This window comes from Psammomys obesus, unplaced genomic scaffold (genome assembly GCF_907164565.1).
Source record: "Psammomys obesus unplaced genomic scaffold, mPsaObe1.curated_primary_1811, whole genome shotgun sequence".
In the NCBI taxonomy this organism is placed as follows: Eukaryota; Metazoa; Chordata; class Mammalia; order Rodentia; family Muridae; genus Psammomys; species Psammomys obesus.
This window is the reverse complement of record NW_026591643.1, coordinates 2,547,432-2,618,490: the sequence shown is the minus strand read 5'-3', so window position 1 is coordinate 2,618,490 and position 71,059 is coordinate 2,547,432. Positions and strand designations below refer to the sequence as shown.

The 71,059-nt window shown below is 46.8% G+C and overlaps 3 protein-coding genes across 3 annotated transcripts in view; 2 read left to right on the top strand and 1 right to left on the bottom strand.

Moving 5' to 3' along the window:
* LOC129680148 (transmembrane emp24 domain-containing protein 11) overlaps window positions 1-8,962 on the top strand; it is a 22,436-nt gene extending 13,474 nt beyond the window's left edge. The window contains exons 2-5 of the mRNA XM_055611718.1: window positions 1,550-1,650; window positions 6,955-7,080; window positions 7,799-7,945; window positions 8,752-8,962. Coding sequence (XP_055467693.1) covers window positions 1,550-1,650; window positions 6,955-7,080; window positions 7,799-7,945; window positions 8,752-8,901 — 524 coding nt within the window. The 3' untranslated portion in view covers window positions 8,902-8,962. The remainder of the gene's footprint in view (window positions 1-1,549; window positions 1,651-6,954; window positions 7,081-7,798; window positions 7,946-8,751) is intronic.
* Window positions 8,963-10,932: 1,970 nt separating this feature from the next.
* Window positions 10,933-38,608, top strand: Rnf212 (ring finger protein 212). Its single transcript, XM_055611755.1, has 12 exons — window positions 10,933-11,111; window positions 13,383-13,444; window positions 16,789-16,863; window positions 19,827-19,883; window positions 20,993-21,051; window positions 24,874-24,926; window positions 25,035-25,086; window positions 26,450-26,492; window positions 28,127-28,190; window positions 34,708-34,780; window positions 36,843-37,006; window positions 37,578-38,608. Exons 1-12 carry the CDS (start codon window positions 11,003-11,005, stop codon window positions 37,688-37,690), a joined length of 924 nt encoding a protein of 307 aa, XP_055467730.1. The 5' UTR covers window positions 10,933-11,002; the 3' UTR covers window positions 37,691-38,608.
* A 23,088-nt stretch (window positions 38,609-61,696) lies between these two features.
* Fgfrl1 (fibroblast growth factor receptor like 1) overlaps window positions 61,697-71,059 on the bottom strand; it is an 11,191-nt gene continuing 1,828 nt past the window's right edge. The window contains 6 exon segments of the mRNA XM_055611659.1: window positions 61,697-61,857; window positions 61,859-62,214; window positions 62,448-62,801; window positions 62,881-63,165; window positions 63,262-63,342; window positions 64,433-64,705. Coding sequence (XP_055467634.1) covers window positions 61,783-61,857; window positions 61,859-62,214; window positions 62,448-62,801; window positions 62,881-63,165; window positions 63,262-63,342; window positions 64,433-64,705 — 1,424 coding nt within the window. The 3' untranslated portion in view covers window positions 61,697-61,782.

Genomic DNA, 71,059 nt, shown 5'->3' with positions numbered 1-71,059 from the left:
TAGTGTTTGGTCTCTTGCCTTCCTTCAGGACCTTTGCATGTCCTCCTGAATAAATTGACCTTTCCCAGATAGAGATAGTAAAATGTGTGGTTGAGAAAGAAGATCAATTCTTTCATTTAGTGTTTGGTCTCTTGGAGCTGGAGTTACAGATACTCATGAGCTGCTGAGAACTGAGAACTTAGGTCCTCTGAAAGAGAAGTATGCACTCTTAAGCTCGGAGCCATCTCTCAGCCCTGTGTGTGTGTGTGTGTGTGTGTGTGTGTGTGTATACATATACGCATATACATATATATATTCACATACATATTTCACATATATATTACACAGTTCCCGAGTTGGACATGGTGGCATGCACATGTAGTCCCAGCGACTCAGGGACCTGAGGCAGGTATGAGCCCAGAAACTCAGGGTAAGCCTGGGAAACACAGGAAGACTCTAACTCTTTAAAAACCAAGTTGGTACATACATTTACCAACTATAGTATGTATAGAAGTATTTATATTTCTATTTCTTAATTATATTAAATTAAAATTTTACATACATTAAATCTTTTAAAGATGACATTTAGTTCTTCTTATCCAACCAAATCTGAGGGAGCCCTTTATGCATCAACCCTATGCATGTAGGGACAATTTGTATTACTTTATATATGATGAAAATATCTGTGTGTGTGTGTGTGTGTGTGTGTGTGTGTGTGTGTACGTAGACAGAGGGGAGAAGATTCATTTTATGAGTTCTGTAGAACCTATAGAAAACCCTAATACATTGGCTGGATAACATGGATCTTATATTCCACATAGAAATGTTTCATAAACTGTGTGTGTATGTCTGTGTGTATGGGTGTGTGTGTGTGTGCGTGCTTTTTCATGTGTGTAGAGGTGAGAGATCCACCTTGAATGCTGTTGCTTACGAGTTGTCCACCTGTTTTGTTTTGCTGGGTTTTTGTTGTTGTTGTTATTTTGAGACACTGTCCAGTCAGTGAGCGTCAAGAATCCTCCTGTCTCTGCTACCCAAGCACTGGATTCTAAGTATATGCTACCACACCTAGCTTTTTTACCTAACTACTAGTGAGCAAACCCAAGTCCTCATGATTGTACAGCAACAATGAATGAGCTACTTCCCCAGCCTGGGGTGTGTGTGTGTGTGTTTGTGTTTTGATAGAGGGTCTCACTTTGTAGCTCAAGCTGGCCTGAGACTTACTATGTAGCTCAAATGGCTTCAAACTCATGGCAAGCCTCCTGCCTCAGTTTCCTGAGTGAAGTGATGACAGGCATGAGCCACTACATCTGGCTCATTAGCCTCAACAATCTTCATAACTCTAAAATGCATATGGGTATGTAATATCCTCATTTTTTAATAGGAAACTGAGGCTGAGTGGTGAAACAGCCAAGAGATCTGGACTCAGGCTGCAAGTCTTATCCCACAGCTGAATTCTGTTTAAACTAACAGTATTTGATAATATAAACAAGTTAAGAAATAAATTAATTTAACTGAGTGGTAAATACATATTTCCTGTATAGTCTAATAAGTGTTTTGTATTTTGTTACAGGGACTTTCAAGATCCAGCAGTGGGACATAGGTAGACACGACTTCCTTGAATCTGCTCCCGGTTTGGGAATGTTTGTGACTATTACAACTTATAATGATGAGGTAAAATACACTTTTACCTTGTCCCTCCTTCTGGTTGTAAAAGCTACACATGGGCATCAATCAGCATTTATAGTCTGTTATGTAGAACTGAACAAAATGAAGAAAGTGGGCCTGTGAGTATGGGTCTCCCTTGTTCCTGGGTTCGTTGGCCACTGGTCCTCAAAAACAAGGGAGCAGAAGCAACAAACTGGGTATTTGGAAGGGCAGCAAGTATGACAGAAATGACCTCCAGGAACCACTTCAGCGAGATAGCGCAACTTTATTCTGGATGAACAAAAGGGGCCTCACAGGATAAATGTACATAATTGGTTAAGGCTGGGGATTGCAGAGATGCTTTGATTTGCATTTGGCAGCATGCTCCTACCATACGAATGGGAACACAGTACCTAGTTATCCTGTGAGTGCAGAGAGAGGAGAGCTATGAGGGAACTGTGTCAAAGGCCATATATCAGATATGGTTAGAGACATCTATGCCTAAAGAAACGCTCTAGATGAGATCAGGCAGAGAGTAGGAGGCCCTGCTGGGGAGAGAAAGTCCTCCATCTAGTGCCAAGCTCAGAAAGGCTATCTGGACTGGGGGAAGAGCAACCTTAAAAAGCAGAGCATCCTCCAACAGTGAGATGGCTCAATTAGTAAAGGGCATTTGATGCCAAACCAAACTAAGTTCGGTTCCTGTGACCCACATGATGGAAGGAGAGAATCAATTCCTGCTAATTGTCCCCTGACCTTCACATACATGCCACATAAATAAATAAATAGATGTAATAAAGAGAATGATAGATTGATTGAGAAGATATATAGAGATAGATAGATAGATAGATAGAGACAGATAGATGATAGAAGATATAGATGATAAAAGATATCAACAAATGATAGACAGACAGACGTATGCAACAAAATGCAGAAAGGACCTAGCTTCAAAGAGTCTCCAGTCTAAGTGACTTGAGAAATCAAATGGTAAGTTCGCTCAGGTAACCATGATGCTTAATTTCATGTGTACTAGGCCCCATCTGCTCTGCAAGTGTTACAGCCTCACTGAAGCAGGCTAATCACATAAAACACCTCCTGGCTCCTGGCTCTCATTCTGTGGTAGAACCCTTCTCGAGCAAGGCAGCAGCCTCTAGATCTGTCTGGTCACATATCTCTTCTTCTGTGGGGGCTGGTAGAGAAACATGAAAGTCATCATAGTTGACGGAATGTAGATTTTGAGTTAGAGCCAAGTTTATATGTTGACTGTCACCTATAGTTACAGTCATGGAAAAGTTGTTTGACTATTTTCCCTCAGATATCTTGTTCATATGTTTGTAACAGAGACTGTCACTTTACAGCTGTGTCAGACCAAGTGACTGGCTTGCTCAGTACATTACCTAAAGCACAGTTATGCCGCATTGTGTTAATGGGTAGCCAGATATAGCTGAACCAATGCTTCATGAAACAGGGAAGGTGTCTGTCTGCCAAGAAGATGTTTCTTGATGTAGGCATGGCAAGGTCTCAGTCTCATGAACATTGATTAGACCAAACTCAAGCTACACATTTTGATCACCTAATTATCTGTTACATAAAATTATGGCAACTGAAGACCATTCTCAAGTCCATACTGGGGACTCTTCTACCAAAACTAGTTACCCCAATAGTCCCCAGTAGTTTTTGATAAACTGTCAGAAAACATCTCCAACACTTATTTAACCAAATTAACATTTCCCTTGGGCTTTAAAAAAGTCAAACTAAAAACCTTTTGTTTTCAAAAGACAGAAGAGAATAATTCTTTAAAATACATGTTCCCGAGTTGGACATGGTGGCATGCACACATAGTCCCAGAGACTCAGGGACCTGAGGTAGGTATGAGCCCAGAAACTCAGGGTAAGCCTGGGAAACACAGGAAGACTCTAACTCTTTAAAAACCACAGTTGATTGAAACATCTCCTCGAAGAGGTTTTTTTTTTCCAGTATGTATGATTTTAACATAGGCTTGATTTTTCAAGAAAGTTCTCTCCATTTAGAGATAAAAGGACAATGAACAGCCATAATTCATAATTTAATTTTCTTACTGTCTCAAAATGCCTTTTAAGAGTCCTATCAGGTCAGACATAGTGAGGGCAGAGGCAGGTGGATCCCTCTGAGTTCAAGACTAGTCTACTGTACATAGCCAATTCTAGGCCAGCCAAGCCCTGTCTTAAAGAAAAAGGTTCCTACCGTTACTCCACAAGTTTCTGTTTCTGCTCGGGACTGCAGTCCATTACCTCACGAGCCTCGAGCGTTCGCTTAATCTCCCGGTGTGCCATTGACAACCTGGCTAAGCAGGAGGGGCAGCGCCAGCGACAACATAGATATGTACCATACAAACCTCCACATTCTTCTTTCCATTTTCTACTTTCAATAGTCCTGTCTCACTGTGAAGAAGAGACTGTGGTGCTGAGGTTACACGAGTTACATGATGTCATTCTGTCAAGAGTGGTAACACTGGGGCTCAAGAGATGGCTCAGTGGTTAAGAGCACTGGTTGCTCTTCCAGAGGTCCTGTGTTCAATTTCTAACAACCACATAGTGGCTCACAATCATCTGTAATGAGATCTGGGTGCCCTCTTCTGGCCTGTAGGTATACACGCAGACAGGATACTGTATACATACTAAAATAAATCTTTAAAAAATATATTTTAAAAAAAAGAGTGGTACTACTGAGGTTTTAAACTCAAGTATGCTTTTTCTTAATATACCAAGCCAGTAAGCATTAAAAAATGTTTGCTGACTTAAGTATTCACCAAAACAGGACTGTTTATAGCCTAAAATATGAAATAAAATCTCAGAAATTCAATTTAACAGGTAATGAGTAATCACTGGATTTACAAAAGATTTTAGATTTATCTATAGGAATGGTTTGCCTGTGTACATGTATGTACAAAACACACATGCCTGGTGCTCGCAGAAGTCAGAATAGGACTTTGTGCCTAATTGGGAGCCACCACCTGAGGGTTGGGAGTCAAAGCAAAGTCTTCTGTAAGAGCAACAAGTGATCTTAAGCCATATCTCCAGCTCTAAAGATTTATTTTATATATTCAGTTGTGTGTAGATGTGTATGAAGGGGTGTCAAAGAGTTCAGATGCCTACAGAGGCCAGGGGAGTGTGTTTGGTCTCTTGGAGCTGGAGTTACAGATACTCATGAGCTGCTGAGAACTGAGCTTAGGTCCTCTGAAAGAGAAGTATGCACTCTTAAGCTCGGAGCCATCTCTCAGCCCTGTGTGTGTGTGTATACATATACACATATACATATATATATATTCACATACATATTTCACATATATATTACACAGTTCCCGAGTTGGATATGGTGGCATGTACACGCAGTCCCAGCGACTTAGGGACCTGAAGCAGGTATGAGCCCAGAAACTCAGGGTAAGCCTGGGAAACACAGGAAGACTCTAACTCTTTAAAAACCACAGTTGATTTTTATTCATACAAAATAGAAATAAATTATAAAATATCATTTTTATGCAAATTTTATTTGCTAAACATTCTCTTTTAATGATATATTAAGAGAAATCCAACACATGCTAAGATTCTTTAATTTTTCAAGTAAATAAAAATTTAAAGATATTAAAAAAATTTTTGAGTATGTATGTGTATGGTGATGGACAGGAGCTCTCTTACATCAACTAGCAAGCAAGACAATCCCTCATGAACATACCCACCACAGACAAACCTGAAGAAGACAATTGCTCAACCAAGACTCCTTTTTAAGGTGATTCTAGGCTGTGTCAAATTGACAGTGCTAACTAGAACATAAGATCAACTCTAACTTGTCTTTTATGAGTTTTAATGCTTCACATTTTACATTTAGGTCTAGGATCCATTGAGTTAATTCTTGTAAAATGTGTAAAATCTTTCTCCCTCCTTCCTTTTCCTTGGCATGTGGATGTCCAATTCTTCCTAAACAATTTGTGGGAAAGGCTACATTTTATATAGATTTCATCTTTCATCAGTTTATTTCTGGACTTTGCCACCTTGATCCATTTACTTATTCTTTCAGCCATACCACACTGCAGGGATTACCATAATTTCACAGTAAATTTTAAAGTAGTATCAGTCCTTTTGATCTTTTTTCTTCAGTATGTTGTATATTGTGGGTCTTTTTGCCTCTGAATAGAAAAATTAGAATCTGTGTGTTAATGCACAAAACAATTTGCTAGATTTTATTGGAATTGTGTTGAACTTATAGATCAAACTAGAAAAACCAATACCCTGAAAATACTTTGTACCCATGAAAATGGGCAACTCTCTAGCTACTTAGTCCTTTGATTGCATTCAGGATAGTTTTTGTGGGTTTTGTTGTTGTTGTTTTTTGTTTGTTTTGTTTTTAGATTTTCTCACATTGATCTTGTGTATATTTTGTTAGTTATTAGAGTTTTATTATTAGAATACTAATGTAAATGAAATTGTATTTTCTAGTTCGTATTCCATGTGTTCATTATCCACATAGAAGTGATTCACTCACATTTTAATGCTGAATCTTACAACCTTGTTACAATTGCTTATTTGTCCTGCAAGTTTGATACTTTTTAGATTTCATATGTCATCTATGAGTGAAGACTTGTTTTTCTTTCAAACATGTTTGCCTTTTACTTCCTCTATTGTTGCATTAGACAGAATTTTAGCACAATGTAAAAAACAGTGGCGAGAGGCAGTCTCTCGATTTCTTCCCAATCTATGAAGGCTTCTCAGTTCTCACCATTAAGTGTGTTAGCTATAAATTTTGTAGCTATACATCATTATATTGACTAAGTTCCCTTCAATTCCTAGTTTGAAGAATGTTTTATTTGTTTTCATCATGAATATTATATTTTAATCCTGTTCTGCATCAATTGAAGTATTACTTTTCTTCCTTAACTGTTGGGGTTGGTCTGATTCTTGCATTTTGATGCTAATACTGCCCCTCAAGATCTGATTACTGCCCTATCCTTGTTGTGTAAACTGGCCTAGTCATGAGTGTCCTGACTGGTTAATAAAGAAAGTGTACCTGGGCAGGGTGGAAGGACGCCGGTGTAGCTAAGGCTCCGAGGCTTTGGAGGAAAGGAGAATCATAGGAAGCAGAGAGACAGATGGGAAGAGGGGAGGAAGGAGGGCACTACCATTTGTTAACTTGGAGAAGGAATGGTGGCTGAGAGGAAGGTTTTTGTTAATTGTTAGGCTAAGTACTTTTCATGCTTGTTAACTATTTTATTTTTTCCCTTAGGACTATTAAAAATATTAGGACTATTAAAAATAAAGATGAAAACAGAGAATAATAAACTGTTGAAATTCTTAACCCTAGGTATTATTATCGAAGTTATACGGTACACAAGGGACATTCTATTTTACTTCACATTCATCTGGTGAACACATCATTTGCCTAGAATCTAATTCTACACAGTTTGTATCGTTTGGAGGGAGTAAGCTGGTGAGTATATGCTGTGTATCCTGTTTGTTGAACACAACATCACTATTCAAGCATGACATTGGTTTTCAAAATCAGTCAGACTCCCTGACTGTAAACGTATTAAAGTTATGTGTCCAGAGCTCAGTGGAGCAACAAAAAAGAAAGCTGGCGAGCTTAGAAGGGTACGAAGGAGAGCCGTGAAGCCCATTAAAGGGTGAAAAATAAGAGCTCTAGGGGATGATTAAAAGAACTGTGATTACTCCAGCTTGAAAGCAAGTGAGGGCTGAAGGGTGCATTAATAATGGAATTCTAATAACAAAAACTCTTACATGGTACATGGGTGATTCACTATTTTCTAATTGCTACGAACAGCTGAAAGCATCTGTACTTCATGATACATCATTCAGCTATATGTAAAAAGAAACTTCCCTGGGGCATTAATAAATTTTTCTCAACACCAGAGGCATTTACATGTCAGTAAATATGATGTTCATGAAGGTATAAGTATACAGTAAGGTCAATGGGTTACCACAAAATTGTTAATATAAGAAAGACTGTATATGAAGAAGAGAGTGATAGTGTGGGCAAAAAGGATAAATCAAGATGGTGTGGCACCTCACTCATGAAAGGGAGTGCGGGAGACTGAGGAGGCAACAGCACAAAGAAAAGCAGGGGAAAAGACTGCAGGTGTTTTCTTTCAAACATGCCAAGGTGTGTTTTCCCCCTTTCTACTGTACAGCGCATCCACTTAGATATTCGAGTTGGAGAACATGACTTTGATGCAGCTATTGCTCAAGCAAAGGACAAAGTAAATGAAGTAACCTTCAAGCTTCAGCATCTAATTGAAGAAATTGAGCAAATACTCAAAGAACAAGACTATCAAAGGGTCAGTCTGTTTATTCAGCTTATTTTATCTCTTCCGGTCAAAAATTCATTTCTCAACATAAAACTCTGAACCAAGAAAATAAACTACTTGTTCCTAAGTCTAAGCTAGAACTGTGTGTGTGTGAAGAGAGTAGGGAGAGAGTAATCTTTCTTCACTCTACTGGCCCACCCATGAATTCCTTTAGAAAAGGACTGGGCTGATTTGCCTCTTCATCCCCAAAGTTTCTATCAAAGTATTCACCTCGTAACAGAGGATGTGAGCTTACAAAATAAAGGGATGCTTCCAAACATGTGCCATACACTGTAGACACCCAAGCATGAGCACATTTAGGATCACAGTTTTATTCTTATGACACCAAGTGTTTTCTGAGCCACTCTGCTCAGTGGATGCTGGATTCAAATCTGCTCACTTACTTTGTGTCACCACCAAGTCTCAGTTTCTTTAGCTGAAAAATAAGGATGAGGCATGGTAATTAGATAAGGTAGGCAAGTGTGTGGCATGGAGCCCAACATAAAGATTTAATGATGAAAATCCATCACTATTAAGTAATGTTCATTTTGCTTGATGGTAAAAAATATGTAAAGTTTGTAAAAGATCAAGTATAGATAAAAGTAAAAGAACATATTTTGCTAATTTGCTGTCTGATAGTTTGCTAAAGAATAAGTTACAGCTTAGAAAATGGTATTCTACTTTTTATATTAACTGGATAATATTAAATATTAAATATTAATGCACACAGCAAGCTACACCTCAAAAGCCACACACAATGTACTTTAACAAACTAAAACTATTTATTTTCTGAATAGGACCGTGAGGAAAATTTCCGTATGACCAGTGAAGATACAAATAGAAATGTTTTATGGTGGGCTTTCGCACAAATAACAATCTTTATCTCGGTTGGAATTTTTCAAATGAAGCACCTTAAAGATTTCTTTATAGCTAAGAAGCTTGTTTAAAATAATGTAGGTGAAAGCAAATGATTTGTACAATGTTTGAATTAATAAACCAAAATATATGCATAAATGTGTTGTTTTATAATTTAAAAGATATTAGATGTTGAAGTTAATATTACAGAATGACATTCCTGGACAAAAATGTTACTTTAATAATGCGGCTTCTGAATGTGGCAAAAATAAACACATTTTAATTTAAACTTGATATAAATCAATGAGCTATGGATGCAATTTTAAGTTATCTGGTCACACATTAAAAAAGGATTTTACAAAAGGGTACAATTTTAACCCTTGTTGTACCAGGTGGTGATGCTGGCACACACCTTTAATCCCAGCACTTGGGAGGTGGAGGCAGGTGGATCTCTGAGTTCAAAGCCAGCTAGTTCTACAGAGTGAGTTTCAGGACAGCCAGGACTACCCAGAGAAACTCTGTCTCAAAAAGAGGGGAAGGGGAAACCTTGTAGTATATATTTAACCTAACATATCAAAATAAAATCAGGCTGAACATGTGGCATGGGCCTCTACTGCCAGTTTCTAAGGAGGTTGAAGCAGAGTATGCCTAGAGCCCGAAGTAGAGACCAGCCTGACAGCAAAATGAGACTGTCTTAGCCATTGTTCTAGTGCTATAAAGAGACACATAACCAAGGACAAGGCAACTCTTATGAAAGAAAGCATTTAATTTGGAGTTTGTGTACAGTTGCAGAGGTTTAATCTAGTATCATCATGGTGGGGAGCATAGTGGAATGTTGGCAGGCACTGGACTAGTAGCTGAGAGTTCATCCAGATCCATAGGCAGAGAGATACAGAGAGACAGAGACAGAGAGCAACAAAGTGAGGGACTGGGTCTGACATGGGAGTTTTGATCAAAGCCCATCCCCAGTGACACACTTCCACCAACAAGGTCACAACTCCCAATCCTTATAATCCTTTCTAATGGTGCCACTCCCTGGTGACTAAGCATTCAAATCTCTGAGCCTCTGGGGGCTGTTCTATTCAAACCACCACAGAGTTCTCACAAACAGTACAACACAAAGAAACAAAATTAATTTTAATGTACACTCAATACAAAGTAAATAAGATATTTTATATCTTTTTATTCATACTAAGTTTGTAAACCTGGATTCTATGTTATGTTCACAACATAATTTGGACCAGCACTAATTTACTGGCCTGATGAAACTCACAACTCTAGTGCTGCACAGATAAAATACATCCTTTCCCAAAATCATTGCACTAAGAAACAGTTGCCTAAATTTTTACTTTTTCCTAATTCCTTCAATGATGGACAGTAAACTTTTCTCCATACAAGTAAATAGCCTAAGAATTTTCTAATATAGCCTCTACCAATTCTTATACACTTATGAAGTGGGAAGTAGAGATAGCCAGAATTATATTATAAACAGCTATTAAAATTTTAACTTTTAATTATGAAATAATTTTAATATCAGAAGTTAGCCCCTTCTACCATCTATTTTTTTCCCTCTATTGTATTAAAGGAGAAACGAACTTCCCTATATTAAGGGAACATGTTGGTGGCAAGCAGGAATCTCTGCCCTGCCTTGATATAATTCTGATGCCCCAATGCCATCTCTCCCAACCACCGTTCACTGGGTACTTCTGGTCCCCCTAGCCGGGTCCATAACTCCATCCTCCTGGTAGTCTCCAGCCCTGCCAGGAACCTATAGTTCTTTTTTCCAGCGGTTCCTCATTTCCCCTCCTTTCCATTACGGTGTGCACAGACGTCCCTGGGCCTATCTCTACCCTGAGGCTTGATCCAGTCTCCCTCAGTGTCCACTACAGCCCAGTTTCACCCAGCCTTTTTAGCAACAAATGGCCACACGGTGGGCAAGAAGCCACTGGCCCTTCCCCACACCACCAAGAAGGCACCCTTTCCTTGCCTCAGTGCCGCTGACACTGGTTTCCTCAGGAAGCATGGCTCAGCTTCCAGGGTTGGCTCGGCGTCGGTTTGAGCGGGAAGCCACGTCCTCCTACGCATGCGCTGGAATAGGCGCAGGCGCAGAGCCGCCTTTCCAGGCTGCGCGGGGTCGCGGAGAAGTACGTCCCTACCTCAGCGGCCTCGCTGCTCTTGCGCGGGTGTCGCGTCATGGCCAGCTGGGTGTTCTGTAATCGCTGTTTCCAGCCGCCGCACAGGAAGTCGTCCTTCAGCCTGACCAGCTGCGGGCACGTGTTCTGTGACTCCTGCCTCCGCAAAGGTCCGCGCGGCCGGGCGAAGCTGGCCGGGGCTCGCGGCGTGGCTTCTCTCCCGTGGGCTGGGCGGGTCCGGGACCACCGAGCCCCCCCCGGGACTGGAGCAGGAGCTCCAGGAAGCCTGCTGGGCGCCTAGGCGTCTGGTGGGAAGCTGTCTTGCAGCGGCCAGTTCAGATGTGCTTGCTTTCTGTGGGGGGCGGACGGGGGAGAAGCATGGACACAGAAGCAGTGGGAAATGACCGGCCTGTTTAACTTACCTGGTAAAGAGACAGGTTCCACCCTCGGGAAATTCCTGGAGGCTTCGGATTCGTTTTGCTCCCCAGCCTTATCTTAATTCTCTAAAGTTTTACACATATATGTAGGGTGAGCATTCTTCACGTAGGTGCTGCGGTCATAGGAACTCTGCTACGTGCTCACACTCCTCTAACGTGAGTCGTTTCCAGATGTGTGACAAATGATGCTGCTGTGAAAACTCTGGCTACATGGTTGTGTGCAACCAGGGATAGCATTCCTGGGTTTCTGGTGTATACTCGAAGCTTGGTGAAAAGTAGTATGGAGTAAGAGAAATTCAGGAGAAGCTGTGTAGTGCTTGTGAGAAACAACCGGAACAAGATACCGTCCTGGGATCAGGAGAAGTGATGGGTTTGGGAAAAACTAGCTAGGTTTAACAGACTTGATTCAAGGAAGCAAGGAACTGAACCATACCATAAGTTATTTCATCCCCTACTCTAGAACATTTATGTTTTATGGCATTTGACTATTAAAACAATTTTCCACTTATGGGTACAACTACTAAAATACGGGTATGCACATTAAAGTAGGCCATATTGCTCTCCAAAGGGTATTGCCCATTTGGATCCCCCCTTTGATGTGCCCTCTTCACTTGTGTATCTTTCTTTAGTGGCCAGAGTTTTCTCGGCTCTTTTCTTTTTGCTGTTTGCTCATTCAGGTCCTCTCTTTTAGTGTAATATTTATTTTTAGTAAACAGCATATACTAAATATCAGCCATTTTGGCAGTGAGCTACAAGGGATTTCCTCTCCGTCCTCTGAATCTTTCCCAGTACAATGCTTGTCGTTTGTTTTTTGTTTTGTTTTGTCGTATTTGTTTTGTTTTGTTTTGTTTTTCAAGACAAACAAGCAGTAGCCCTGGCTGCCCTGGAACTTGCTTTGTAGACCAGGCTGGCCTCAAACTCATACAGCTCGCCTTTCCTCTGCCTTTGGAGCACTGGGATTAAAGCCGTGCTTTTCTGGTGCTGAAATTTTTGAACCATGAAGTTCAAAAATTCAAAGCAAGGCAAGATGGTGGTCAGTTACATGGGGAAGAGGATAATGAAATACAGACAGAATCTCTCTAAATCTTTAGCAAAGAACTAGAGCATGAACAGATGAATTACTTATGTGCTAGCAGGTAGACAGGCTTATAAGCCTTTCCTGCTTCAGCTGAGACCGGCTCTTAGGTAACAGGAACACAGTGGTGATGCAAAGGAAACCTTGAGTGGTATTCCAGAGGCTTGAAGCCTGGACAGCTAGCAAGATCCTGTCTCAAAAGGATTTATTTCTGAGACAAGATATCTATGCCATTAGCCGGGCACGGTGGAGCACGCCTTTAATCCCAACACTTTGGAGACAGAGGCAGATGGGTCTCTGAGTTTAGGGCCAGCCTGGTTTACAAAGCAAGTTCCAGGACAAATAGGGCTACACGCAGAGAAACCCTGTCTCAAAAAACCAAAAAAAAAAAAAAAAAAAAAAAAAAAAAAAAAAAAAAAAAAAAAAAAGATATCTATGCAGTCTTGGCTGTTCTGGAGCTCATTGTGTAGACCAGAAACTCACAGAGGCTCCTTCTGCCTCTCTGCACCTCTCCACACCTCCACCTCGGCCTCCCAAGTGCTAGGATTAAAGGTATGTCCTACCATGCCCAGCCTCAAAAAAAAAATTTTTTTAAGGGCTCGTGCTAACATTTAATAGTAGAACACAGTGTGTGTGAGGCCCTGCATGAAAAACACACACACAAGCATGCTTGAGTGCACTGGGTGAGGAGAGAGAAAGAAAGGGTGCCGCTGCAAAAATCTAAATTAATATGTTGAAAATGATGGAGCACTGTTTGGGGGCCACACTTACAAAGCAGGAAAAACAATTTGTACAGTTTCACTGAATACACAGCTTTATCACATAAGAATGAAAACTAATACTGTATTCTAATTCAAGGGTTTATGTTCATATATATTTCACAGCACTGGTCAGTATAATGTAGTTAAACATTTTCCTTTCTCTGATAGGTAAAAAGGATGAATGCCTAATCTGTCAAGTTCCTTGTCATACAGTTTTACTTTCGAAACATGTAAGTTGAGATCTCTAGAATTTGAATAGTCATCATAATATTATTTCCTCTTATTTTGAGTTTAATTTCTTAATAACTGATATCTAAATTTTTTATTCATTTTGCTAGATTAACTAAGACTTGTGAATAATAAAGCATAGTAGAATTTGGTTTGCTGTTAGCTCTGTGTTTTGGTTTTATTGTTGATTGGTTTTGGTAAATTGATGTTTGTTTATATTTTTTTTATATTTGTTTAGTTTTGCTAAGCAAAATGCACTTGTCACGTGTCACTAAGTACAAGATCCTTCTGCCTTAGCCTACTGACTGCTGACATTATAGACATGAGCTTCCATACCAGTCAGGATTTTGTTTTAAAACCTCTTTATACTTTCCTTCTTAGCCATAGATTGTCCTTATTCACAGTTTATTGGATTGTGCTATGTTCTTAGAAATGAAAATGAGTTAGATTTACTTAGTACAACACTGACTTCCTGTTTGGGCAAGTTTGAGTTTTCATAAAAGTCATAATGAATAATTAAGAGGGTCATTCATAATGTAAGTTAAAGTCAGTTATTTGTTCCATTGGCTTAAACCAGTGCCTTTAGTTCTATGTATAAAATATGTCAGTGCATTTTCTTAATTAGTAACTGATATGGGAGAGCACAACTCCTGGGCTAGTGGTCCTGGGTTGTATAAGAAAGCAGGTGGACCACAAGAGAAGAGAAAGAAGAGGAAGAGAAAGGAAGTGGCCGTGAGGACTGTCCTGATGGAGCAGAAGCAGCCCAGGCAGGACCAGTATGGCAAGTAATTTGAGGTGTATGGGTGGGAAGTAGCCAGATTAGCATAGAGGGTTAGAATAGATCAGTATCTGCCCAGTTACAGAGCCTAACGCTTATTAACAAATCTAATAGCCCCCTGCCTCATTACTTGGGAGCTAGAAGGGGTGAATAGAAAAAGCCCCCAAAATTTATCTTATCATTACAGGGCATGGTATCAACACGCAGGAGGCTGAGGCAGGAAGATTGCTGTGGGTTCAACATCAGTTTGTAAAAATGTATTATGTCACTGACTTGCAAAAGGATCTATTCTTCAAGAATATTTGCATGTGCAGTGGTGTCCTAGTTTGGGTTTTATTGTTGTGAAAAGACACAAGACCAAGGCCAACATTTAATTGGGGCTGGCTTACAGTTTCAAAGGTTTAGTCCATTATCATCATGGCAGGAAGCATGGCAACATGCAGGCAGACATGGTTCTGGTAGCCAAGAGTTCTACATTTTGCTCCAAAGGCAGCCAGGAGACTGGATTCCACACTGGGCAAAGCTTGAGCATAGGAGGCCTCAAAATTCACCCCCACAGTAACACACTTCCTCCCATATGGCCTCACTTGATAGTGCCCCTCCCCCAAGCATTCAAACACCACAATCTGTGGGGGCCAAACCTATTCAAACCATCACAAGTAGTGTCTGCAGTCATTGGCAGGAGCTCCTGTGTGGTGCTGTGTACAAATGCTGACTACAGCAACTACCCTTGTCTCTCTTAACTTCATGGCCAAGGCTTTAGTATTTAGTATACTAAATACTTTTAATATTACTTTTAGTATTTATTATACTATTTAGTATATAGTGTGTATATACTAGTTTGCTAAAGGTGTTTTTAAACTCACAAATGGTATATAATCAATATGACTATATTGATTACTTTTCTGTAACTTGATTATTTTCTGTTTTATCATATTTTGTTTGTGTGGTGGAGAATACATTTGCTTTTTTAAAAAAGATGTGTCTGAATGAGGTATGTGCACATGAGTGCTGTGCCTACAGAGGCCAGTAATAATTGGATTCCTTGGAACTGGAGTTACAGGTAGTTGTGAACTGCCGGATATGGGATCTAGAAACCACTGAGCCATCTCCTTGACCCCTTCATTTACTTTTAAAACTAAAAACTCATATAAGATTCCAGGAATAATGACATGCTACAGATAGGTGCAACTTGCTGTTATTTCATTTGGGATTTTTTGTACCCGTGTTCATATACAAGCTGAAGTTGAAAGTTTCCTTTCCTGTATTACATATTTGAGTTTGAAAAACCATAGTTAAGAGCTTCATAGGAGGTCTTAGAATAGGGAGTAGTAGAACATGCCTTTAATTCCAGCACTTGAGAGGCAGAGACTAGGCCAACCTGGTCTCCATAGCAATTCCAGACCAGCCTGTGTGTGTGTTTGTGTAAGTTTATTGTAATGAACTCACAAATATAAACACCACACAGCTAAATTAACATAGTCACTCAAATTCTTGCTCAGTCCCAAACTCTATACAACTCAATGAATTTTCTGCACAGTTAAAATTCTGCAACCACGGAGCTTCACTTAGAGTTTTACACTTTCGGCATCAGTTACATCTTTATGTATGTACCTGTTTGTGGTGACAAAACAGGTCTATAAAGCCTATAATGGTGTTCTTTTTTAGTTTAGTCTAGTTTACTCATTTTTTTTGAGTTTTTGAGACAATGTCTCTATGTAGTCTGAACTGCCCTGGAACTTGATACTCAGGAGGCTTCAAAGCCTCTGTCTCCCAGTGCCGAGATTCAGGTCATGTGCCACCCCCACTGATCTTTACCCTAATTCTAAGAGCGGCTATTATGAGGTTTTTGTTTTGTTTTGTCTTGTTGTTTTTATTGACTTTCCTTGCCAGATGTTCATTGAGTAATATGAACTGGCATTTCCAGAAAGCTAATTTTTGGCTCTGTTGATCTCACATGAACATAGCTACACACAGATACATGCATAATTAAAATAAAAACAAAATCCTTTTTTTTAAGATTCATCTAATTTGAGATATTCCTGACAATGTAAGGACTTGAGGTAGTTTTAGTCCATTAACCTTTCACCATCCTTTTCCTCCTCAGATAGAATATTGTCTCCTACTTTGTGCTAAATTGACAACACAACACTACCACACATGGCTAATGCTTGGTTGGATTTTTCCACACTTCCTCTTCTCTTGCTCTTTTCTGCCTTCCAAACTCTGTGGTCTGTCAATGATCATTTCCTACCCATAGGGAATTCCTTTATTTTTGCTTTTAATATTGATCTGTTGGTGACAAATCCTCTTGGTTTTTGTTTGTCTGAAAAAAAAAAAGTCACCTTTTTATCTTCATTTTGAAACACATTTTCACTGGATATAGAGGGTCATGTCATCCAGCGGTGCTCAGTAGCTGCTAATGGTCTGCTTAGAGGTGTAATCACCTTCACAGGGGTGAATGTCTGTTTGACATTAACATTAACACAGGGGTTAATGTAGCTCTTGAATGACAATTTTTAATCTAGTAGCCAGAAGTTTCTACCTAGTAATTTGCTTCCTCTTCAGACTAACTCCAATATCCAGGCATTCTTTCTGGGCATAGATGGTCTGTGTAAGAAGTATTCCCAGGAGACCTCTCAGGTGAGTTACGGCCTTGAGGCTTGAGTTGGTGATGCCCAGAGCACATTACTTCAGAGACTCTGTGATGTAAGTGTTCTGAAGGCCAGTCTCTTGCAGAGGTGAGTATGAAAATGTCTTCTGCCTCTCTGAGCTTTTTTTTTTTTTTCCTATCTTACTTGTAAAAATATTTGACCATAAAGGTTTCAGTGCTGTCTTTTGTCTGATCTGTGTTGTTATTTGTGCTTTGGTATGACATTGAGACACATGTGAGCTCAGTTTAGCTTAGCTCTAGCCTCCTTTAGACATTATTCTTCCACAGATATCAGCTATATACCTGAGAATCTCAGTTGGAAGACCAGTTTCTACCCAGGTGGAGCTCTGTTAAGTTCAAAGCAGTAGATTTCTTCTTGAAACTATCCTTTGTGGGTGTCACCCATGGACGCACATCCCTGCTTTGTTCCTGCTCGAGTACGCGTAGTTCTATGGATCCTTTTCCTTGCATTTGTGACAGTTGCCTCTGTTTCTTCCTACCCTTCTCCCTGTTGGCACACTTGCTATAGGCTGCGGCCTGCAGTGAACCACACTCTCACTTGCTAGCATCCTGTGTCACTGTCCCCTGACAATATGCTGAGTCCAAGGTTCCATGTCATCTGACTTGTTTCCCTGGATAACCTGCAACATACTGATCTTCAGGGGAAGCCCTCCTTCTCTGCCGCTCATCCCATCCTCCTCTCCTCTTTCTTAGCTGTGCTGCTTTTGGCTTTGAATGGGCCTGGTCCAGCATAGGGCTTTCCCAGCCTTGGGGTTAGCCTTTTTCTGCTATCTCAATCCAAGATTGAGGACTTGTAATTCCTTTGTGCTCGTGTTTTCTCTCTCTCTCTCTCTCTCTCTCTCTCTCTCTCTCTCTCTCTGGGTGTGTGTGTGTGTGTGTGTGTGTGTGTGTCATTATTTGTAAGCTAGCATAGAAATTGCTATACAGCTCAGGCTTGTTTTAAACCTCATAATTCTGCTACCTCATCCCTTCCAGGTGCTGGGGTACAGTTCTATGCCACTATTCCCAGTTTTCACAGTCCTTTTTTACTTTGTTTTACTAATGAAGTCTTCTCTGTGAGGCCACTGTTACCACTCTAGTCTCTAGAATGCCGCCCCTGCTGGAGCACACACCAGAAAAACTCCTAGACAGCCTGAGATTACAAACCTGAGAAAGTCCAGGCAGGCAGAAGACTCAGGAGACTTGGGATCTAGCTTGCTCTCATTATCACAAGAGGCTCTCTGGACAGGACTAGTCTCATCTATAGTGAAAACTAAACTCTCTAAGAAGCCTTAGCCCATCACTATGATGAAAATCTGGGTTCCAGTGCTACTTTCCATTTGACTCTTATTCTTGGGGCAGCTGTGTCTGCCAAACTAGCAGCTGTGAAGACTGGACAGAGTCCTCCATGGGCCTACAAGCTGCTCTTACCAAGGTTCTTATATAAAAATCACCATGCGTGACAAGGGTAACATTCCTTATTAACAGGCCTTGCCAGGTTCCAGTGTCCACTCCACTGGGAGCCCACACCCTGATTGGTTCTACATAAATGTAGATCTCTGAGGGAGTGGCTTAGCATATGAAGTTTCTTTCCTGTTACCAGTGTAGGATGTACTGAGGAAGAAGGCAGGAGAGAGGCAGCTGGCAGATCTCTAGTTGCTAACAGCAACTGGGAACATCAGTCTACTGCCAGGATAATTCCCAGCTCCACCTGGCCCCTAGGTCAAATCTAGGACATGTATAATGCTGTGTGCCTTACATAGATCTGAAGGAGAAACTGAAGGGGAAGCAAGTCCCCCAAATACAGCCTTGCCCTGTTCAGGCATGCCTTCAGCAGACTTCCACAGTCAGGGAGGGCGGTTATCACTAAGTCTCTCCCGTGAATGTTAGAAGCTGGAAGATCAGGACTGTCACTTCAGGCAAGGAGGGGGTTCATTGAGAGGGGCTTTGAGGGGCAAGAGCTGTTTGCATAGTTGAGGAAGGTGCTCAAGGATATTAACTGTTACTTCAGTGAAGATTCCTACAGGGATAGCCTCAAAGGAGTCTATACTTACCTGTGTGAGCAGGAATGATACATAGGAACTATGTGGTGAGTGAAGAGCGCCTTTGTGTCTGTGCTGTTACCTAGAGGGATATATGGAACCTTAAAATATTACTTACCTATACTCACCCTGGACCCATGGACCCAGCACTGAGTCATGGCAGAATTAGATGAAGGAGTGACAGTTTAGTATTTCAGCTAAGTTGACACCATTTTTTTCAAACCATATATCAGCTTTCTTTGAGTGAGCCTCAGATCACTTCTCACTTGTTCACATTGCTATTCTCAGAAGCGCAATTCAAATTATGTAGGGTACGTGAGGTTTCCTGTGATTGTGAAGACAGGGATGGTGCTGGATTCAGAAATAGCTGGATCTAGCAATCTGTACAAGGCTACTTTGGTTATCTGCCAGCTCTAGCCACTATAATGGGCTTCCTTATTTCTACTCTTTCTACCTCTCTAACCCTGTTGTAATCCGTGTATTAGAGTCACTCACTGGACAGCAAGTTTTCAGATAATCACTACCATCAGAATGGGCCTATGTGTTTTATTGTACCACAAGATACGCACACTACTGGAGCATCTTAAACAGAAAGGCTGCTAGGAAGACAAATAGCCTTATTGTTTAGAGTTCATATTGGATACGCCCATCTGCCCTTGATTTGACAGCCTTCAGGCATTCTGCCCTTCCTGGAACATCTAGGCTATGTGTCACTGTGGTCAGATATTAGCCACCAGCACACCCAGGGAATCTGACTGTCCCTGTGGGAGGAAATGCAAGTCCACTAGGGAAGTGCATGGAAAACAGTCCATGCTGAAACCCACATTTAAAGCTCCTTCCAGCCTTCTACTTCCACAAAAAACTTGCCATGACCCTGTGCCCTCGATGGCTGAAATATGTTGTCTTCTCAGATTTCAGAATTCCAAGAAAAACACAGGAGGAGATTAGTGGCTTTCTATCGAGAAAAGGTAAATGGAAGCAAGCTCTTGCTTCTGTAATTGTTTGATTTTGAAATTTCAGTATCATAATATTCTTTCTCCCCATCCCCTTTCCAATGTCTCACTGTGTAGACTAGACTGGCCTCAAACTCATAGGGATCTACCTCCCTCTGCCTCCTGAGTGCTGAAATTAAAGGCATGTGCCACTATGCCCAACTTTAAGTCCAGGCTGAATAGGGTTCACTAGCACCTGTGAGGTTTATTTTCCTTTGCATTTCTAGTTGAGGAGGTGGTTACTTCGTATTACCATCAGTCTGTTTGCCTGACCTGCCAAGACGCCTCTCTGCTCTGGGCAGCCTATGCAGAGCTATCTACTCTGGCCACTTGATCTCCCTCAGCTAGACTGGCCCATTCTAGGGCCTCAGGACCATGAGAGCAGTACAGAGGCTTCTCTGCTCATCCTTCTTGTTTGTTTTTTTTTTTAACCTTTAAAAAAAAACTCCAAAGGTTATGTAATAAAAGAAGTGCAAAGGCTAGCTATAAAGTCACAGAGTTCTGAGAACCTGCTGTCAAGTTTAGAAGGCATTTCTCAGTCCATTGCCTTGGTACATAGATGGTACAGGCCGACAGGGTCCACGGGCTCTGTGCATAGTTCACTGGTCTCACTGTGTTAGCCACTGCTCTACCGACAGCCCTCTAGCTGCCCAGAATCCAGCCTAGAGGCTTCTTTCCTCTAGTCAAGTCTTGGTTACACATTTGGTGTATATGACCTTCTTAAACCTCTCAGCAAATGAAAGATTTTGCCCTGTGACAAGGCCAGATCTAAATCCTGACATGTTGTAGACTACATTCTAAAATCTCTTGTGTGGAGGAGGATATGTCTCAGACTTGGCGTCAGAATCTCTGAGGAGCACTTAGCAGAGCTTAGATGCTCTGGGCTGCTACTGGCTACCTCAGATCCACTGCCTTGTGGAGACAGAGCTGGGTGTCTCTAGAGCTCTAACCTGGCTGAACTCTACAAAGGTTCTGATGAGCCAGTCTTGCGGCAATGTCACATTTCAGAAATGTACAAACCAAGTATGTCCTCTGAACTGCCTCTTGGAATAGTAGTCTAATAATGGAGTCATATTTATATTCAGATTTCTCAGTTGGAGGAGTCCCTCAGAAAGTCAGTGCTACAAATCAAGCAACTACAAAGGTAAGAATATTCGCCTCATGGGAACAGTCAGCTAGCTCCATGTCTCTAAGCAGACAAAAACAGGTAAAGAAATGAAGGGTCTCCATAGAGGCTTCCAGATGATGCCTGAGGCATTGGAAGGGACCAGAAGTGACAGTGACCATAAGGCAGGTGGTGGCTGCCTGCAGTCTCTTCTGTGCATGACAGAGCAGGCCAGCTATGGAGGGTGAGTTTGGCATGGCATGTGTACTTCAAGGTGCTTCCATTGAGTGAGTCCATTGTATTAGTTACTTTTCTCATTTCTGTGACAAGAGCAACTTGAGGAAGAAAAGGTTTCTTTTGTCTCACAATTTGAGGGTACAGAAGTGAGTTATGGTGGGAGAAGCATATTAACAGTACCTTGAGGTGGCTGGTCGTATCATGTCTGCATTCGGAAAGCGGAGAAAGACGAGTGCTGGTGCTCAGCTTTCTTTCTAGTCAGCCTAAGACCTCAGCCAATGAAGTAGTGTTACCCAAATTTAGGGTGGGCCTTCCTACCTCATTCAATTCAGCCTGTAAATTCTCTCATAGACATGCCGAGGTTTGTTTCCTATGATATTACAGATTCTGTAAAGTTATAATATTAGTTATCATGTCTATCCTTTGTCAACCTTTCATACCTAAACATTTCATTTTAAAGCCATAATTTTCTACCGTGACCATTTGATAATACAAAATACTGTCCAACTTTAAAAGCCCACATAATCTTTAACAGTTCCAACACTGTTCAAAAGCATAAACGTAGAGTTTATGAGACATCATTCTTGTCTTAAGATTCTATAAAATAAAAAAACAAGTTATGTACTTATAGCAGACAATTAAACATTTGTATTCCAGAAGGAAATAATGAGGGCAAAGCAAAGAAGGACAAACCAGTACTCAGAAAGGAAAACAAATTGTGTTGGTCCATGTCCACTGTCTATGGTTCCTGTTAAAATCACCTCAGCTCGGAAGGACTTGGGTAGCCCATCACTCCAATGCACAAAGCTCTTTTGGGATGGCTCTGCTCCATGCCTACAGCTTTCTGTGCTGATATACCATGATCCTGGCATCTCCAGTATTCTGGGGTTTCCACTGGGTTTCAGCAGTAATCCCCTGGCATATCCCCTCTGGTCTCCCTGCATGGGATGCAACCATACCACATTGCTTGGTCTCGGTGGCTTTCTGTAATCTTAAAACAAGCCTCCATGATTTCCTTGCATCTTTTATTCCTTAGAACCAACACCTCATGGACAAGGCTGCCAAATTATGCTGCCAGCTTGAGCCTGGTCCCTTGGACCATAGTTGTATCAGCCTCTGTTTACCTTCCTGGCCGATCCTAAGGAGACTTCCCTTTCAAAATAATTTGGCTTTTCATATAATGGAGCCTTTGATGACTTGAGTCTTGCCTTAGAGCTCTTGTCCGACTTTCCCAGTGCGGAACTTGAGCTTTCTCTTTAATGATACTAATCTATTTAACAATTATAGCTGCTTTCTCATAACTCACCTTGTCTGTCTATAACTTTAAACTACTTCCTTTTCCTGCTAAGGGGAATTTCATTTATTTATTTATTTATTTATTTATTTATTTATTTATTTATTTATTTATTTATTTATTTATTCCGTTCTTATTCTTACTCCTGTAGACCTGAGTAAGAGGTAAGAGCAGTGATCAGTAACCACGGCACAGCCTGAGAGCTGTTCTATCTTAACATTTACTCCACAAACAAATTAGTCTATTTTTTTTTAATTCAGCCTTACTGAAGTTCTCAGAAACATGAGTAGAATACAGCCACTTTTTGGCCTTTCCTCCTCTGAAACCTCATGAGCTGAACTTCTACTGTCTACATTTCTGTCAGCATTTTATTCTTCCAATCTCCAACCAGACTTGCCCATTAAATTCTGCTTATGGTACTCTAAGAATTTTCTAACTCTAAGTTCTAGACTCTTCCACATTCTCTTTGCAAGTTGGTTTCAAAGGCTTAAGAACCACACAATCAGCTTTATCACAGCAACAGTCCCACTTCCCAGTACCAATTTTTTTATATTATTTTTCTCACGGCTGTGACAAAAGCATATAGTACTTAACGAAATGGGTTCATTTTTACTCACATTTTGAAGTGGCAGTCCTTCCGGGTGTGGAAGGCGTGGAGGTGGTATCAATGAGGTCATAATTGCTTCTGCAGTAGGGAAACCCATTAAATCCTGGTGGCCACCTTGCTTTCTCCTTTTTGTTTAGTCTAAGACCCTCTTAGCACATTGGATGGTACCACACCCATTTTCAGAATAAGTTGTCCCAACTCAATTAACCCAGTCTAGCTCACTAACATGTGAAAGGTTTAGGTGACTCTAAATCCTGTCAAGTTGGCAATTAAGATGAACCACACAGCCATGCATCATAGCACATCCTAAAGTGCTACAAAATATCTGGAAAATAACAAGCATTAAAATTCTCATTTCTTGCCTGTGTTAGTCAATGCCTCAATAATACTGCAGTTGTAAAACTGTGTTTGCATTTAATGTCCATGAAATATGGAATCCATAGCATACCATAGCTTAGCTAACACAGTGATAAAAAGACATGGTGCATGTTTTGTTCAGTTGTGGTTGTGTTTTTCTGAGATAATGGTACGATTTCCTGTGAGGCTTTTATATGTGGAATGTGTTCACTTTGATGTTCCTCACTGGTTACCTGAGTGTGTGGACACCTATTGGCCTGACCAGCCAAGTACCTGAAGGCATGGCCATCTTGGGAATATGACTGGGAGGCAGGTATTAGTATCTGTCATAGGTCTTGACCAAGCTCTTCTTTGTCTCCATCTTTAAGAAAATGACCTCTTTCCTCTATCCTTATTTTCAAAAACTGAAGAGCTGGAGATATGGCTCAGCAGTTAGGAGTATTTGCTGCTGTTTCAGTGGGCCATAGTTTGGTTCCCAACATCCATATCAGGTGGTATATGACTGTCTGTAACTCTTGTTGTGTGAAATCCAGTAGTGCCCTCTTCAGGCCTCTATGGGCAACTAAGAGGCACCATTTTTTAATCCAGAAATTCATGTGAATGAAACATGTCGACTGCTTTGTGCTCAGAAGCTTCTGTTTGAGGGAGGGCAGTAATATGTGGTTATGGTAAATGGTACTAGATGAGAGAAATGAACACTGTGGAGGGCTCTAGAAAGTGGCCTTAGAACAGAGGTCCAAATCGCAGTTGTTGAGGAATGTCTATTCTTAGCTTACTTGGTCTGACTGGACTGTTGCAAGCAGAGACTATCTTAACATTTAGAACAATGCGTAGGCCGCAGTATCTCATCTGCTTTGTTCTTACATGTCTTGTAAGTTTGTAGAAACAAAAATGCTTTGCCCTACATTCACAGAAACATTCCGTATCTACAAGGTGAGGCCAGGCAGATGGGGCCCAGGATCTGTCCTACTGTGAACAGATATCTTAGCATTCAGCATATACTGAGCGGGTGTCACAGAGTTCCATGACTTTGCTGGGGAAAAATACATTTACTTGTCGCCATTACTCCTGTTAGCTGTAAAACTGAATGAGTTAGTATCTCTTCTTGTCACAATTGAATTTCATACAATTAAAACATAGCTTGCCAATGGCTCGTTATAATACTTGTAAGCAAGAAGTGTTAGTGATGTACTTGTGGCCAGTGTTGGTGTTACTTTGCTTTCTAGTTGGGAAGGAATAAAGCAGTAGGCCAAGAGGATATGTAGAGATTCATACAGTTAACTATTTCCAAGCCTTATTTATACTTTGGGGTGAATGAGAGAGAAATCAATATTATTAAGTAATCTAATACCTTTACTCTATTTAGTATGAGGTCATCACAACAAGCAGCTTTCAGCACAATTAAAAATTCAGTTTCAGGTAAGTGAAATAATATCATAAAGGAAAATGCAAAGATACCTGCTGCTGATCTACAAAAAGTAGGCACTAACATAAAGACTTTTTTTTTTTTTATCATTTTTCCTTTAGCAAAGCCAAATGGATTTCTCTTGCTGCCACCAAACTCTTCACTCCCTGACAGGTGTGTGGGCCAGGTGGGATTGTGTAAATATTTGTGAAAATTGAATAACTCATAGTCATATTTATGGATGCATCTACATTTCTTTTCCTATCTTGTTCTCGTTCCAAATTGCCATATCACATCCATTAACTAAGAGCCAGGTAGAATGTCCTGCTACCCTGGATACTTAGCTTGTATTAGTGTAAAGCTCAGGTCCCAAAGTCAGGACTTAGATCCTCACTGGACGATCATAGTACTTCATGCTTGCAGCCACAGCAATTAGTTGAGTATGATCATTTATCTGTGAGCCTCCCAGAAAGCCCTACCCTACCCAAAAGTGAAGGATGGGTATAAAGGTATGGTCCTTCCACCTCATGTACCACTCTACTCTGAGAACCCAACCTTGTGTCTCTGGGTCCTTTGGGGAAAACTCTTCCTCAGGAAGCTCTGGCTGCTCCTTGGAAGGAGCATTATACCATTATAGCCTTAAGACCTGATTTGGGAAGGCAGTCTCCATCCTTGGTCCTCATGAGTCAGGAATGAAGAGTTAGGCATAAGGAGAAAATCATCATAGGCCCATAGCTTTAATGGGCCCAGGGTATTCTATGAACATGTTTTTCTGTGAGTTTACTTGATGGGTCTGCAGCAAGCAGGTGTGAGTTCCAAGAGACTACCCTGTGATTGGGAAATGCTCACTGTAGCACATCTGGGCTTACTTGTGGGGTGTGGAGTCATAGGCCAGTTGTCCAGACTGTCCCTAGCTGATACATAGGGAGTTTACACAAAGAGAATACTGTGTGGAGTAGATATTGGATGAAGACACTGAAGACAAGAGGAAGTAAGAGTCTGGAAAGTGATGTGGTGACAGCCTGTCCAGGAAACCTAAATGTAAGTATTTGTTCGAGCAGCTGTATATGTAGGCTGAGCTATTGAGCCGTCCTGGGACTCCTGCTAGAGTAGTCAAGAAAGGGTGTTTCTTTGCTCTGAGGTCATTACCGTCAGGTAGCCAGGCTAGGGGAGCACCAAACTGAAAATAAATGACTAATGAATGCTGTAATGTGTGATCCATGTTAACAGCAGTAAGTGAATGTTCCTGTTCTTAGGGGTCTAGTCAGTGGGACTAGGTAGGAGTTGAAGAACTAAGAGACAGACTCGGGGAAGGAACCACTGTAGCTCTGCTCTGGAGAAGTCATGCCTAATTTACAGTTAGCAAGCAGCCAGTAGAGGTATAGGAGGTAGCAGACCTATGACTAACCACTCCCTCACAACCCCATGGAAGGGCTGGGAAAGTTACTCTTTGACCTACTACACGCAAGGATGTTTCTACTGGTGTTTTTAATATAGTAAACTTTCAGCTTCATTAGTATGTTTTACTGTTTTACAGAATAGAGTCAATGGAAATTGACCTGACTCCTCCAGCAAGAAAGGTAAGTGTGCCTGGGCTACCACATTGCTCAAGGCAAATGGTGGTCTCTAGCAGAGCTTCTCACTATGTTGAGAGCGGAGTGAATGAGTGAGTTGTGATTAGAAACAAGAACATTCTCTTCTGTCCTCATGGCCAGGCCTATGGCAAGGGCAACAGGGTGCCATAATTGTTGAGCAAAAGTGGCCTGGCTCATAGCACTGTGCTTTACCTGCCCTTGACCATAATCTAAAAAAAAAAAAAAGAAATATTGCTTATTATAAACTGAACCTTATCAGCCCATAAAAATAAGTGGGCCAGAAATGAGAGGCCTATAAAACAAAAACATACTGTCAATTGGAGAGAAACAAATTCCAAAACCTAGGAATACAACGTGAGGGTCAGCTTCCCAGTTCAGGCAAAACTGAATTCTGTGCATGCCATATTGTTCAAGCATGAGGCTTTGGAGATGATTCACAAGGCTGGAGCGTTACCACGTGGGATGTAACCAATAGGATGGAATAAAGGAGGGAGACTGCATGTACTCAATGACACTGTTTCTTTGGTGTGGTACATTATTGTGAGTTGCTGCACGGACCTCCCGGCTAGCACTGTTATAAGTGCGTTGTAAGTGAGGATCAATTTCTTAATAGCCATCCAAGGTAGATGCCAATGTGTGGACTTATTAATCAAAGTCATGTCCACTTCTAAGGGAGTCTCCTGAGTCTGCCTATAATGGAATCTAGATTCCAGGGTAAATAGACAGGGAATGAGAAGTTATTCATGCCTTGAGGAGGAGATACAAAGATACACTGAATCTCTGCTCAGCTTACTTCTTGCACATGCTCACTTCCTCCAGTGTATACCCTCTCTATGCTGGGTGCCTTCCCAATCCCCTGCTCCGCACCTCAGGCCCCCCAGAAATTCACAGATCCCTGCCACATATCTCAGCTTCCTGGAGGCCAGACACCTGCTTTCCCCTCTCTAAAGGCCTTGTTTCAGGGTTGTGCATGTATTTGTGATTCTCCACATCCTGTATTAATAGTAAAGAAGAAATCTTTTTTTTCTGTCAGGTCATTCAGCTTCAGGTTTCCTTAGCACCCAAGCAGTTGGGATGAGTTAGCGATACTGAAGATAACAGGATCAGATGATACCATACAGCTAGAAAAATCAGAATTCAGTGAGTAAAACTCTAAACTTAGGTATCAGGCTACACATTGGCAGACATCTGGAAATGGGGCAGAGAGTAAACATTTTAACCTTTTAAAGGCAGAAGGTCTTTTCTGTGTCAAGCAAGTGACATTACCTGTGCTCCTAGTGTCTCTGGGGAATGTCAACCTAAGCAGAAGTCAGCCAGGCAGCTCCAACCAAGATCATTCAGGATATTACTTATCTTTTCCTTTCCTTATATTTCTAAAGGAACTTAGTGGGGTCCTGAATCATTTACTGTTTCGAGGCCTGCGAGAGCAGAGGTGATTCCTCTGCCCTGCCCTGCTCTGTCTCGGCCTATAGGGCTATCATCCAGTGAACAGGTGGTTTTGTTAGAGGTGACAGGACTGCAGAGCTAGAGCCCTAGGACATGGGTCCAGATGAACAGAACTGGGCTCTGAAAAATGGCAGTTTGGAAACTTCACTGGCTGTTTTCTTTTGCGTATATAGCCTGAGATGGCAGCAGGCCCTTCAAGAATCTCTCTGATTAGTCCACCTCAGGATGGTCGGATGGGTAAGTAAAAGTTCCTGTGATCTTCAAGTGCGGGATCAACTGAGCACAGCATAACAAGTTACAATAAGACTAGGCACAAACCCTCATATCAAGGCTAGACAAGGCAACCCAGTGGGAAGAAAAGGGTCCCAAGAGCATGCAAAAGAGTCAGAGACACCATCTTCTCCCACTGTTAGGAGTCCCACAAGAACCTAGCTCAGACCCAATGCTTTGTGATTGTTGTTTCAGTCTCTGTAGTTCCCTGCTTAGTAGATTCTGTGGGCAGTGTTCTCATGGTGTTCTCAACCCCTCTGCCTCTTGTAGCCCTAGTGTTCTACTAGTGTTTGGCTGTGGGTCTCTGCATCTGCTCCCATCAGTTCCTGGATAATGCCTCTCATGAAAATTGGACTGGGCACCAGTCTATGTGTTTAGCAGAATGCCATTAGGAATCATTTCATTCATTCATTCATTCATTTTGGCCAGTCATGTTTGTTTCTATCCTAGGTCTCTGGGCTATCCAACCTCTGATTCCTGGCCATCCATCCAGTGTCAGGTGTGAGCTCCCTCTCAGGACATGGTCCTCAAGTTGAAGCAGTCATTGGTTGGCCGTTCCCACAAGTTCTGAGTTACCATTGCCCCAGCACATTTTTTTCTTTAATTAAATTAATTACTTAATTTTTATTCACTTTACATCCTGATCACAGCTCCCCTCCCTCCTCTCCTTTCAGTCCCACCCTCATATCCCCTCCCCAATGTCCCAATTCCCTTATCCTCAGAGAAAGGAGGACCCCCATGGGGACCAATCCACCCTGGCACACCAGGTCACAGCAGGTCTCATACTGAGGCGAGACAAGGCAGCCTAGCTTTGGGAAAGTGATCCAAAGGCAGGCCACAGAGTCAGAGACAGCCCCTTCTCCAGTTGTTAGGGAACCCACATGATGACCAAGCTGCACATCTGCTACATATGTGTAGGAGGCCTAGGTCCAGCCCATTTATGGTCTTTGATTGGTGGTTCAGTCTCTGTGAGCCCCCATGTGCTCAGGGTAGTCTCCTCTGTAGGTCTTCTTGTGGGGTCTTTAACCCCTCCAGGTCCCTCAATCCTTCCTTCCACTCTTCCATAAGACTCCCTGAGTTCTGCCTATCGTTTGGCTGTGGGACTCTGCATCTGTTTCCATCAGAGGATGGGTGAAGCCTCTCAGAAGACAGTTATGCTAGGCTCCTGTCTGCAAGCATAGCAGAGTGTCATTAATAGTGTCAGAAGTTAGCTGTCTCCATGGGGTGGGCCTCAAGTTGGGCCAGTCATTGGTTAGCCATTTCCTCTGTCTCTGCTCCATCTTTTTTCCTGCAGTACTTGTAGGCAGAGCAAATTTGGAGTCAGAGGTTTTATGGGTGGGTTAGTGTCCTGCTCCCTCCACTGAAAGTCCTGCCTGGCTACAGGAAGTGGTAGAATTGTCCCCCAATTCTAGGAGTCTCAGCTAGGGTCACTCCCATAGACTCCCAGGAGCCTCCCCCCATCCCAGAGATCACACATACACTGATTTCTGTTCTTTCTTCAGTCTCCTATTCTCTTCCATTTGGCTCATAGAAATAGTTATAATAATGACTGCTGGGGGGAAGAGACAATCGATCCCTGATTGGAAAGCATCATTATGTAACCTTATGGGGTAATGGATGTATATTACTATTACTATTCCACATGACATTTAGGTTTTACATTTATACAGGAATGCATATCGCTACAGTTTCTCTGCTGAGTGCTTCAAAATATGGGTGTTGTCAGATGCAATACTTCAATAAAAAGAAGTCTGTATTTTCAGAGCATCACTAAATACTACAGAGAATGGCCTGGCATCTATCCACTCTAATGCACAGTCATTTCTCATGATCTAATGATCAAGGTCACTTTGTTTTTTAGGATTGGGTGAGGTTCTCCTGAAATGTAAGATAAAACATTTCTTCTTTTTGAAAGTAATTTGAAAGTTGGGGACACAGCATGCATCTCAGGGAAGCTAGGCAGGAAATTAGGGGTAGGAAAGGGATCTAGCCTGGATGGTACTGATGCAGCAGACCAGGATTTCAGGTCAGAGGTTTTATGGCCAGGTTGGTGTTTAGTCCCACTGCTGGAAGCCTTGACTGATTATAGAGATTGGCCAGCTCAGACTTTGTATCCCCTGAGTCTTTGCCGGGATCATGTAGATTTCAGGGAATTTCCTCTACACCAGGTTTGACATCACCCTCCAGATGTCCCCCAATTTCAGTCATCCCTCCCTCCAGCCTTACCGTCCACCTCACCCCCCACCTGATCTTTCCTCTTCACATTCCCACCTGTGCTGGTCCCCTTGAAAAATCTGTTCTCTTTTTCCTTCCCAGGGAGATTCAGGGTCCCCCATTGAGCCCTCCTTGTTACTTAGCCTTTCTGGGTCTGTGGATTGTAGCATTATTATTCTTATTTAACAGCTAATGTACACTTCTAAGTGAGTAAATACCATGTTTGAATTTCTAGGTCTAGCTTACTTCACTTGGGATGATTTTTTTTTTCTAGTTCTATCCATTTGCCTGAAAATTACATGATGCCACTGTTTTAAACAGCTGAATAATACTCCATTGCTTATATGTGCCACATTTTCTTTATCCGTTCTTTCATTGAGAGATATCTAGGTTGTTTTCAGTGTCTGGCTATTATGAAAAAAAAGCTGTTCTAAACAAAGCAAGGAGGTGTCCTTGTGATTGGATGGAGCATCATTTGGGTATATGCCCAAGAGTAGTATAACTGGGTCTTGAGGTAGATCAATTCCTAATTTTCTGAGAAACCAAAAAATTGATTTTCATAGTGGCTGTACAAGTTTCCACTCCTACCAGCAACAGAGGAGTGTCCCCCTTGCTCCACATCCTTGCCAGCATGAGCTGTCACCTGTATTTTTGATTGTAGCCATTATGACTGGTGTAAGATGGAGCATTTCTCTCTAAGAAGTAAAGTGTAGAAAAGCGAATAGCAGCAGCAATGTGAACCATTGCACAACCTAGCGGTCCAAGTGTTATCTCTGTCCATGGGCTTCTATTTATATTCTCAGAGTCCACACAAGGCTGTTTCTTCAGCTGGCAAAAAGTCATGCCCTTTGCACGAGACAGCGTCCAGGCCTGTTTTCAGCTGACCACGATCATGTGCCCTCTCACAAGTTTGTTTTCAGCTGAGGATGAACTGAAAACATTTCCACATCCCACATTTGAAACCAAACAAAAAACTTAAAAGAAACCAAAACTGTCACTACATCCCTTTTATCCCTAATCTCTCCAAGACTTATCATGACGGGGTATTGGATTTTGTCAAAGGCTTTTTCAGCATCTAATGAGGTAATCATATTTTTTTTTTCTTTCAGTTTGTGTATATGGTGGGTTACATTGACTGATTTTTATGTGTTGAGCCTTCCGGGCATCTCTGGAATGAAGCCTACTTCATCATAGTAGATAATCCTTTTGATGTGTTTTTGGACTTTGTTTGCAAGTATTTTATTGAGTATTTTTATATCCATGTTTATGAGGAAAATTGGTCTGTTGAATCTTAGTGTAATTTGGTTATTAGGGTGAGTATGACCTCAAAAAACGAATTGGCAATGTTCCTTCTCTTTTTATTTTGTGAAGTAATTTGAGGACTGTTGGCATTAGTCTGATACAATTCTGCACTAAAACTCTAGTTCTAGGCTTTTTTAATTGGAAGACTTTGTAAAGATTTATTTATTATGTATACAGTGTCTGTATGCATGCCATAAGAGGTCACCAGATCTCATCAAAGATGGTTACGTTGTTGCTGGGAATTCAACTCAGGACCTTTGGAAGAGCAGCTAGTGCTCTTAACCACTGAGCCCCTAGTTGGGAGGCTTTTAATTACTACTTCTGTTTCCTTGGGGGTTACAAGTCTATTTAAATTATTTATCTGATATTGATTTAACTTTGTAAGTTGTATATATCTATCAAGAAAATTATCCATTTCTTTTAGATTTTCCAATTTTGTGGAATATAGGTTTTTAAGGTATGACCTAAAAAGTCTTTGGATTTCCTTGATGTCTATTGTTATGACCACCTTCTCATTTCTGATTTTGTTGATTTGGATATTTAGTTAGTTTGGATAATGGCTGTCTATCTTGTTGATTTTCTCAAAGAACCAATTCTTTTGTTTCACTGATTCTTTGTATTGTTCTCTTTGTTTTTGTTTTCTTCACTTCAGCCCTTAGTTTGATTAAATCCTGCCCTCTGCTCCTTTTTGTTCTAGAGCTTTCAGGTGTGCTGTTAGGTTGCTAGTATGAGATCTCTCCAATTTCATTAGTCTATGAACTTTTCTCTTGGCACCACTTTCATTGTGTCCCATAAGGTTGGGTATATAGTGTATTAATTTTCATTGGATTTTGGGAAGTCTTTAACCTCTTTCTTTATCCCTGCCTTTCACCAGTAGTCGTCCGGTAGGGAGTTGTTCTGTTTCCCTGAGTTTGTAGGCTTTCTGTTGTATATGCTGTTGCTGAGGTCCAGCCTTAATCCATGGTGGTCTGATAGGATGCAGGGGGTTAGCTCAGTTTTCTTGTACCTGGTGAGACTTGCTTTATGATTGAGTATGTGGTTAGTTTTGGAGAATGTTCCATGAGGTGCTGAGAAGGTGTGTTCTTTTGTGTTCTGCAGATAGCTGTTAAGTCTGTTTGGTTTATAACATCCCTTAGCTCCAGCATTTCTGTTTAATTTTTGTCTGGATGACTAGTCTGTTGATGATAAGTATTAAAGTCTCCCACTATCAATGTGTGAGGGTTGGTGTGGGATTTAAGCTTTAGTAAGTAGTGTTTCCTTGACAGATGTTAAAAATTGAGAAATCAACTTGGTGGAGTTTTCCTTTGATGAGCATGAAGTGTCCTTCCCCATCTCTTTTGATTAATTTTGGTTTGAAATTTATTTTGTTAGATATTAGAATGGCTACCCCAGCTTGTTTCTTAGACCCATTTGCTTGTAAAAAAATTTATCTTTGATACTGAGGTGTGTTTCTTGGACTATTCAGGGCTTGCTGTAGGAGGATAACTGGGCTCTGGTGATGACATCTTTTTTTGGCTGTTGTTAATTGTGTTCTTGCACTGGCCTCTAGACATCTGGGTTTGGGGTGATGATAGGTCTAAGTTTGTCCTTTTTGAATGAGTGTTTTGTTCCATGGTTTCTGTTTCCTTTCTGGTCTTCTGTCTAGAGTGGCCTGTGGTTGAGGGTCTACACGTAACTTGGGGGCTGGAGTTCTGGCAGCTGACAGATGTGGCCTCTGGTCCAGCTGGGGATCCTCTGTTTGAGTTGGTGGGGAGGGGTTGGGCAGGCACTGAATGGGAACAGTCCACAAGCTGGCCTACCTGGAGCTCTAGTGGTCAGCATGGCATCCAGCCAAGCAGGGGTCCTCCACCAAAGCTGCGGGATGGGATACTGTGACAAGGAGGGGCAGTAGGGAGTAGGCTGAGCAGGCACTGAGGGAATGGAGGCAGTCCACGGGAGGCAGGGGCAGGGCTCACCTAGCAGTTGGTGTGGCTTCTGGTGGAACAGGGAGCTTCCACCACTGAAGTTGCTCCAGCAAAAAATCAGATTGTCAGACTGGCATAAAAATTCTGCCTGCATTCTGTCTATAAGAAATATACTCAATTCAAAGACACAAATATGTGAAGGAAAACATACAGAGAGAGCAGAAATCATGCCAATACCAGCTAGAAAGGAACTAGAGTGATTTTTATTCATAGTTAGACAAAGTAAATTTTAAAATAACAATATTTCTTGTAACAAAGAGACATTTTATGTTGCCAAATATAATAGGAAGATAATACAATTACTGTGTATAGATAACAAACTCAAACATATGATAAATTAAAGGATAGCCCAACAAGTATAATTATATAGTATTTTAATATTCTATTCCCCATAGTTAATGAACCACTGACTGTATAATTGCTAAGAAATTTAGCCAACTTGACTTATTTTTAAAAAGCATATACAGACATCACCTGACAATAGCAGAGTGTACATTCTTTTTAAGTGCAAATGGGGCATTCTCCTGCAGGTGCTTTCCAGACCTATATATGTGGCTATCCAGGACTCACTAAGCAGCTGTTTACCACAGGCACGTATGTCTGGCCCTTCCTGACTAACCTGTGACCAGCAGAGCAGATACCATGGCTCAGAAGCAACTTTATGAGGCTGAAGCTCAGCTGGCCTAGTTGGTTCTGGTCCCAGCTACTGAAGTCAAGCTGCCAATGTATTTGAATTGTTCACATTTTGTCCAAGTTGAAAGGGCGTAAGTGAGAAGATAGAACACAAGACACATGTCCTTCTATGGCACCAGGAAGGATTTGGGGTGCTTGAATGGCCATAGTCACACTCAGCTGCCTGAAGTTAAAAGATGACCTGTGGGTGCATCTAGCACCTGATCCTGGGCTCACATATAGTCATGGCCTCACCTTCAGAGAAGCAGCAGCTGGCTGTGATCCGATTGTTACACACTAACCCTATACAGTGAGCTTTATTCCCTCCACAGGCAGCGTCTCCTGCCGGGGAACCCAGCATCTCAGCTTGACACCCAGCCATGCAAACATGACAAAGGCTATCAGGTAGGTCCCCACAGGACAAACCATAAACCAAACGAAACAGCCAGTGTTGAAGCTGACAGGTTGCCTCTTAATCCTTTATGTCCATGTTTGGAGAAGGTTGTATTATATGTTGCACTTTATAGTTTGAGTTTTTGAATGCAAGGTATGACTCAGTGGCCTCAAAAAGAACTACTGAATGGCTGCACAATAGCTCCTTAAAAAGAGTAGGCGAGGGTCACAGATGTTTCCTGTAAAAGCCAAAAGGTAAATAAACTTGGTTTTCATGCAGCTCTTCAGCTTTGCCTTTGTATGAGAAGTAGGCGGAGTAGAAACTAGCAGGGCTGACTGTGTCCCCACAAAACGCTTGACAGAAGCAGAAACAGGCTGGCCTGGCCCATGGCTGTGGTGTACCAACTCTAAAGGCATAGCTTTCACTTGGTAACACCTTTCTCCATGGACAGGTAGGCAACTCACAGGGTCTCTCACACACATTCTAAGCACTCAAAGGCCAGTCTCCAGAAGGCAAGCCCTCTTCCCTCAGCTTCTTTCTAGGCCCTTGAGCATCCTACAATGCCATGATTGAGTGTGCATTTTACTGCTCACCTCCAGCTAACTCGGCTGCAGTAAGCACATGGCCTGGTCCATGTGGCCATGTCTGCCCCTTGGGTCTGGGGTCATTTGCATCTGTCTGTTGGTTGATGTACTTGAAGTTTTTGCCTACCCTGAGGACTTCACCACTCCCTCCTTGGTGCTGGCTTCTCCTGAATCACCACCCTTACCTCATTCTCTACTGATTCTTGTATCCCCTGGTTGGTAGAGTATTGTGTTGTGACTGCAACCCCAGCACCCATTCTCTGGCTCCTCTGGACTGTGGTTATGCACACAGGACAACTATATTGCTGAGTATCCAGGCTGTGTTTGAATCAGCTGTGGTAAGATAGCAACAGAGTTGGTTATCTAGAGATTGGTGCAGAAAGGGCAGGGGAAAGTGAGCATGAGCTTGTGCTGTGTTTTCTGGAGAAGGCAAAAAGTATTAATGGTTTGTTCTGAATAACTCTGTGGATTCTGGGCTCACTGGCAGTCCCTACTCATCCAGAATGCACCGGCAAGAAAAAAGTTGGAATGTGTGATTTTGAAAAAGGAAGATAGGGCTGTAGGCAAGTAGGTTTGCCTGTAAGAAATGTGCTGTTCATGAATTACAGAAATTAGCTGCCCCAGGGTGAGCAGTGCCCCCCAAAACTCCCAAGATTCCAGGGTGTCCAAAAACCATAAAATCTACAAAAAGTAGAGATTAACAAAGAAGGGGAATCCAGTCAGCTAATGATAACACCATGCTGAGTACAGCCTGTGAGCTGAGTCTGGGCAGCACACATGAGTCAAAACTCATCTTTCTGGAGGCCATAATCAAACACGTTGTCTGGACAAGCTTGCCAAGGAAGTTCCGGAACCTTCAGAATGCTGAGAATGGAACTTGGAGGAGCCCTTGGTGACTAAAGGATGAGCAGAGGAGGAACTACAGGGTGGCCTAAAGAGGCAAGACCAACACTGAGGAGACAGATGCAGGTGGATCTCTGAGTTTGAGTCCAGCCTGGTCTACAAAGCAAGTCCAGTACAACCAAGACTACACAGAGAAACCCTGTCTCAAAATAAAATAAAATAAAATAAAACTACCTAGAATTGCTGGAAAGGTTTGGGGAAGCTGAAGTAAGGTGGTTTCCAGAAACAAATAGATAAAAGCTGAAGCTAGCTATGGTGACAGAACAGATCATGAGATTATAAAGATCCTGGCTCCCTTTGTTCCTATTCAGCTCCTCATTGTCACTGACTCTAGAGAAAGGGCAGATGCCTCTTGACTTGGTCAGTACCTGTACATCAAGGCTCTAGAGTAGTTGACAGAACAAAGGAAGCCTCCTGACAGGTCCTGTTGAGCATCTTCTCAGCCTAGAGCAGACGTCATTCATCCTGAGTACTCAGAACGTGTTTTTCAACAGATGGCCTTTAAGGCCACACATAGTTGGTGCTTGGATGACCAAGTTACCTGAGCTATGAAGAACGTTTGTGACTTTGTTTAATTTATTGTTAGAGTCCCACCGTTGCAGAAGCCCTACAATGAAGCGTCTCCAGCTCCAGTATCACAGCTGTCCAGCAGAGCAGCACAAGGGCCTTCCCCCAGCCCTAGCAGTTCTTGGGCTGGACCGCCCCGGCAGCCCATCAGCATCTCAGGGCTGATGCAGAGGCAGTGTGCAGGCAAGTGCTTAGCTGGCTTTTTGACACCACGCCTTCTCTCAGAAGAGTGCGTACATGAGATGGCTGTGTAGACACACGTGGTGAGGGCAAACACAGAGCCTCACACTTCTGTCAGGGCCGGGCCCTGTCTCCATGACAGCGCTTTACATTAATCAGCAGAATCTGAAAAAGCTAAACTGACATGAAAATTTTAAAAACACATATTTAATCCAGTGAACTCTATTTTTTTACAGCTTATTTTCTTTCTCTTTTCTTTTTTTAATTGTGTGTGTGTGTGTGTGTGTGTGTTTTATTTTTGAGATTTTTGTTATTGTTTGATTGTTTCTTGAGACAGAGTTTTTCTGTGTTAACAGCCAGGGCTGTCCTGGAACTCACTCTGTAGATCAGGCTGGTCTCGAACTCACAGAGACCCACCTTCCTTTGCCTCCTGGGATTAAAGACATGTGCCACTATGTCTGGCTCCAGCTTAACTTTCTTACTTGATATTTACATTTTTGTTTTCTTCAGCAGTATATAATTAGGAAGTCATTCAAAGCTCTCATCTTTTTATATCTCTTACTACTTCCTACAGGGTCAGCATCTCCTGCGGGGATGGACAGTGAGAAGAGGAGTCCATTTTTACCCTCCACACCCACAAATCTACGCTCTATAGCCAGCCCCTGGCATGTGTGCATTCATCGTTAAATATCACTGAACAGTTCATTCTAGAGAGATGCTGTAACTAAATAAAGTAGCTGTCTGGAAAAATAGCTGTCTGGATAGCCTTGTAGAATTTTTTGGCAGTTGTATTCTTCCTGACACTATAAAACTCTCCTAAATGTGTGTGTGGAGGCAAAGTGAGCAGCCCCCTGAAGCTCACTGTCAGGGATCCCCAGATGCACCTCTCTGGGATTCAGGTCTGCCAGGCTTGTGCCCACAGCATAATGTATGTACACAGCCTCACCTCTGCTGTCCCAGAAGGGCTATGTGACCCAGGCATGGCTGTCCCATAGGAGTGTACTTGGTCCCAGAAGTAACATACCTGTTGAAGTTGCATCCATTCCCAGGATTTTTTTGTAAAAATATTTTTATAAATTCTTTGTGAATTTTATGCAATATATTTGATCATATTCACCACTTATTCTTCTCCTTTAAAATTATTTACATTATTTTACTTTGTGTATGTGTAAGAGAGAAAATCCATACATGTAGGGGAGTGGGCTCTACCAAGTCCAGAAGAGGGCATTAGATCCCTTGGACCTGGAGTTATAGATGTTTATGAGTCACCTAAATCTGAACTCCAGTTCTCCAGTTCTTTTTCTTGATATTTGGTGTCGTTGAAGGAGAGGGGTAATTGGTTTTCCTGAGACAGGGTCCCTCCCATAGCCCTGGCTATCCTGAAACTCACTATGTAGACCAGGCTGGCCTGGAGCTCATAGAGATCTTCCTGCCTCTTCCTCCCTAATGCTGATATTAGGCGTGTGTCACTATGTCCAGCTAGCAAGCACTCTTAATCACTGAGCTATCTCTACATCTCAAATTCCCAGAAGTTTATAAAATATTATAAAATCCATATGTATGATGCGTTTTTCTGTCATATAATAAATATGTGATTACTGAATGCTAAGATGGTGGATAAATGTGAAATGTAAAGACCTCCTGTATTTACGATAACCTCAGTGTGAACCTTGAGTCTAACCCTAACCCTTGGACAGGTGGACATGGGCTGACTGACTACAAAAGGGCAGATGGAGCGCCACTCTCAGGCTGTAGTGTTGCTCAGGGAGACAGTGTTAAAAATAATGCTGAGGAATCCAGCAGGTGCAGCCAGACCACCATCTCAGCACACGACATTTTTCCTCAGAGGAGCCCTTGGTCACAGCGTCTGATTATTCAGATATAATATTTAAATTTACAGTTTCTTCTATTGCTTTTATTACATTATACGCATAAATTTTAATGCCATGATCTTTAGCATTGTACACTGTTTTTATTTTGTCACAGTTGAGCTTTGGGGAGCCATTTAATTCCAGGGCACATTTGGTTGACTTGAAATGTTTACCTTGTCGGCCCTTTTATCAGCACTTACTACAGTTGTTTTTCTTTTCCTGTAATCTTCACTTAAGTAAACATGGAAGTAGTTGCCCAAACCCTGCTACTTACACAGGTGGTGGCATTCCAAGATGGAGCTCCTGGTTGTCACTGGTCAATCCTGGGAGCCCACATTCATCCCCAACAGCAGTGTGGGGTTATTCAGAGACGAGGCCTCTGGGAGTCAAGGGCCAGTGGAGGGTGGTGTGAGCACTAGAGGGCGCTGCTCCACTTCCCCGAGTCCCTGTTGGATTCATTTCACAGGAAAACAAGCTGTCTATTTAGTGTAGAACTGCAAAAGGTTTAAGCAACTGAAGAAACTCACAAAGGAAAAAATAATGATGAGATCAGCTGAGATTCCCTGGTTTCTTGCCAGTGTTTGTGCCTCCCAGACTAATTGAACCAGGTTTATTAATGACACCAGGGGACACACTAGGAGCAACTGTGTGTTCCTAAAAGCTAGCGTATCTTAGGAGTGTTCTGTGCGCCACAGCAGGACAGTGAGCCTTAAAGTAAAGATTTTTACTCAGTACTCAGGAATGAAACAGAGTCCAAGTAGCTTAGGCTACTCTGCACTGGATTCTTTTTAATAAGTTTATTCATTTATTCATTTTACATCTCAATCACAGCCCCTCCCTCCTCTCCTTCTGGTCCCACCTTCCCACCCTCTTCCCCCTTTCCCCATCCCCTTCTCAGAAAAGGGGAGTCTCCTCCCCCCAAAAGCCCACCCTGGCCCATCAAGTCGCATCAGGACTTAGTACATTCTCTTCTATTGAGGCCAGGCAAGGCAGCCCAACTAGGGGAAAGTAACCCAAAAGCAGGCAACCAAGTCCATGCCAGATCCATCCTACTCTCCCCTTGTTGCCAGGGGACCCAATGAGGACCAAGCTGCCCATCAGTTACATATATATGTCATGGGCCGAGGTCCAGTCCATGCATGTTTTTGATTGGTGCTTCAGTCTCTGTGAGCCCCTATAGGCCTAGGGTAGTTGACACTGTTGGTCTTTTTGAGGGGTTCTTGTCCCCTCTGGGACCTACCCTTCCCCACACTATTCCACAAAACCCCCCTAGGTCCCCCTAATATTTGGCTGTGGGTCTCAGCATCTGTTTTGTTCCACTGCTAAGTGGAGCCTCTCAGAGGACAGTTAATAGTAGGCTCCTGTCTGCAAGCGGAGCAGCGTATCATTAATAGTGTTATGGGTTAGCTTTCTCCTGTGGGGTGGGTCTCAGGTTGGGCCGGTCACTGGTTGGCCATTCCTTCTTTTACTGCTCCATCTTTATCCCTGCACATCCTATAGGCAGGGTAGATTTTGGGTCGAGGGTTTTGTGGGTTGTTTGGTGTCCCCCTCCCTCCACTGGAAGTCCCACCTGGCTAAGAGGTGGTCCCTTCAGTTTCCCTGTCCCCAAAAGCTAAGAGTCCCACCTAGAGTCAACCCCACATCCTCCCAGGAGCCCACTCCAGCTTGTCTCAGAGATGTCCTCCCCCCCTTGGTTTCACTTCTCTCTCCCTGCCCTCTCTCCTCCCACACCCACTCTCCCCACATTTGATCCCCACTCTCACTACCCTCCCCACACCATCTCCCACCCAGTTCCCTCTCTTCATCCACTTTCAACATCCGTTCTGTCTCCCCTTCTGATCTACACTGGATTCTGATTTAAAAGGTAATCATATTTCTCCTCTCTAATCTCCTTAACCAAAGCACAGGTAGGTACTCAGTGAATATTTTACCCTTACCCACTATAACTGTCTGTCTTTCTGGCTGTGTCTGTCTGTCTTCTTCATTGTCCAGCTTCTTTTTGAGTGCACACTCCACATCTCCCACCTCATTGTTTGAGACAGGATCGTGCTGTGTAGCCCAGCCTGTGGCTCCTTATCTAGCTTTTATTGAAAGATAACACCTTATAGCCTGTCTTCCATAACCACTTCGAGTGCCCTGCACATACAGGAGCAGGTGACCAACAGAGCAGGAGGCACAGCTGCACATACAGGAGCAGGTGACCAACCTAGCAGGAGGCACAGCTGCATGAGCAATAATCCTATTAAAAATCTGCCCCAGGGCCAGGAGAGATGGGGCCGTAGTTAAAAGCACCTGCCACTCTTGCAGAGGATCCATGTTTGGTTCCCAGCACCAATATGGTGGATTACAACAGTCTGTACTCAGTACTCAGGAATCCAACCCCCTCTTCTGGCCTCTGCTGGAACTATATGCAAGTGGTACAGACATCCAGGAAGGCAAAATACCCATACACATAAAATAAAAATAAGTAATTGTTTTAATCTGTTTGAATCAAGCTTAGTAGTACATGCCTTAATCCCAGCACTCAGGAAGCTGAGGCAGGGAGATTTGGAGGTCTAGGCCACATAATAAGATCCTATCTCAACACACACACACACACACACACACACACACACACACACACGACCAGAAGATAGGAAATGTTTCATAGGTAGATGGGGGACATGGGAGTGATCAGGGCTCTCACAATGGCCTTTTAACATATGACAGGATGGGATGACCCAGGTGGGGACTCCAGTAGAGATGTGGGTCTCTGCCACTTCTCTGCACAGCAGGAACAGAGCCAAGAGTAAGTGGCCAAAGAAGTCCTGAGTATGGAGGAGTGGTAGCAATCTCTAAGTGGTGCTAGTTAGGCCAGGAGTCTGTGAAGGAACACATCCTTAGATGTGGAGAGAAACACCAAGGGGAATATGGTCACCCAGCTGAGAATGGCTCAGGAGGGCAGGAGTGGCTGCATTAGCTGTAGGCTGAGCACATGGCTCTAAGGAAGGCTCAGAGGGAAGGGTGGAAGGCAGTGACAAGATGGCAGCCTGCTGGCCTCTCCAATGGCAGGGGAGACCATCTTGTTGAGAGCTGTGGCCAGACTTAGCGAAGAAAAACCCTACTATGAAACAGTCCACACCTACATTTAGAAGTCAGCTTAGGGCCCAAGTCCATTGAATAGGTGACTGGTCACATATTTGCCCCTTCCCACACCAGCATCTTTCTCTCCCTTATAGAAGACCTTGTGTCAACCTCCAGGTGAAGATGCAGGCAGCACAATGCCTATTCGCTTTAGGAACTGTTTTTCCATCCAAGTCTGCTCACAATTCCATATATATGCACGGTTTCGAAGTCAGATCTACCTACTAAAAATGTCTAAGGCCTCTAAACTCTACTGTCTTCATTGGCTCTTTCTCCATGTCTGGACCTAACTGGTTCTCTATGTCCCTTGCAAACAGTGAGGGCTGTGCCTCATTCACATTTCCCTGAGTACTAAATAATTCTGAACTTCCATAATGCTTTATTTCCTCTGCCCTGTTTTCTTCTTCAAATATCTCAACGGCACACTAGACACTCCATGGAGAGACATTCTCTCCCAACATGAGCCTCTTGGTTCCCACATCAGAATCCCTGTTTTCCAGTGGTGCCATCACTGTCCCTTCTCTTGTGCCCTTGCTGAGCTGACCAGATTCTAAGTTCAACCTCAACCTCAGCCTTTCTTGTTTTTCCATCTCTAAGAGTCAAAGCTGACTGCCATTTGGCAGAGGTTGTATTTTTAGCTTGAAATTTTCCACGGATAAAAACTGTAAAGTTAGGTACCTTACAATGTGCTTTCCAAAATGAGTGGTAGATCTGAGTACTGTTTCCCAGTCGCAAACAGAATCTACTACTAATAGCATGCTTCTGTAGAGACCAGAGTGCTTAGCCTCAGCTAAACTTGAGTGTTTCCTGACTGTAGCATTCAGACAGTTGATGGTATAGGCCTACCATTGAGAACCTAGAAACCATAAGATGGCACTGGGAAGAGGAACAGTGTGGGGGCCCTGCTCACTCTCACCCACCAGTACCAACAGGACTTCATTAAAAGAACAATCCAGAAACCCCAAAACAGACAGGAAGACCTAGGGCCCAGGCTCAGGAAGTGGACAGACATGCAAGGGATGGGTCTAGGCAAATGGCCCAAAGCCCTCTGCTCCAGCCACCTCTGCTGACCTGTCACCACAAAACACTCCCCCTTGAGTCACTCTTAGCTGGCCCTCAAGCTATAGTGTTCCTTCTGGCCAAGCCCAGAGCAGCTTGGATTTATCCCTGGGCTCCTAGCCCTCCTCCCCGGACAGCACCATGATAACTGACCCAGCCTGAATGAACACCAATGGAATGGAGCAGGTAGACAGCCTGAAGTGTCAAACCTATCCCTCACAAGCCCTTAAGAAGCCATGGCTTCTCTGAACAGAACAAAAGTTTTTTCAAACATAAGCAATTACAAATACGAAGGGATGTTTTGAACAAGTTTTCTTTTCAGACAAAGAGGAAATTCCTGAAATTCTTATGTGGTAAATTCAAACCTTCACAGTGACTTCACTGGTACTGAACATTCTGTTGGGCAGAGATGGCACCAGGGGAAGGAGATCCTGTAAGTGTGAACTGCAACCTGATAGTCTATCTTGCCCTAGCACCATCTTACTGCTACCAAGCCCCAAGACAGGTCTTCCTGTATCAGTGAAAGCTGGTCTACAAAGCCGAAAAGAGACCCTACTACCCCACAGAGGGATGTCCACTGAAGAACTGGGCAGAGTGTACTGGACACACATACAAACACGCACACAATTCATCACTGCTATCCTGAGTCTCTGGAACATTTCCACAATTTGCTTTTTTTTAATGAAATTGCCTTTTTTAGAAAAAAGAAAAAGAATGTCTTCCTAAGGAAACAATTGATAGGAAATGCTCCATAAGGAGCTTTGGTTGGGATTGATAATGTATCCTCTCTAGGAAAAGACGTACATGCACCATCAAAAGGGTGAGAGCCTGGCATTTGGTGAAGGGAATGAGGCAATAAAGTGAGCAGATTTCACGTAATATTATAATATGATGTGTTTATAGGACTGAGACATTCGAAAGGGACCCCGGCAGCACAGTGTAGGAGGTGTTTTAATTGAGCTCATCTTCTGAAAGGGGGCACAGACATCATCCATCACTTGAAGGGGTCACACAGAGATATCCAGCCCCTTCTACTGCTGATGTTTGTTTGTTTTCTAAGCAGAATGTTTACAAATACATGAATGAGGGTGGACTCCCAAGGGAGGCCCTGAGCCTGATTCTGCTTAATGGAGTTGCTGGGCTTCGACTTTGATTTGGTGAATTCTCGCAGGCTTTAACCAGTTAACTTAGAACATGCCCCAGGACCCACTGCAGCCGCAGGAAGAATGCCCAGGCTCTGACGTCCATTAGTCCCAAGGCAGTACCCACCTGCTACCCCAGCTGAGGGCTCGCCAGCCTACACTCTAACAAAGGTTTTTGCTCTAGACTTTCCAACCTGTCACAAAGTTATATGTAGGTAAAATATAGTTGAAATCCCCCCCCCAAAAAAAAATCTTTTAAGATACACAGTACCGGCCATTTCTTTCTCATAATTGTGTATCTCACCGTGTCTTTCCTAGGTTCAGTTAGTGCAGACCTGTGGACAGGTTCAGGCCATGGAAGTTTTTAAACTGCGTGCCCATGCTGTGCAAGTCTCCTCTGGGAACAGTCACCGCTGTGCAGAGCTGAGCTGCAACTGGGCTATTTGCCAAAGCGCAGTCTCGGAGCACTCTCATCTGGCCCCAGATGGGACCCTTTCTCCATCTCAGGTACTTTGCATCACCACCTCTACCTATACCATACCCTCTACTTATACCATACCACAGCTTGCGGGCCAGCTAAGAGTGACTCAGGCTCAAGGGGGAGTGGTTTGTGGTGACAGGTCAGCAGAGGTGGCTGGAGCAGAGGGCTTTGGGCCATTTGCCTAGACCCCTTGCATGTCGGTCCACTTCCTGAGCCTGGGCCCTAGGTCTTCCTGTCTGTTTTGGGATTTCTGGATTGTTCTTTTAATGAAGTCCTGTTGGTACTGGTGGGTGGGAGTGAGCAGAACCTTCACTGAACCAACTAGGGCCATAAGAAAATCTCTTGGGCCAAGAACCTGGAAATAGTTTGGCCAATATCCACTGCAGGTTGGCCTCTTGGGCTGTGTGCTTACAGGCTTCATCTGAAGCCTATAAGCACACCCTGTCCCCACTATGCTAGTTGGTGAGTCTGGAAACACAAGTGTCTTGGGGACATTGGCAACATAAGATCTAGGAAGGCAGAAGGTGGCATCTGCCCCCAAAATAGAGACACCACATAGATAACCCAGAGTGTCCACAGAGAGGCTTTACAAATGCCAAAGTTATAAAACATCCATCCTTGAGTTAAAGGGTAATGTAAATGCACCAGCAAGACTAAGCCTCAAAGGTAGTGCTGAGGAGAAAGACAGGTCTGCGGTAAGTCTATGAAATGCTGTCAGCCTGGCCAGCTATCTGCGTCAGTATTACTCTCATTGTTCATCTCAGCTGGCAAACAAATCTTTCATTACCAGTTGGCACATACATAGCTCCCTTCCATGAACACAGTAGGTCCCTGTCGGTGGATACCTATGTGGTTCCTTTATTTGGCACATACAGCTCCTCTTCAGTGGGGACTCATGGTTGGCCCTCAGGTATCACACAGCTGGTTCCCTTCACTAGGCCCATACACAGCTCCCCATCAGTGGACACCCAAAACCTTATGTCTAAAGGAAAAATGTGCTGTCAGGTAAGCCCAGAAAACAGCGTATACGGAGCTTCAGTTGGCTGGCCTACCCAGCCAGCCAGCTGCAAGACCAAAGATGGGACAGATGGCACCACTGTGGAGGCACCGGGACGGTGCCGCTGTGGAGAGCCTTGGTCCTGGGCTTCAGCAGGTCGTGTGGGCCTACACAAGAAACAGTGAAATACATGATGTTCTTGAGCCCCTCTGCAGTGTGGCATAATTCAGCCCCACGCATGGATGCCAGGACCCTTAACCTTGACGATGCCTTGCCTCTGAGGGGTATGTCCCTCTGCGCTCACTTAAGGGAAACACAGGGCGAACTGTCTTGGAGTGCCGGGATAATGCCACTGCTGCCTGCTTTGAAGGATTTTCCCATAATTCCTTGTTTTTCTTTTCAAAAATTAAACTGTTTGGGGAGAGCTAGGGAGATTGCTGAGTGGGCAAAGTGCCTGCCACACAAGCATGGAGACCTGAGTTGAACTGCCAGCATACACATAAGACAGAAATGGTGCGGCACACCTGTGGTTGACAGTTGCTGTCCTGCGGCTTCTTCCCTTTCCCACCCTTTTTAACACTCCCCCCCACACACACACACTTTACCCCCTAACAATAGATAGGAGAGAAACAAAGATAGAGGGGAGAGAGGAATTAGGGAAATCCCTGAACTAATCCTGTTTGGAGAGATAGGGTTTGGGACAGGGTTTGTCTGTGTAACAGCCCTGGCACTCTGTGTAGACAGGCTGGCCTCCAACTCAGAAAGATCCGCCTGCCTCTGCCTCCTGAGAGCTGGGATTAAAGGCGTGCACTGTCACACCTGGCTGTATTTCTTTCCCTTTGATTCTTCTTTGACCACAGCTACTAATGAATCACAAATAACCTCACTAAGGGACCAAAAACCACCCACTTCACCTATCGGATTCTAGCATTTATATACCCTCTGAAAAGTTCCCAGGATTCCTAACGTCATACACTCACAGAAGCTATCTGCAGCTGGCAAAACCATGCCCTCTGCTAGAGCACGAAGCAAATCATAGTCAGCTGCTGCAGAGAATTCGAAGCAGGCCCACATCCCCACACCTGGGATTAAAACAAAACCACATTCTTATCATATTTCTGTTTTTAAAGAAACAAAAAATCCAAAATTGTCATTGTACATACCTGTAATTCTGGCTATAAAGGAGTAGATAACTCATTAGTCAGCCAGCATAGAATAATGAGTTTCAGGTTCGGTGAAAAAAATAAAACAAAACAAAAAACCTGTCTTTTTTGTGGGTGGTGGTTTTTGAGACACGGTTTCTCTGTGTAGCCTTGGCTGTCTTAGACCTCACTCTATAGGCCAGGCTGGCCTATGAACTCAGAGATCTGCTGCCTCTGACTCCCAAGTGCTGGGATTAAATTTGTGTGCTATCACTGCCCAGCCTAAAACAACAATGTCTTGAAAAATAAAGATGGATGAGGCCGTGGTGGTCTGTGCTGCTGCCAAGGGCCATATCTGGGTTCATGGTCCTAATGCAGCCAAGGGCCAAGTTGATATTCATGGCCTGCACCACCACCGAAGGCCATGTGGATGCCTGAAGCCTCTGTGGACCATGCTGCCACCAGGAGCCATGATGGTGTGAGTGGCCTTCCAGCCACCTAAGGCCATGATGATGTCCTTGGCCGGTACTGCTGCCAAGGGCTGTGGTGGTGCCCTTGGCCTGTGCTGCAGCAGGGGCCATGCTGATGTTTGTGGTCTGTGTTGCAATGGGAGGCCATGCTAGAGTCCAGCTTGTGCTCATGCTGGAGGCTGTATGGATGTCTGCAGGCTGTGCTTTCATCAGAGGCCTGTGGGGTCCTTGATCTGTGTTCTAAAGGCAAGCATGCTAATCCCAGCCCTTGGGAGGGGGGTGAGTCTCTGAGTTCCAGGACAGTCAAGGCTGCACAGAGAAAACCTATGGGGGTCAGGGGAAGAAGGCAAGGAAGCTACTTTTGAAGTGGTGTCAATCACTGCAGACTGATGGTTGCCATAGGGACATGGTAGGCTTCTGTGATAACCTCTAGCCCTCACCCCACACACAAAGAGTAACAGCCTAGACAGAAAGCCGCTGAAGAGAACTCTTTAAAATTGTGGTAATGATGCTACAATGCGGTTCTCCACAGTTGACGGCTGCTGCGGCTGCCGGTAGGGAAGGGCTCAGTTGTTTGTTTGTTTTTCTAAGAGACTGGCCACTGGGAACTTGGTCACGCTCCAGTGAGTATACAGGCAACACAAATTGGACTTGTTTTTTTTCTTCTTCTTCTTTTTTGGTGGGGCGTGGGAGGACTGGGAGGTGGGGGGATGGACCTTAAGGGACTGGGGGCGGTGAGTGTGATTGGGGTGCATGATGTGAAATTCTCAAATAGTCAATAAGAATATTATGTAATAAAAGGTATGTCAGGCCAGACATGACGGCACACTCATGTAATCCCAACACTCGGGATGCAGAAACAGGTGAATCTCTGTGAGTTCCAGGCCAGCCAAGGCTGAAAGTGAGTTTCTGTCTTAAAATAAAAATAAAAAGTCTATTCTTCTCTTTCTTTCCCTTACAAAAACTAAAAAATAAAGGTGGAGAGTGATAGTGATAAGACGCCCAATGCTGACCTCTGACCTCCACATGCAGTGTGGGCGCACCCACATATACATGTGCATAAGCACAAGGACACACTCATCCACACACAGTTGGAGGTGGGGCGGCTCAGCGGTAAAGTATGTGCAAACACTTGGGTTCAGTGTTCAGCACCACATTCGATTTTTTTCTTGATTTTGTCTCATGTGTTTGCTAATTCATTATGTGGGTTTGTGACTGCATGTGCCCCTGGGTAGAGAGGTTAGAGGACAGCCTGCAGAAGTGAGCTCTTTCCTTCCATGAGGTAAGTCCCCGGTAAAGTTCAGGTCATCAGGCTGGGCAGCAACCACGTCACAGGCACAACAGTGAGCAGGGCCCTTACTCCTAAGATCTGCTCTCTCCCTGGCCTGTCAGCAGGCATGCCAGCCTCTATTTGCTGCTGTCGGGACAGGACTAGCATTGCCAAAGCGATGAGCACCTACCAGCTCTCACCTTTTCTCACCCAGAGTCAGCTGGGCCCTGCCGTGCAGCTCAAGCTCAGGGGAGTGATAGGCAGAGAGCGTCCAGAGCAGTCTGGACTCTCCCAGTCTGGAGTGAACAGAAAGGGCACGGAACTTTGTTGAGGGGAAGCAAAGGCCACCCTGGTCTGTGCAGGTTCGTGGGGTTTGCCTAACTAGGGGGGCTTCAACCCTACATCAACAGTGTAGGGGACAGAGGGCTTTTGAGAGCTTCTCGCATAACCATCACCTGGGACAGGAGCTGCAGATTTAGCGTGATCAGGATGGGCATGAATTGGTGAACACCCATGAACAGGACTAGGTGAGTCCAAAGATTTCCTGAAAAACTGCTGATAAAATGTCTCATCTATGGGGTAATGTCACCTCATTCTCCATAAACAAGCCATTTGTTACCACATTTATCCATGAAGTTCCCCAGAAGAGCTCCTGTGGCCACACAGCGTAGAACATGATGCAAGAGGATTCTCTTTCAAAGGGTGCCATCTGAGCAGAGCCTGCCAGCCGATCATGTCAGCCTACAGAGTACACTGGGGCCTCAGAACCCAAACTTCCCTCCCCACAGGAGCTTCAGAACACCGGGAAGGGACCCTAGCACCCTAGGAGTATGGGCAGGAGACCTAGGACCCCAGTGCCGCTCTTGTATGTGCTTCCCGAGACAGGGTACAGCTCAGAGAGGAGGAGGAAGGAATTTGGTGTTTGGAGTTAGAGCCCTTTAGAAACCTCAGGAATCCTTTTCAGGAAATGTCTTTTCTCCTGCCATAGAAACACGGAGAAATGTGACCTTGAACTCCTCTGAGCCTTCTACAGCTCTTCCTGAGCTGAGAATGGGGAGAACCAAGACTTCGGGGCCCTGTTTGGAGAACATCCGGGGTGTAAGGATTATCAAGGGTGCCCAGTGGGGACTATCTGACACCAGGAAGGGGAGGTCTGACAGTTACTTCAGAGAACAGCAAAGGAAGCGACATAGGGGGAAGGCTGGGGAGAGCCAGAGGGCACAGGGGGTAGACTCCAGCACCAGGTAGAGTGCTCACGTCTCTACCTCTGTTCCTCCCATACTTCCTCACCATGGGCTCTGCTGTCCTGCCTAATGATAGCTCAGCCTCTGGGGCCAAGGCCTGGATAGGGTGAACTGAGACAGTCTGCCCACAGAGGTCTGCACCAACCCAAACCCTCACTCCTTTGTGAGGAGCGAGGGTGGCCAGAAGCTACGCCTCCCAAGCTGATGTAGAAGCAAGTAAAACCTTAGGAACCAAATCCAGACTCGAGGGTGTCAGAATTGGTGACCCAAGGGCACAAGTGTGGGTTGGGGCTCCAGAGTTACAGAAGCTGAAGCTTTGCCTTACTACAGTCTGTAGGCCATACCCCATGGCCTGGCTCTCTGTATGGGCTGACGCCACAGAATGTAGTCTAGAATCTCCTTATACCACACACTTACACTAGAATCTGAGGCCTGTGGGAGCAGTCTGCACATGGGGACTCTGTCCTGCCAGTCAATGTCCAGTGGTGTGCAACAAGAGAGGGTCTGTTTTAGGGGTCACTTTCAAACCCAGTGTTTGAGAAACCAGGAGGATGTGGAAAGTGCAACTGGTCCCAGACGGGGAAGCCATGGGTTTTGCCGCTTGGCTCTTCCTGGCCCTGGGAAACTTGATCCTGACACCAAGTCCTGGGCTACAGGAAGTGAAGACGCTGCAGTTCCCCTAGGGACTGGCTAAACGCTTCCAGTGAGGTGTGAGAAGGCTGCTGGCGGGCTGGCCACAGAGGCATCTCAGACCTGTTTCCTGCTGAGACAACCCTCCCATCCTGCTTAGTTCTAATGCTTCTGGTTTCTCTGTTTTTACATCTCAGACTGACACTTGGCAGAAAACTGATTCGCCACAGGACATTTCTGAGCCAAGACCTCTGTGAGGACAGACTGGCTAATGATTTGAGTCCACGGCCCTGGAGCACTGGAGAAGGCCCTTCTATTAAAGTTTGTTTTCTCTGCAAAACTGAGCTGTAGAGTCCGCCCAGGCCCTTCTTCTTTTCTGTGGTTGGGCCGCAGGAGCGGTGGTAGCTCTGGCGTGCATCTGCACAGATTCACTGCCGGAAACATGAGAAGAGGCATCGAGTTCTCCCCTTGTGAAGGAGCACAAAGGCTTTGCCCACAGGTGGCCCCGTTCACACGACCCCTGGGGCGGGTCATCCAAGAGGCCCCTTAGTTTTCCCCTGGCCACTCCGGTAGAGCAGAGGTCTCATGCCGTGAGCACAGAGTACTCAGCGACTTCTAGAACGCTCTGCAGCACCATCTTTATCCATCTCCAGCGCTGGCCCCCACAGAAGGGCCAGTTTGCCCTGAGTTGCTAGACACGAACTGAAAGGCCTGCTGGCCATCTGTCTGGCCACTGGGAAGCAGGCAGGCACCTCTATGCCTGATTCTGACCTACTCACACAGTCGTGTGTGTGTGTGTGTGTGTGTGTGTGTGTGTGTTCATGTGCACTCATTTCTATGCAGGTGCGTATGTTTGTGGGGCTTATGTGTGTGGATGTGCATGTTTACGTGGAGGACAAATCTCCTCATCCCCAAGGATGTCATTCCTTGGGTGCTAGTGATGGGGGTGGGTAAGAATGGCTCCCTGGCCTAGAATTCACAGGGTTGGCTAGGACGCCTGGCCAGTGAGCCACAGGACTCCCCCTGAGCCTCCCCAGCACTGAGACTGCAAGCTCATGCCACTATGTCCAGCTTCTCGTTCAGGTCTTGAGGTCAAACTCATCTCTCCGTTCTTGTGGAGCAAGCATTTTTACCAGATGCTGCTCAGGAAACTGTCACCTCACTCCCTAGAGCTTTTAGCCTTTGACCCTCCACAGGTAGCAATACTTTTGCGTAGGCAGAGCATGACTCTAGTCCCTGGAACTTCTAGGCGTTTTGAGTGTGAACAGATGATCCTCCCGTGCACCTGAGGGTCCAACCTACTCAGAGAACTAGGGGCTCCAGTTTATCCAGTAGGTCCTCTGGTAACTTGGTAACTTTTGTAACTAAAGAACATCCTCTGCCTTCCAAGAAGACAGGCCAGGGACAGGAGGCTTGTGCTAGGTGAGTGGGCACAGGCTCTGGGCCCCGGCATAAGAAGATGCTGGCTTGCCTGAACTCGACTCTGCCCCAGCACTGTAGAGCTGGTCACTTTGAGCACCCTACCCCGTGCAGGTGCTCACACCCACGTCTATACAGGCTCATGGGCGTGGTCACAGGCATGTTGGCTACCAGGGCACATAGTGATACCTGGGCGATGTGGGACTGGTGAGGCTCATTTGAGGGTCGGACTCCTGACCTGCCCATGGAGCTGCTGCTCCTGTGGCTGCCTACCTTAGGACACAGGGTGACTTTCTAAGACAGAGGTCTCTCAGCGACTCTCTTGGCCCTCACAAGCCAAAGACTCTCTTACCAGGGCAGCAGGCACCCCCGCCAGCAGGTCCAGCAAGGGGAACCTATATCTGTCTAGTGAGAAGCCAGTTCAGTGGCAACTGTTGCATAGCTTGAAGCCAGTACTCCAGGGGGCTGTTCTCCAGTGGAAGCTAAAACAACAGCCCAGAGCTCCTCCAACACCCGAGGCTCGTGAGCCTTAGAGCGGCCAGGATAAGCCAGCTTCTTCCACCCAGACAGGGACAGGGTTCATCTTCAGAGGGGAAGGTGGGCTGCCTGCCAAGGAGAAGACACTGAAGGCCCCCGTGTGGGACTAACACCAGGAGCAGCGGAGCCCCAAATGGCCAGGCTTCCCGGCAGGCCGGTGGGAACCGAGGTGTGCAGCGGTGAGATCTGCTGGCCCCAGCACGGCTGCAACTTGGCAAGAACATGCTTCTGTCCTGCATACACACCGTGGGCCTCTGACATCACCTGTGGGGGCAGAAGTCTGCGCCCACCGGCTGATGAACCTGTGGCTACTTGTCCTCTTGAAAGCAGCCACCATACTTTGCCATTGAAGAAATAAAGCTCAAGACAAAAGCTGTTGATTCTGCACACACACACACACACACACACACACACACACACACACACACACACGTGTCCCAGCCAAACTTTTGGAAGACAGAAGGCCTACAGAAAACAGAAGGTGTTTGCCATGTTTGTGGAGGGAACTGAGCGGTAGCCCTTTGAAGCTTCAGCTGCTGGCATCCAGCAGAATATCAGAGATCTTTGGGTGGTGTAGGGTGGGGTCAGCTTTCCCACCTAAGCCCTGCCCTGGCTTAAAGGCCCCTCATTTGAAAAACATTCACCTTCGAAACTTATGCTCCAAAGAAAGTAGAGGTGATCCTGTCACAGTCAAAGGCTCTCAGAGTCACAGCCTTGGGACCTTCTCTCTTTCCAAGATCAGCCATGCTTGGATGCTGTGGAGGCAGCATCCACAAATAATTCATAGTGTAAACCATCCAGTCAGTAGGCAGCTAGTGTCCACTATGGAATAACTATGTACATAGAAACTTCTACAGGGGCAAGCAGGTGGGCTCGCATGGGAAAGCTACCCAAGCCACCCAGTAGGATCATTTCAGGAAGTTTTGTGGCTGCTCTTGGAAAGAAAGTCTAGTATTCCCTGACACATAGGCCCTCCAGGAGATCCAGCTATTCTTCACAGCCTGATCCAGACCAAGAGCTACACAGGGGTCCCTGGTATCTACCTTGAAGCTCTTATACAATGCGCAACGTCCCTTTATGCTGACTGAAGCACACTGAACAGGAACAACAGTCAGAAGCCACCCTTTGGAAGCTTCACCTCAGTTCCTGGTGGGAGGTGCATGTGGCAGCTTGGTAGGACACCTAATCCCATAGACCCTTAGCTGGTTTCTATCCACTTTCTAACAAGAAAGACCCAAGGGCTGTCCAGTGCCATAGAGGGACCCTCTGGGGTTTCCAATAAAGGGCTCCTCAGAAGTGTCTCCCTGGACCTGGAGAAAGAGACTTTGAAGGCACATCCAACTCAGGCTGCTGTCTTGCCCTTCCAGACTCCTAATCCTTTGTACGCATGTCTCGGAGGCCTTGGGGCTCTCTCAGGTTCTGCTGCCTCACAGGTATGCCAGCTAGACTGAGTTAGGTAGAGATGTGGATGATGGCTTTCCCCTCCCCATAGCAGGGCCCTGCAGCTCCTGGGCTGGGCCAGTCTCTGGCAGCCAGACCCAGGCAGGCTGGCAAGAACTTCTGGCTGCTGCTCCCCTCATTTCCTCTTGGCCCGAAGGCTTGGCTGCCTTGGAAACAAAGGGTAGATTGTGCCTCCTTCAGGCCTGTACACCGGCCTGGGCCTTAAAGGCTCCCCAGTACAGCCACTGTCTCTACAGCCTGTAGGTGACAGCTGTGTTTCCAGCCATTTAGGATTCCCCAGTCAACCCTTGTGGGCTCCAAGAAAAGGGGCTTCAGGACACACCAGGCCCAGGCACCTCCAGAAGTCTAATACCAGTGGCTGGGCTGCCTGGTTATGCCCGTCTAGTTCCTATCCCTTTGCAACAACTTCCTGCCCCTACCTAGACCCAAGAACAATTAGCCCAGCCCCCACCCCACTAAGACCCTCTTTGTTCTATAACCTGCTCCAATCCCTTCTGCCCTGCTGAATTATGAGCAAAAACCTCTCTTCAACCATTCAGTCAGACATCCCTGGCAAGAGGATTTGGGAGTGCTCTGTGCTGTGTTGGCCATGGGAGACTCTGGAAAGCTAAATGGGGCCAAGTTTCTCCTCTCAGTGGGTCCGAGTATGCACAACTACACAAATGCTCCTATTACAGGACTCAAATCCAGTCACCGGCTGGCCAGAGAACGCTTTGGAGTATATCTAAATAGGTGACAGGAACGGCTGCACAGGGCTTAGGGATGGAGGCAGCGAAAGCTCCTGTGAGCATCTGGGTCTGAGTGCTAGAGCATGTTACAAACATCTGTCTTCAGATACAGGGTTGGGCTCAGGATGCCCAGCCCCATGCCAGGAAGCAGGAGCACCAGTGTCATAGCCAGAACTGGGCATACTCTTCATAGTGGTAGGGTCCTAGTTTGGTGCTCGCTGCTCACCTTTGGAGGATGTTAGGCCTCACTCGAGGGTCCATCTTGGGGTCGTGTCCCCACCACCTGTGTGCTGAGTACTGGCCCTCCCGTGGCTGCTCTTGTTCTGTCATTGTTACTTTGGCTCCAGCTACCTCTGTAAAGGGGTTTTGTAGTCTATGAGTGAGGAGGGTGCTGATCGTCTTGGAGAGGCTCCAACAAGGAGTGACTGATGGAGGATGGCTTTTGGAAGAAAGGTGAAAAAAAAAAAAAAAAAAAAAAAAAAAAAAAAAAAACAGGAGAAAAAGCTGAAAACAGAAAAGGAATTTCTCCTAAGCTGGTCCTATTAGATCTATTCCTCCCCTCCTGCCAGTGTCTTTTCTGTATGAGTGCATTAAGACATAGAATCTGTGGTCTCACAAGACAGGGTCTTCAGAGCTCCAGAGCACCTGGCTTGTGTACCCAGACAGGATTGCTTGCCCTAGGCACTGACAAATCCAGACCAAGAACAGTGGGGCTGCAGACCATGCTCCCTGAAGCCGCCTGTTGGAGGCCTAGAGCTGAGACCAGGGCCAGGCTTCAGAAGAGGACACAAGCCTCAGCTTCACAATTGGACCTAGTCTCACTGAAGAGTCAGGTACTGGGTCCTATGTGATATGGGTCCTCTCTCCTTGAGGAAGCCTGCCCAGCAGCATCACTAGATACCCACTAAGGCAAGGTCATCCCCTGGACATACAGCCTGCCACCCTGGGTCAAGAAAGTTGGAGGAGTTTGGCAAGGAGGGAGCTAAGGACTCCTTGAACGCGTTGCTGAGATAGCCTGGAGAGTGGTAGGTGGGGATAGAGTGATAGGAGCCTTTGTTCCAGAAGGATGAGTTCCTTGGCCAACCAGCCAGATCTTCTGCCTCCAGCTCCCCAGTCTCAGTCTGGGATGTGGGAGAACCTAGGCATAGAGACTTTCCTGAGAATCCTGCAATGCTCCAGGTAGGCTGGGGTAGGCATATTGCCTAGCAAAATGCTACCTAGCTGCTTCTCTGGAGGTCAGGACTCCAGCTTTCTGTCCATGACCCTTTTTTTTTTTTTAAGATTTATTTATTATTTATACAACATTCTGCCTGCACACCAGATCTTACTATAGATGGTTATGAGCCACCATGTGGTTTCTGGGAATTGAACTCAGGACCTTTGGAAGAGCAGACAGTGCTCTTAACCACTGAACCATCTCTCCAGCCCCTTGTCCATGACCCTTTAACTGATTCTGATAACATAGTCCTAAGATCTTCTTCAGACGCTGGAGACTGATGAGCCCAGGAAGTCTCCTGCCCAGTACAGCTGCTAAGATACTCCTCCTGAGCCCTGTGAGAAGGGGCTCTCCATGCTGACCTTCCATGGGGACAGAGAAGCGCTTCTTCACTCCAGGGACAGTCTTGCGCCTGCATGGACTCTCTGGCTTCCCTGCAGCTGAAGGGAGCCGCAGCCAGAGCCCTGAAACTCAGATGTCCCACTGCCTCTCCTGCCAGCTGTTGGCAGCTGTCACCACCTGATGGCCCAGGGCCAGATGCCTCACGGCTGTCGCAACAAAACGGGGCGGGGGGGGGGGGGAGGAAGGAGGAGGGTGCAGCTGCCTTGAGACATGAGCCTCAGCCTCTCACTTGCCTCCACTGCTCTTACTTGAGGCCACTGCAGAGCTGGATACTAGGCCTCTGTAGGCAGGGACGCGTGTGGCTGTGGTAGTCATTTGACTTCTCCCACCCAAGACTCACTCTGGCAGGTCAAGGCAGCTGGCAGGGTCCTCTATCAGTCTCTCCTACGATGGACAAGGAGAGGGACTACGGGGGACAGGAGCTCCAAATACGGGCCAGAGTATTCTCACCGGAGGGATCCTGGATCTCCTACGGCTGAAATCCTCAGGCCGCTGTGCTGGCCGCCGAGCCTCATGTCATGTGCTGCTTCATTCCACACCACACGAACTCCAGAGTCGAGACCTCTAAAGGAAAAGCCTTGCCTGAAGAAGGCAGTCAGATCACCCAGCAGAGAGCAGGATCACCTACCCACGCCTCTCCTTGTGCCCATTCTATATTTCTGGGCAGCCTGGGGCTCGGAGGCCACTCTGCCATCATCTAGGCATGTGAGAGGGCAGGGAAGGTCTGGAGGGAGTGTGGTGGAAGGACACAGTGAGTTAGACCGACGACCTGGTATCTAGACCCAGCAACACTGGGATGGCGGGCATTTTGAAAGCCACCGTGAGTCACGGCAGAGCTGCCTGAGCCAGCAGAGGACATCCAGGGTTGCCCGGGGCACCTTCGCCTCGTCTCTCCAAAGACAGAGGACGTGGCTGCCTGTGTCTCACCCTGCTGTTCCGAGTCCTGCTGCACAAAGTGGAGGGCCGTGAGCTAAGGCAAGCACTGACCGTCAGGACGTTCTCAGGAAAATTGACTGGCCAACTTCCTGTCCATGTTAGAAGGATAGTCCATGAGGGGATAGTCTTGTGAGCACCCTCCTGCAGGCCCTCCATTTACATCGGAGACAGCAAGCAGGGACTAGCTCAGCCCTGATATCAGTGGCGCCAGACAATAACTCAGTCTTCAGAGGCCCTTTGGAACCCCAGCTCCCAGTGGGCTCTTTGCCTTGCCCGAGGCCCCTGTGCCTGGTCCTAGCTGTGGTTTAAGATTATGAGACCAGAGAAGTGACCCTGGACACCAAGCACAGGCAGGCTTCCCCTCAGATATAGAGAGCTCCATGCCTTGGAGACAAGTTTTCACGAATGTCTTGAGTACTAGCCTTCTCTCCTCATTGGCTGACCTGAGAGGCGGAGCCCAAGTGAGGATGAAGAAGGCTCAAGGGGATGCCCAATGGGGGGCATTATGGAAGGACAGCATGGACAGCTACCTGAGCTCTGTGAATGAGACCATGTTGGAGGGACACCCATGGGATCAGGCCCCTATGAAGAGCCAGTGATGCAGAGCAACCAGGGAAGGCTAAGACACAGGACAACCGAGGATCTGGGTCTGACCAGGCACTGATCTTGCTTGGATAAGTCTGGCTGGGAAGGATTAAGAACTGGGTTTTGTCCCAGATCTAGAACAGAAAGAGTAGCCTGGCCCACCATGGAGTTAGGTGAGATCATACAAGGTTCCATATATGTTTCAGCCATTCCATGTTGCGATAGTTCTCAAGGGCCCTCAGGTGACCTCTAGACTTACCAGGACCCTCCCCCAAGGAGGAGTTGTACAGTGTTAGGTCTAGTCCTAGGCTAGTCAGAAGACCCAGAACTGGGAGCAGACTAGCACCCTTCTGTCTCAGACAGACCCTGTCTCCAGCTACACTGGAGTCTCCTCCTCTCCAGATCAAGATGGCTCCTCCAGTCTAGAGCTTCCATCAGAGATCCCTCTCAGGAACCTCCCTGACCACCAAAGATGGCTATCCTGCTCAAGCTCCACCACAGGGCTCCTGGGTGCCGGCTCAGATAACAGAGGGACCAAATGATGGCCCAGGAACTTGGTCAGCCCCAGCCATGGCCTGAGGCAAGAATGCCCTTCACGAATCCCTCTCCTCATTAAGAGACTTTTGAGTCCGTAATGTAAAGTGTCAGTTCCGGGGTGCTACAGAAAGAAACCTGGGTCTCCACATAGCTGAGAGTGGCCTTGGCTGCCACCTGCATCAACAGACACACGGATCTCAGAAGAGTTCTGCCAGACCTTCCTAGAATGAATAGTCGCAGCTCCTGCCCCACAGAGCCGGACTGAGATCCTTACTCTACTAGGCCACAGAAGCTCTTTGCATGGTGTGCTACCACCAGATAGCAAGAGGAACTGGGCCCCAAGCTCAGGTCACCACAGTATGTCCCCGACACCTGAAGTCTCAGCCTGGCTACATATGGCCCAGCCTTGTGCTGTCTGGGGGATCAGGGCAGCTCTTCTGGGCCCTGCCTGGTATTCTGGCCAAATCCATACTGTTGTGGTATCTCCACCCCTTGACCCTCTTCTATGTCACAGGTCCTCTGTGGCCATGTCCTGGTCCTGGAACAGGCTCTGATCTCTAGCCAGGTCCTCTGACTGCAGGGTGGGGCAGGCCATGTCCCTCTCCTCTCAGCTTTGTACAATCACCCTCCCCTGGGCATTAGCCTCAGCCCCTCCCTACCCCCAGGGACAGCTGCAGGACAGCTCATGGACATCCTTTGAAGCTGGAGGAGGGAGGGGTGTCACACCCAAGGGTGTCAGAGTCTGGGCCAACCTTTCAAGTTTGCCGGCTTTTCCAGTGAATGAGCTTATCACGCTGCTTAGACGGGTCAGGTGGAGGCTCGCTCATGGCCCCCTACTGCACCCCTCACGCACCCACCACTCACCGAGCCTCAACCAGGACACTGAATCTCCTCCTACATGACTTCCCATCAGAAGCCTGGCCTGCGCCTTGGGTCACTCCAAGGACAGCAGTATCTCCTCCTGACCTCTGAGCAGGGAAAGCTAGGGACGTGTACTTGTCCTTGTGAGGGGTTGCAGCAGGCAGGGAGAGCTCGTTTAGGTTCCTCCTTTCTTCTTGGACCCACAGCCCTCACCCCACAATTCCGCCCTCAGCTGTCAGCAAGCCACCACTCAGCACAAGTCCTTCCCTGTAGGCCTGGGCACGAGAAAGAGAGTATGGATGACACAGGCATGCGAAGAGGGTGGACAGACAGGTGCCTCCTAGCAGCAAGGTCAAGGTCCAAAGCACCATCTTTTGGGCACTGTCAGGTTGTCCTCAGAGGCACTGTCCTAGTCTTCCCAAGATCAAAGCACACAGGCCATTTATTCCTACCCACGAGACACAGCAGCTCCCTGGACACGGGGGGGGGGGGGGGAGAAGATAGTGATTTCAGCATTGAAAATGTGCTAAAGCCTCTGGGGCATGGGGGGTGACCAGCATGTACCCCTACAGGGACGAGCCAACTGCATCCACATGAGGGCTTGCCAGAGCTGAGCTGGAGATGGGACAGAACCTGAAAGGCCTTGAGGCTGGGGACATGGGCTCACAGCTACTGCATATGCGCTAGTACAGCCACAGAGCTCTAGAGTCATTATTCAGGGGTATCCAGGAACCCTTTTCCCAGCCCATCACTCACCACCTGCTCTGCCCAGGAATATCTTGCTTCTGAAGCAGCAGATGAAAGGCAGGGAGGAAGTGAGGGGCTGCTCTCACTCCTCATTGATTGGTTCCTGACCTTAGCCCAAAGATTTGGGTCTTTTCTCCCTCAGAGTGCCTCCTCTCTGTCTGCTCCCTGGAACAGTCTATTTGTATGGTACAGATAACCTACCGCCGAAGCTCTTCCCTCTTTGCAACCCCCATATGTCAAGCAAACTTGACCTGATGCTGAGCCATCCTGTGTGGGGGCATCTATGACTAGCTGTGGGCCCAAAGCCCCACGGTGCCTTGAACATGCATCTGGGCATCCCTGGCATCCAGCAGCCAGAGATAGCCCTGTCAGTAACAGCCAGGACCACCCAGTGTGGCCGCCCCAGGAGATCAAAGGCTAGGAGCTGTCCTCTATGATGGAGTCCAGGGTAAGTAACCCCTCTCCCAGGGGCCCACATGGAGACGCACACTGGAGAAACACTAAGAAAGGCAACGTCTCAAGAAGCTCTTAGAACCACGGCAGGACCCTTGGTGGATTATCCCTGTGGGATCTCTGTGTATGCATGCATGTGATGCTGGAGGCTGAACTGACTTCCCACATATTAGACAGACACTCTACTACTGAGACCTGTGCCCAGCCCTCTGTGCCTAGCGAGCTCTGAACTTGCTTAGACAGATACCCCAGCCTCCAAAAACGCTAGGTGAATCAACGCCTGTTTCCCTGATTGAAAAGAATTGCCATATCACATACGAGTTCCCGGGAGTGCGCTCAGCGGGGAGCCCTGAGGACAGAGGTTACTGTGATCTAGTGCTGGCCCTACCCCAACTCTAAGCAGCTTCCCTGCTAAGGCCACATAAAATAGAACAACAAAAAGTAGGTTCCTAGCTAATAGCAGGCCATGCACAGAACAGAGGGATAGTACTCGGCCAGCTATGTAGTTACAGGCCCTAGAATGATGCCCAAACGCCTCATACTACCAGCCAGCAGCAGCCACTCCTGTACACCATGAAGCTCAGAAACCCGAGGCCCCACAAAAGACAAAGCCTGCGAAACCCCAGACCTGAGGACTAGGAAAGGGAAGGTAGGCGCTTCCCTTGAGGAAAGACACAAAGGCACAGTATCAGCACGTGTGTGTGCTCACTGGCACATACACACACAGACCAACCCCAGGTACAAACACCAGAATGAAGAAAAGGAGGCAAATTTTTGTTTAACAAAATAAATTAAATATACGAGGCTTCAGCTCAAACTCTATATAAAATTACAGAGGCCAGGCAGCCACGGACAGTGAGGATACCCAATGTAACCACAAGACCAGGCAGCTCCCATGCCCAGGGCAGGCCACAGTTCCCGTGTTCCAACCCTCCTTACATCATTATTAATATTATTTCATTTCTTAAATATAAATATGGAGGCCCTTCTCTTTAGCAGGGGGAGGGTGGCTCAAACCTCCAGGCATGCTGCACTGCTCACCCCAGCCAGATTGCTGGTTGGCTCCTGGGCACACCATGGCATACGTAGACAAAAGTAGCCACCAAGGCCAGGCAGGAAGAGACACAGGTCCGCAGGGGTGGGGGAGAGGCCGTGACCTCTAAGACTTGAGGGAGATCCCTTCAACTAGCCATTGCCACATGTCACTGCAAAGCCACACCACAAATCCTCCTGAGGCTTCTCAAGTTTTCCGCGCACCTGTGTGCACATTCGCACTTTTAAATGTGTGTGTGCGGGGGTCTGGCTGTCTCTTTATCTGGCAGTAGATACATCTATATGGCCAAATTCATGAGTGCCTGCTACAGGCCCTCCTAAGACACTCTTCCTCCATTATTCTCAATCCTCCCAACCTGCTGCCTTGGGCCCCATATGCCTACCTCAGGGCACAGCGCTTGGAGATTGGCTGCATTTAGCACTGAGAGTGGGCATGCTGGCGCGGATGACCCTTGCCCTCCACATGAGAGTGTGTGTGTGCATGTGTGAGTATGCGTGTGTGTATGCACATCTGTGTACAGCTTGGGGTACAGCTTGGGGCCAGCGGTTGAGCCAGAAGCCAGGATGTGCTGGGGGGCCATGGTGGACCCATGCTCCTCACACAGGCCCACAGCCAGCGAGGGCAGGTCCTTGTCGCCACCGCGGTCTCGGGACGTCCCTGGGGGACGCTGTCCAGGCACAGGCAGTGTAGATACAGGGGCGCACGGCTTCTTCTTGGCCTGACAAAGCCAGAGCAGCACGGTGCCCAGGATGAAGACAGCGCCAGCTGGGATGCCGATCACCACAGGCCACGGCAGGCTTGTGGTTGAGGATGAAGGAGCCACAGGAGGCCCTGGAGGTTTGGGGTCTGCAAGAGAGATCAGGGAGAGCAGTAGAGAAGAGATCCCTACACTAACGAGACAACCAACCCAAGCGTGAACTACATGGATAGTAACCCTGGACTCCCTCTGAGGCAAGGAGGACTCACAGGAAGGGGAAAGAACAGGGAGCCCACACCTGCCAGGTAGACACTGGGGATCCCCCAGGACAGGACAGACCAATGGAAGGGACTGAGTGTAAACATGAGCAGCCCACACATACCTGGCAATACAGTGAGGAAGGCACTACGGAAACTGTAGCCCATGGTGTTGGCACCCAGGCAGATGTACATGCCAGCATCGTCCTGGCGGGCCCGGGAGATGAGCAGCTTGTTGAGGTAGGAGCCGTCAGGCCGTGACCACACGTCACCGGTGGGCAACACCACAAACTTTTGGCCACCCACGTCAATGGTGGAGTTGTGGCGGCCTTCAGAGCCGTACTCCACCCGCTTGAGCCACTGGATCACAGGCTTCACGTCGCTGCGCACCCTGCACTGGAACGATGTGGTCCCCCCGAAGTCCACTGTTGTGTTCACAGGGTGTGTCCCCGTGAGCACGGGCTTGGAGCGAGTGCGCTCTGTGCCAGGGACAAAAAGACATGTCAGCACAGTGCTAGGCACCGCGGGCCCCTGTCCTACCCAAGACCCGCCACTCACGGATTACATCCACTTTGTAAGTGGCGTTGATGGCGCCTGCCCGGTTGGACACACGGCACGTGTACTTGCCGCTGTCTTCGGGCTTCAGGTTTTTCAAGCTCAGCGTCCACTTCTTCTTCCTGTGCTCGCTGGCCTCTGGACGTGTCAGGGTCTGGTCATCCTTCATCCACATAATATCTGGCCGTGGGTGCCCACTGGCCACACATTTGAGCCGCACAGAGCTGCCCACGGGCCGAGCGATCACTCGGCGCCTCATCTTGGAGGGCTGCGTGAAGCGAGGCCGTGCTGTGGGGCGGGGCAGCATCAAGGTCAGCGGGAAAGGGTATGATGCCAGAAGGATGGCACCGCCTTACTCCAACAGTCTCCCGACCCCACGCTTACCCCACTGCTGGCTGGCTGCGTCCTCCCGGCCCCCAGAAGAGCCACCTGGCCCGGGGCTCTCCTTCCCCGGGCTGACATCATCTGTAGAGAAACAGGTCATAAGGAGGCCAGGTGAGAGGTCCAGGGCAGCCCCTCATCAATACCCAGCATGCCCTGGCTGGGACAGCCCCAGAACCCAAGAAGAGGCCATGGACACTCCCACATGTCAGGATTCTGGGACAGCTGGGCAAGGGCTGCCTGCCAGCCCCCTCCCTGGGTGCAGGTGACCCTGATAGGCATGGTAGGACTGGAGAATTGGCCCCCACCCTGGCTCCGGGGGGTCTCAGGGCCCAGGAGGAGGGGGCCAGGCCCAGCCAGCAGCTGCAGTAACCCTAGCCCACATCAAGGGGCCGAGTGCTTGGTGCAGAGACATGGCTTACATACCGCCTGGTCATCGTCCTCTTTGAAAGGATGGGGGTGGGGAGGGTGGACAGCCGTAATATTCCCATTCCAAGCCCAGAGAGAAGGCCTTGAGGCCTGTACTGGGCAGTGATGGGGGGAAGGGCAGGGCGTGATAAGGAATGTCCGCCTTGCTGCCCTAGGACAGCGGCCTCTTCCACCAGCCTGGGACCAAGGGCCAGGCTGTTCCAGGCCACTACCCTAGCCCTCCACTGCAGAGAGCATGAGCTAGGCCCAGAGCCCCACACCAGGGCACCCAGCAGAGATGGTGGGCCATGCCAGCTACCAATGTGTGTGTGTGTGGGGGGGGGGTCACCAAAGACACCTGCCCATTCCCTATCGACTGGGCCCCAGGGACAGAAGAGAACAGAGGCCATTCACTTCTTGCGGCCTCTCTGAACTCTGAAACCTGAGCCTCAAAGTCATGGCTGCCAAAGCTCTCACTGCCAAGTCCTTAGCCCACTCCACCCGACCCCACCCAGCAGCTCTTCGGTGGAACCTCTGCCTGAGCACTGCCCCATCCATTCCGCCACCTGGGAGCAAAGGCCCAAGCCTGAGCTGGTCGCCCTAGGGCCCAAGCTGGGAATGGGAAAACCTCCTGGATCCTGTCTATGTCCAGGTAGATTTGGTGTAGGCTGAACAAACAGGGTAGGAGAATGCAGTGTCTGCCGCACACTTGGTGCCCAGATGATTTTGGCCCCACCATAATCTCTGACTCGAGCAACCAACTGACCCATAATGATGAGAGTGTAGTTAACGCTGAGACTGCCAAAGCCGTTGGTGGCCTTGCACACGTAGACGCCCGCATCCTCGGCCTCCACCTCCTTCACCTTCAGCCCCTGGGGCAGCACACGGAAGCGGCTCCAGCCACTGTGGATTGTGCGGCCATCTTTGGTCCACATGGTCAATGGTGGTGGGTCCCCCTCCACCGGGCACTGCAGCCTCACAGTGCGACCCAGGCGGGCCACCTGCCGTGGGACCACCTTGTCTGCCATTCTTGGGGGTCCTGCAGGGGTTAGAGGGCTTGGTTGGGGGAAACACATTAGGAGAGCAAAGGCTTGACACAGGGGCCGGGAACCCACCCAGGCCCCATTAAGGAAGTCTGCCTGTTACGGCAGAGGAGGCCCCAAAACACGAACCCTGCTTCCCAAGCACAGCGGCCTATGTCCACACATCCCCCCATGTCAGTCTCAAGCACCTTGCTGGTGCATCACCACAGCAGGCCGCCTCCCCAAGGAGCCCAGAGGGTCGGGACACAACTCAATAATACTTTTACATTTTTTTAAAATTCAAACCGAGAAAACAGGGTCATCCCTTTGTCTCACCATAGAGAACTACATGTTCCCTGGTCAGAAAAAAAAAGAAAAGAGGAGCCCCCAGAACAGGACAGTAGGATGGGCTTCTGGCTGGCCTCTTTCCACACACAGAGCTTCACAGGATATCTTATATTCTAGCTGCACACTGTGCTGCCTCTGGCACCTGACCCTTCCTCATCCCAGGTCACTCAGGGAAGGGACAGCCACCTTACACCTGTCTCAGAGGGAAATGGGTCAACAGGAGGGACCACCAGGATGAACGGCCAGGAGTGAGCCTGCCAGCGCTCACCGCCATACATGCCCATCACTGAGAGGGCCCTTGCAGGCCCAGATGTGTGTGCACCCGCATAGGAGCTGGTTGTTCTGTCTGTGTGCTCTGTGTCTGAACTCATGGACACAGTTTGCTCTGGGCTGTCAGCCAGCCCCAGTGGCCACAGCTGCCAAGTGGCTAGACCTCACAGGGTCACAATCCCAAGACCATGGGGTCAGAGGACAGTATCCAGAGGGCTGGGACTTAAAGGGCTGCCTGGGATACACAGGATGAGCAAGGGCTGGGCACAGGCTCTCAGTGCCTTACCTAGATTCCACTCAGGGAATTCTTCATAAGGAAGAATGTGCTGGGTCCTGTCCTGTGCGGGACAGTCCCTAGGTCAGACCTAGGAGGTGGTCTAGCCCCCAAAAAAGATGTTCACAGGTGGGGCCCCAGGCAGAGGCTCAAGCAACACAAGTCAAGACCACCATCTCGGGAAAGGCCAATTCCCGGAACTCCCAACTCTAGCTATCAGCACACACTCCCAACATCGCCAATGCACACCAAGCACCCTTCTCCACAGCCCTAACCATCAAGGCATCTCTGGACCGGAGGGCAGGGACGGAAGCCAGGCGGGACAGAGAGCACAGGGAGCATCGTCTGCAGGAGTCGGAAAGCTGCAGGGCTGCAAGAGAGGCGCTCTCGTGAGGGTGCGAGAGGGCGGGGACTGCAGCAGTGGATGAGGTCATGAGGTCACCCACACGGCACATTTCTAATGTTAGTGAGGGGTGTCTGCACAGCGCATCCAGTAAGTCGGGCCAGGATGGTCCCGGGCAAAGCATGCAGGAGCCAACAGGCCTTCTTGCAAGCTCAGTGGTGATGCTGCACAGGGCCCGGGGGAGCATGTGCTTTTATGATCAGCTGACACGGCCTCAGCACGTGTTACCGCCTTCACCCTAGGAGTGCTTGTATGGATGTCTTTGGACTTCCAGAGGTTGCTTCCCAACATCCTATGGGCCTACTCTTAAGTACTAAGGTGGGCTCTAAGGAGGCAAAAGACTAGTCAGCCATAGGGGAGGGGGCCATGTCTGCCAGTGAAAACCCAAGGACATCATTCCCGCTCAATGGGGAAGGAAGCCACAGAGGAAGGGGCCCTCCTGCACCTCTTCTTTCACTTGTATGGCCCAAACCTTTGCCCATTCTTCTGAGAACCTCTTCTCCAAGTCACATCTCGGCTTCCACTCAGTTCCCTTCACCCCTGACCTGGGCCTGAAGCTGCTACCAACTGAGGTCTCATCACCAGTCCTCTTCCTCACTTTTCCTTCATGGCTTCCTCTGGAAAGGGAAAGCGCAGAGGTAGGAAGAGGGCTGTCAGCCCACCTCTCTCCTAACCTGTTCTATTCATTAACCACCTAAGGCAGCAGGCCAATTCAAGCATAGTTGTCCCAAGGTTCTCCTGCATCCAGCTTTCGGTGCGAAAGGCTGCTGGGCACTCGGCACATGGCTCCTGAGATTCCCTTCCCTACACCTTCCCAAGCCTCAACTCCGTTCCTGAGCAAACTCTGTCTACCAACTGTCACTGTCCGAAATCCCGCCACTCAGAGTGCCACCCAGGCCTCAGTGATGAACTGGCCAAATCCCTGCCAGCCCCGTGGCCCCAGCCAATCTGGTATATACACAGACAGACTCATATATGCAAGCATACACACACACATGCAGTTGCCTGGAGATGTTCTGGGGCATACCCAAGAAGTGCCCAAAGCCAGACGAATCTACCGCCCTACATCACATGGGAGATCCTGAGGGAAACCTAGCCTCACTATGCCTTCAGGAAGCAGCATCCCTCCTGGCATCAGACAGAGGAAGAGGAGTCTAGAGGAGGGGTACCAAGAGACAGGAGGCCTGTCATGACCAGTGCTGAGGGACAGGGCTAAGTGACTGCCAGATGGCCGGAAGCTTGGTCCTTGGGGCCTGCCTGCACATACAGGCTGGCGACAGGCTGGCCAGAGGAGCCAGCCTTATCCTAAAGCAAACAGTATCCTGCCAGCCCCTGCCCCCGACTGAGTTCCAATATACCCCACTGTGGGATTGGGCCCCAGGCTTGTTACAGAGCCCCACATAAGGACATCCCCGCCCCCATGCACAAAAAGCCCAACCCCTAGAATTGTGGGAATTTGGGCTATAATATGGCCACCTTGGATCTATATTTAACTCTGGAAACACAGCCCCCTTTGTTCTACCTGGACAGCCATCTACTCTGCTCAAGCAGTGAGGAAACTAAGGACTTGCAGCTCAAGGGCAATGGGACATAACTGCCCCACACTCGGCCTTGGGAGAGCTGCAGGAGGGTTCTCTGCAGAAGCTGGGGCCTAAGGGCCATACCTGAACTTCCAACAGGGCTTATCTGACCTGCCCACCCAGGCAGGCTCCTTTAGGAATCCCAGGGCTGAGAGAGCTCACCACAGGCTGGATCCAGAGGGTCGGAGGCAGGGGGACACAGGCCTATTCAAGATGGGTGTGTTCTTGCTCCACTGATAGGTAACGTGGAGACCAACACTTCGTGGTAGGACCTGAAGGCCCCAGGCCAAGGAGAGAGCTGTATCAGCTTCTGGCCTCTCCGTAACTTCTATAGCTATTTCAGCTGTGTCCATTCCTCCGGAAAACCCACCCAGGTATTTCTAGACTAGACTAGACTAGACTTTAGTGCAGGCGGGGACAGCGTGGGGACCTTCTGCAGGAGGCACAGTCTGGGTCGAAGTTCTTAACCTGAAGGATGTGGTCAGTGTCAGGTCTAGATGCCAGCTGGGGTTCCAAGCCTGTTGACCTGAACTCCCCTCCTTAAAGGGCAGGTCTAGGCACCCCAAAGAGATTTCACACTGGTGAGTAGAGCTAGCTTGCCTGCGGCCCAGCAGCAGCAATTTGGGAAGAGGGTTCTCTGGAGGCACTGTCTGTTCCCCTAGGTCTGTTCCTCTCTCTGGAATACCGCAGCTGCCACATCTGTACGCCGCTAGCTCATAGACACTCTCTGACTCACTAAGACTACATATAGTAGCAGGGGTATCATCAGAGAAGGCCACAGTCCTTTAGGAGACACATACACCCATCCATAGAAGGACCCACTGAGGAGGCCTCACCTGGATAGCCAACCCCTGACCCTCTTCTCACAAACACTAGCTTGTCGGGCCATGGCTAGCTTCAAGTCAGGGCAACAGCAGGTCTCTGACCCTAAACAAGGCCAAACTCTGATCCTGGAAGCCCCTGATACCTCGAAAACTATCAAAATAAGGCTATTTCCTGAACCCAAAGCTCCTGAAGCAGAAGTCAGGTTTAAGGCAGCATGCCACCTAGCCCTACAAAAACTGGGCTGTTCAGATTGCCCAAACCAAACAGTCCAGGCAAACCCATCCAGCAGCCCACACCACTGCCAACACAGAGATTTCTTAGGGATGGAGCTGCGAATATTGGGGGGCCTAGAGCCTCAGCCCAGGTCACACTGCCACCACCAGCAGCTGGAAAGTAGGAGGCAGGGAGTACAGGGACAGCTCAGGAGAAGGCTCCGGGGTGCTGTCCCGAGTTCCCTGAGGGCACCCCGGACTGTCATCAAGGGCTGGAACCTTCTCCTGCAGCTCAGCCCCACACCTGAGTCAGAGCAGCACATGGCTCCCTTCCCACCCGCTGCTGCAGGCAGCACCGCTGGCTCTGCAGGCCCTTGGCAGCTCCAACAAATCTCTCAGGAAATAAACTCCTGGTGGAAAGAGGGGCTGTGCTTCCTGCTCAGGGGGAAGCTCTTGCTTTTAACAACTGCCCAGTAGAATGCACCTTCTATCCACCTTCCTCCTCTTCTAAACCTACCCAGCCTACATCCATGTGCCTACTCTGTCCGCCCCCCAGCCTGACGCTCCTACTTCCCCCGACCCCATTCTCAGGAACGCTCTGCTCTCCTCCACCTTGAGGTGTGGGCAGGAGTACTGGTCAGAAGAGCAGGTGGCAGGCAGAGGAGGGTAACTATAAAGTATGGAAACAGGGACTTAAACACACTCCCTACGCATTCTAAAGTCACCATATTAAAGCAAAACGAGGGAGAAGAGGCCACCATGGGCCAAGCATCAGGCCCTGGCTATAGAGAGGGCAGGTGGCCAGTAGGGGGAATGAGGCTTTGGGCCACAGCCAACTGCCCCCAGCACTACCACCAAAGACTGAGCCAAGGCCAGGGAAGCCAGAGACTAGAGGCCTCAGCTGGGGAAAAACCAACATTTCCCTAGTAAGGGCTACAGCACAGGGCAGGCCGACTGAAAGGCAACTCTGAGAGCCCGGAGGCCCATTGATCCTGCACAAAGGATAAAGGAGCCTGTGGTCGGCATTTCCAGGCCTAGCCAAAGGCGACTTTGTTCACAACTCCCTCCCCACCCCCATGGGGACAGTGATTTATTTTCCCTTCCAGGAATAGGGCCCCAGATGTGAATGGAAGGCTGGCCCATGTCCCTACCTCACAGGGGCTAGCTAGGCCTGGCTCCTGAGCATCTACCTCACTCCAGCCACACTCTGATCAGCCACAGCCTGTGAAGAAAAGAGGCCTCCCACAGCCTGGTTAAAAGCCAGGTCAGCTCCACGCAAACAGCCAGCCACCATCTCCACAGCATCATACAGCCTTCTCCACAACACAGTGCTCTGGGCAAATCAGGGCCAGGTCTCTCCAAACCTAACAGCTGGCTCCAAAAGATGGAAGAGAAGCCTATGTGAGCTGCTCAGAGACTGATCCTGGAGTCAACTTTATAAAAGCTCAGAGGTACGGCGGGTGCCATGGCGCACGCCTGTAATCCCAGTACTCAGGAGGCAGAGGCAGGAGGATCCCTGTGAGTTTGAGGCCAGCGTAGTCTAACAAAGCGAGTCTAGGATGGCCAAGGCTGCACAGAGAAACCCTGTCTCGAAAAACCAAAATGAAATAAAATTAAATTAAAAATTTAAAAAAAAAGTTAAAATAAAAGCTCAGAGGTGGCACTTCTCAGAAAGCCTTATACTCTTAGACTTATCTTGAAGAACGGTACTCTGTTTTTAAACTTACATTCTCGCTGTGAGAAACAGAACAGAGCAAAACAAAACTTATCTTTTTTTCAAATGGGGGGTGATCTTAAAGCAAATTCACCAACATTGTGAAACTTTGGGCAAAGGGGAACTTTAAAAAATGATCCGAATCTAGTGATGTACAGATTCCAAAATCTGTGACACCCCAGGGAAATAGCTTTCAAAACAGCCAAAACTCTACATGCAGTTCTCTGGCCCAGCTTAAGGTCAAAATTGGACCTACTCACGAAGAACCACTGAAGAAGGAATGCATTTGGAATAACTCTGCCCCTCCAGTCCAGATTGTGCCTGAAGGGAGAAGTCAGCACAATTCAGGAAACGCCATTCTTCCGCCCCAACCACAGGGCCCTTGCCCTTGGAAGGCAGCTCCTTCCAGCTCCCTAGCGCTGGCCAGGGGCCTTTACCAACACAGCCGGGGCCCAGACAGGAGATGCAATCCCAAGGCTGTGGCCAAAGGAGACAACGGCAGAAGCATGGCCCCCGTAGGGCCGCCAGCAAAAAGGTAGGGTGCTGCTGCCCACTGCCACCCATCAGTCAACCTGAAGGTCCAGCCAGTGATCAGGGCAGGGCAGAGGCCTTTGGAACCCCCCTGGCTGAGCAGCCAAAGAAGAGGCAGGTGCAGGGATGGGGGGGGGTATCCAAGCAAATAAAAGAACAATTAAAGACTGGTCACCAGTTGGGGGATAAAGAGACAACTCACCCAGCATGGCCC

Bases quoted from the DNA above. Each gene is read 5' to 3' on its own strand.
- Rnf212 (XM_055611755.1), top strand. From the start codon at position 11,003: ATGGCCAGCTGGGTGTTCTGTAATCGCTGTTTCCAGCCGCCGCACAGG. The intron at 11,112-13,382 runs GTCCGCGCGGCC...TTTCTCTGATAG, and splicing joins TGACTCCTGCCTCCGCAAAG to GTAAAAAGGATGAATGCCTA. The intron at 34,781-36,842 runs GTAGGTCCCCAC...ATTTATTGTTAG, and splicing joins AACATGACAAAGGCTATCAG to AGTCCCACCGTTGCAGAAGC.